We start from the raw sequence: 59,713 nt of genomic DNA on the forward strand, positions 1-59,713 counted from the left end.
TGTCATCATTTTTAGTTAGTAAATTTTGAAACTCACTGTAATCTTCACTCTTTGATTGATGTATCAGAAGGTCTTTTTGTCAATCACAACATCTCATTCTTCAATACAGTACATTTTGGCAGGTTGGCAATCCTCGACATTCAGTGCAAAGCAATGTGCACTCAATTCCTGCTCTTCGACAACTGCATGGTCTCCTGCACTCAAACTTGCATCCACAAGATATCATCTTCAAGACTTTCTCTGGAGCAATTGCTCTATCTGTCTCAATAGGAACAAGGATCCCATCCTTGAATTGCCATCCCCACTCTGTTGGTGAAAGCTCTTTCTCTTGCAATTGCTGAACCGTATGGTACACACGGTAGTTGTGGAATTTAGCGGCTGCTGAAGTTAGGGGAAGTGATTCCAGTTTGAAACCTGAAGAGGACACAGAGGCTCGATGAATGGACTTGAAGTACATGTTGTTCGTCCAGTGATGTTGAGTCCACAGCTCCATAGAGTTTAAGCATGAACATCTCTCCAACTTGTGCAATGCCATCATTTGAACTACCAAATTGAAGGAAAACATCCAAGCAATCCCAATTGGACCTCTCCTGGAATAGAGCAAGAGCTTTCTTTTTTTCCCTGATTGTAGATGGCCTGTTATTGCATGAACAAACATCAGATGCTGTCATATATTGGGCATGGTTTTCTGTAAAGATCCATGTCATTTGTGGCTTGTGCAATCAACATTACCAACAGGTCCGTGTCGTTCCCCACAACAACAACAGGTGATTGGTTGTCTCTGGCCTTGTTAATTGCAGTTGAAGCAATCAGGCAGTCAGCATCAGCAGGGCTCTGTTGCACAGCTAAATCTTCTCTGGCAAGTCTTCCCTTCAATAATGTTGTGAAGCGACCTTTGTTCTTCTTGTTGCTCAGAAAAGGTTTGGATGAAGTTGTTACTTTCATGTCTGGCTCAAAAATGATTTGAGATGATATGTTCGGCTGAGCAGATTTTGTGGAACACGCACTGCCATATCCATCACACACCACTGAAGATGCTGAACCGTAATGTTGAAGCACAAATGACACATAGCTATCACATATCTGGCTGTATGTAGCATCCGTGGGCCAAGGCAAATTTTGTAGCAGGTGGCCACCGTCAATGACATAATGCGCTCCCTTTGGATGGTCATTGTGGACTTGGACTTGTGATTTCAGTTGATTAGCCAGAACACTCTTCATATTCTTTCGCATCATCTTTCGTCAAACAAGGCAGGTGGTTGCTTGGCAAATTCATGAAGTAGGTACAACTTCATCTCTGACTTATCCTCTATCACACAGGTGACTCACATGAATAGCATCACAGAGTTTACTTGGACTGGCTCTCCTCTGATTTTGATTTGATTTTTTCCTCACTGATACTTATCACCTTATCTTTGCGCTTCAACTTTATGTCAGCAAACATCATCTGACCTGTCACTGCTGAAGCTGCCTTCATTCCTATAGAAACTGCTTTCCTATGCAGATGAGCGACTCATGCTCTTCGTGGGAGAAAGGAGAATGATTTTTCAGCCAATGGAAGAATGTTCCATAGTCCTGGTTGTTTCTCACGATGTTACATAAATGAAGGTCAACATGTTGCTCAGATGTTTGGCCGTGCACTATTGTGAACCTCTTTAAATTATCACATATTGGTATGCACTGAGGCATTGCATGGACCCATTTGGCGAGATATGCTGTCAGTTATACCACGACCATGAGCCATGCCACCACAGATCTTCAGCAGTCGCATCAGATCTTGCTCGATCACTTGGTCAGTGAAGTTGCCACTCCAGAATTTGGCAGTTCTACGGATGGTGAAGTGCCCTTGTTCTGTGTAAGCCTTGAACTGATCTGGTGACATAATGTCCTTCAGGTGTTTCATTTTTTCCAGATACAGACGTGCAGATTTGGCAAAATGACCACTATCATGGAATAAGGGAATCATCTTGCTGACAGACAGCAGATGTATATTCCAGTCTCCTGTGCGCTCTGCGCGAATGAACTGCTGAATCAATGACACTTGTTCCTAATAGTCTATCCAAAGTCTACCTGTCCTGCTTTTTGATGAGACTTTGATGTTTGTCTTCAAATCATCAACGATTTTAGCTAGCCATAGGATATTGTCCTGGTTTTGAGAGTCAAGGTAGCCAATATCGCATTCGCCACCTAACAAACTGCCATGTACGGTACAAAGCTTTTCCACATTCAAAGAATCAAAAACATCTGTTGATTGCAGTAGGATGGACATGATAGCTGCAGATGACAGCAGATGACTTCGAAGTGCACGGGCATAAGCATGGCTTGTCAGCATGTGGATTACAGAATTAGGTGCGTAAACAGTTGCCCAAAGATCTTTCAAGCCGCTTCCACCCATCACATATATAATTGAACCCATGTATGACATGTATTCATGTAAATGAAACCGTCCTAATTTAAGGACAACCCTGTTGAGCTGTGGATGTGCCGATTCCACAATTTCTGCTGCTTTAATGTAGAGGGGCTGGTCAAATGTTACTGGACAAGTCCCAAGATGTTGGTTTTCAGCCAACAACTGTACAAACGCTAGAGCAGAGTAGATGGTGTCGGGCCTTCATGGGTCCTTCATGGGTCCTGGTTGACAAATGGCAAAATCTGAATTTTGCTTCTTTCGTTGTTGTCTCCAGTTACAGTTGACTGCATAAATCTGCTCCATGATGAACGTTGTGAGAGTGGAATATCAAGTGAAAAACTTGCTAGCCATAGATTGTCCAAAGGTTTTGTCAAGCGAAGAACTGGCACAGTTGGTTTGGGTAGTTCAATTGGTTCAATCTTGACAGACTGTAGGCCCGATGTAGAAGGTTTGTGGTATACCCTGACAGGGATCTTTGTGCCCTCAGCTGCTACGTCAGTTGATGTCATGATTTGAATGGAGCGAGGTATAGATATCTGAATGGGCTCTTTCCTGACTGGCTTCACACATGCAATTCCACCTAAAACATGCCACGTACCAAAGCCAATGGTAGTGCTAACATTGATATCAGCATTGTCAAATATTAAATTGACAAGCTCACCCTCAATATCCAAAAATTTGTCGCCGGAAAGAAGTGCATAATACAAGCGTTGGACCTCTCTATATTCAAGAGCAAAGGAAACAGGATATCAACCAATTCTCTGCTTTCATACTTGCGGTTAATGTAAGTGGATATATATTTGACGTCTGGTATCAAAAGCACAAGCATAAAATGTGTGGTTGTCATGCCATAATTAATTGTCTTATGTATGTGCGGTGTTAAGAGTAATATGTTTAGATTCCTTGTGAGAAGGGCTTTCTTTTAATATATCACAAGGTATGGTTAATTAAAAAGAAATATTTTCGTGAGATTATTTTGATTATTTTAAGGACAATGGTGGCCATTTTGAAAATGACACAAGGCATGATATCAATATATTTGGAATCCCTGTGAGATGAGCTTTCATTTGATATATCACATGGCATAATTATTTACAAAATATCTGTTTGCATAATCATTTTAATGATTTTGGCGGCCATCTTTAAATTGGCGGCCATTTTGAAAATGCCACAAGGTAGAATTGGCAGAACTTTGTATCTTGTACATGGCAATGATGTTCTGAAGCTTTCCTGAAAAATTCAGCCTTCTACTATTTTTTTCCAATGTTACCTATTGTTTCTGTCTAATGCTCCTGGCCTACGTGTCAAGATTTAACAATTGTAATGCGACAGATATCCCGAGTCATCACCGGATGTGACGTACGTGTCAACGGTAGAGGGAGTTACCAGTCCAGGTAGGTGTGTTGTGTTTCGTCTCTCACTTTGTCTTCCTGTACACTGTTAACTGTTTGATATTAAGGGTCAGATATTGCGTGTATACATCACTACATTACCAGGATACTGAAAATGGCAGCTATACTTTCATGTATGCAGCATATTGCCTGGATATTAGTGTTAAATGGCTTACACAACTTCCTACTTTCGCTTTAGAACTAGGTCGGGCTTCATTCACGAAAGTCATGCCTCACTTAACTACTGTTATGCTGTGGGTGTGTGACACGCGGTTGTTGGGGATAATGTCAGCGCAACTTTGAAAGGCATGCATGTCTTAATGCTACGTCGGTATTTCACTGGGTTTATTTAAATAACAAATACTGTATGGAAACAGTGTATAGCCTAGATATTAGAGTTAGCTGACTGCCACACAAAACGTTCCTCTCTTTGCTTCGTAATAAAACTATTGTCCCCCCTGAGGGGTATATAAAGCAACGTCATTCAAAGAATATTATATTCTATAACCGTGTTTAATCACAGTATATGCGTATATTTTAGATATATGGCTAACATATCCTGCAACCTTTAGCGCCTGAAGGGATAGTATAAATCTTGCTGGGGAACTGTGCAGGAAGCAGAAGTATTTTAAGTCCTCACGGTCCCTAGTATGGTGGTTAACTTTGGCTCCTTGCGATCTGTAACCCATTTTTAATATCGTATTGTTGATTAATAATGTTTTTGCATAACTGATGTCAACTAGTTATATAATTTTTATTATTGTATCTGTGATATTCTGCATATTATATTGTCCATCGCTGACATGCTTCTTATTCATACTAAAATGAACATTCATACTAAAGTTTAATATTCAACCTCTTCGTCACGTTATGGCTGAAATAGTGGCCTTGTGACATCAATTTAAACTCACTCAATCACACGCTTTGTATATTAAAGTCAAGTCACTACTTACTCCTGCGTTATTCATGCAATCCACATCCCACCTTGACTGCTGAAACTGTGTGTACAGATAAGACTCGTTCGTGCAGGATAAACTTAGATGCTTTGTGTAAAGACATATTCACCGACACTGATTGCATTTACCCGACATAACTGATGAAAGGGCGAGTTTTGTTAAGGCTATATTTGTGGTCGTTCTCTTGTTATGGGCTATCTTTTTGTATCAAAACGCGATAGCTCCCCTTTTTAAATTATGTAAGCGACGGTCCAACTTCTCACGGACGGTCATCGTGTCTTAGCGAGGATTAAAGATTTAAAAAAAGAAATAAGATGCCCCCTCGAAATGCTTCAATTAATCATGATTTACTGTACTGTTAACCGTTTCTTGAATGTCATGCGCTAATAATATATTGTCTGTGACGTATTTCCAGTCAGGGGCCATCTCATTTTTTTCCTTTTGTTTCATCAAATCAGGGCTCGTGGATCTGGTTCCCAATTCAATCTCGCTGCGTGAACTTGGGTCAAGTAAAGACAGAACCTAAGTCATTACGAAACGGCCGCTTACAGCAAAATACATGTTTTTCAGTGACTGTTAGTTCAGAGCGAGTTAGTTGTTTTTCAGCTACTCGCGGCGAGATATGATATTGTTTACAGTATGTTAAAATCCCATTAAAAAACACTAAATTGTTAGTAATAATTGAAGGCTATGCTGGTTAACGTAAAAGTAACATGCACCGCTCATACGTCATGCATTGTGATTTTGAGGTTGAACAGCGCTACTAACGGGTTGGGTGTGATAACATAAACTGAAAAAAGATCCCTCATTGTCCTTGTGTAGACTGAACGAATTTGAGCTGCTTTACTTGAGTACAGTCAAGACCTACACATGGATATGGAAATGGTTGTGTTGTGGTAGTGTGCAATGAGCATCGGGTGTTGTAACTTAGCAGTGATAGACATGGAAAATACAACATTTCGTTGATATCAGGCGTGCGAATTTCAACATTGACAGGATATTATCAGGATGACTATCAACACTGTGAACAGGCACCGCTTTTGGCGTTTGATGTGGATGGCTCCGGTGAGCTAGCGTTTCGTGAAGTCAGTTTGTTAGCGAGAATGGTGATGTCAGTCCACTCTATTTGATGATTTGATGTGGTCGGAAATGGCTGATTTGCTGTCGGAATTAGTAACAGAGGTCTGATGTTCTTTCACTCGGGTGTGTAGCTCACCGAAGCCATCCACATCAAACGCCAAAAGCCCAACATCAGCCGAGACCAAGGATACTTCATTGCATCCGCTTCTGATGCACTCATCCACCAAGCCCAATCTACTGTATAAACTCTGCTGTATAAACATCTCATTGTTATTTGTTCATCATTAGCTTCCACGCCTGTCTTTTGTCTACTCTCTGGCTTCATCAGCTTTCTGCCTAGTCAATTATGTTAATTATGTTGTTTTCTTTGTTACATTGTTACATCCAGTATATATGTACTTCCCCCTTCTTCGTGTTCCATTAGCAAGGAAATCATTAATGCCAGAAAGGCAAGAAAAAGGGCCCTTAATCAATCAAAAAGGGACCGTTCCAAATTACATTTGGCAAAACAACTAAGAAACAAAACCAAGACATTAATCAAGGCAGCAAAAAATGACAATTGGAAAAAAATGTGTTCTACGCTTAGGCTAACAAATCGAAACTCCAGAACTCCAGAACCATTCAAGGACATTAAGGGCATCTCCCCAAAAATAATTTCTCCAAACTTTCCGGACTTAGCCACAAACAAAGACAGAGCTAATGCATTTGCTGCCCACCTCTCGGCCGTAAGCAGCTCCGCCAACTACCCACCCTCCTTCCAAAACACCATAAAAAAACACACCCCATACAGACCTACCAATAAACAAAATCATAAACATACACGAACTCCAATCTGCACTCAGAAACAAACAGACAGCCTTAGCCCCGGGTCCAGATACCATTACATACACTATACTCAACAAACTCACACACAACATGCAAAACTTAACACTTACTCTCTTTAATCATATCTGGACCTCAGGTACTATACCAAACACATGGAAAACAGCCAAGGTGGGACCAATCCTCAAACCAGGGAATCCCAGCAATGAGCCTGACTCTTATCGCCCCATTTCTCACTTTCCCATTTACGTAAAACCCTAGAAAGCATCATTAACAACAGGCTCAAACATCTTATTAATTCAAAAATACTAATAAAGGAGGACCAGAGTGGCTTTACTCAAAACCGGCAAACCCTGGACCACATTTTACATTAGAACAAGATATCAAAGTAGCCCATGCACAAAAACAATACACTATGGCCATTTTCATTGACTTTAGTAAGGCATTTGACATGGTTTGGCACAATGGCCTACTACAAAAGGTCCCCAAAAATGCCATACACGGCAGAATTTTAAATTTCATTCACTCCTTCCTAAACAATAGATTCACAACCCTCAAATCTCACAACACCCTTTCGGACCCCCATCCCCTAGAAAATGGGACCACCACCTCTATTAAACAATTCTCTATTAAATGTCAAAGAATGCTTAACCACATTCAAAATTGGGCCCAACAATGGGGGTTCCTCATAAATGTTAAAAAAACCGTGGGCATACTTTTCAAAACTCAACGAATGCAAAATTACACACCCAAACTGCACTTAAATAATCAAACAATTGAATTAAAAAAGGAAGCCAAATTCTTAGGAGTAACTTTCGACCAACATATGACATGGACACCCCACATTCATAACTTGGTCAACTCTTGTCAAAAAGATCTCAACTTAATGAGAGCCATCAGCGGCACAAACTGGGGTGCCGACAAACACACACTTATCAACATATACTAAACGCTTATACTGCCTAAGTTGGACTACGCCGCCCCGGTCCCCCACTCCCTCTCCCCCTGCAACCTCCAAAAATTAAACTCTATACAATATAAAGCTCTAAAACTAGCCCTAGGCACTAGGAGTGGTACCTCCCTAAACACACTCCTTCTACACTCAGGCACCACTTCAATCACACAAAGAATCAACCAAACAACACTCACTTACTGGGCTGGGGCCCAACACAATCCACTACTTAAACTCGTCACACACAAATACAACAACATAAAGAAATCAACACTTAAAAAAATCAAACTCAACACTTTAAGAGCTTCATGCATCACCAACCTCTACAAGCTGTTACACTCACAACAACTAAACGACATACAACACACACCTCCCATTACAAGCTGCTACACTCACAACAACTAAACAACATACAACATACACCTCCCATTACAAGCTGCTACACTCACAACAACTAAACAATATACAACACACACCTCCCATTACAAGCTACATTCACGACAAACCCCCATCCATCACAGACACTAACCTAGATAACATCCGACATCAGCTACCAAAAGACACCAACAAATCCACCATAACAACATCACAAACAACTGCATCAACAACAGCTACCCCACCCACACTCATATATACACAGATGCCTCAATCAACCACTCCAAAAAACAAGCACTCCAAATCTCGTCCAGACCTTATAATATAATATAACAGACAATATAATTATCCAAACCGACTCACTTAAACGATCAAACCAAAATATAACATTCACCTGGATTCCCAGCCATTCAAACATACCTGGAAATGACACAGCTGATACAGCAGCCAAACTAGCAACAACCCACACATCACCAAATATAAACTTTCACACATCCAAGACAGAAATTAAGCAACTCATCAAATCAAACATACTACATACCAACTTCCATCACAACATCAACACAAACAAATCAACATGGGTCACATCAATAATAAAATCACCATTAAGGAAAATCCCTGTATACTCTGACATTAAAAACATTGACACGGCTATAAACAGACTCATCACGGGCATCACAAACCTAAACCACACACTTTAGAAACAAAATAGACATACAGATGGCTTAGGTACACACTGCAATACTCAAGAAGAAATAAACCAAATACTCATTCACTGCAAACTACAACACACAAATATCAAGCAAATATCAAGCAACTACACAACAGCATTCCCCCTAAATATCACAACAATATCCCACTACTCCTTAATCCACAAACAGCCCCCACCCCCATCATCTTCAACGCCATAGCAGCTTACCTTCAAAACTCAAACTTATAACGAAGGATCTAGAACCTCTCATTTAAACTACATACACCTCTCTCACCTTCAACCTACTGTTACATTTAGATCAGGCGTTCAACCCTCAGTTATCCATTCTATGTCCCAAGTATAACAAATAAGCCCACAAATTCAATTATCCATACTCTGCACACGGCACGCTACCTTTCCCCTCTCGCTAATGTAAACACTGACAAGGTCAAGGCCACTCAACGCAGTCAGCTTACTCCCAGCGCTCGCCTTTCAGCTTCGGTCCCTAGTCTGTCGTACAGACCCTGAAGCAAATATATCCAAGAAAGCCCACAAAAGTCAAGAAAATGTGGCAAGTCTAGATTTCTGCAGGTTCAGGTTGAAAATGAAGAAAGTCTCAGAGCTCCTTTTCATTATATTTTATATTTTTTTACTATGAACTTATTTCAGTAAAATATGTTCATTTCAGAGACTAGTTGTTAGTCTACTTCGGTCCCCTGCCTCACTGCCTTCTACGCTCCTCGCTCGCCCCACACACACACATCCACCCCAGCTTAACCCTTTTCCCCTCCTTATATAGTCCCATTATTAAACTAATACAGCCTAACTGAACTACATTCTATGCCCCACTATGCTATACGTGTTTATAACTTACCCCTACTTCCCCACCCCCACTCACATCCTAGGCCCCCCTTAATACTATCTATCGTTTGATTAATCCTATCTCCTACCTATTAACAATCGTTACCCTTTTTTATTTCACTATTCCCTTCATAAACTCGGCTTTTACTATTTTATTTCGTTTATCTATTTTAAACTTTTTTATTCCAAATTCCAATTACGTTAATGCCCCAGTATTTACTTTTTTTTCGGTACGGTGGGTTGTTCCTTATTATAAACTTATTAATTATTATCTTATATCCCACCTACCCCGTCGGCGACATTGGCTACAGTCAGAAGCCGACGTTAAACCTCAAACCATCATCACAGTCCTTCACTCACAATGTAAGAAATGCATTACCTATAGTTAAACTATCTACAAGACACTGTGGAAGACAGTGTGTGTTCGTCTGTTTGTCTGTGTGTCTGTCGCTGTGTGTTAACATTACGATTAAAATTTCACTGTTGGCGAGAAACAGAAACGGTCTCCTGTTCTTTATTCTCACCCATGTTTTCTGCAAGCATTTAGAGTTTTATAAATCCACTTTCTTTCAGCACATCTTGATGCTTATGCAAGACACAATATAGGGCACGATATTGTGATAGTAATAGGGTATATTGTGATAATTATGCAAAACAATGGATGAAAGGCTTATACGAGGTGTTTATCTCTCTATAAATAGCCACTGTATCGACACCGTCTGAGAGAGAAGGTTGTTCGATAGATATATTTCACAGGAAATAGTTGAATTTTGAAACATCAATTTTTATTACTTTCCCTTACAGGCTGCTCTTTTCATATTTTGATTGAGATTATGACAAAATCTTCATTGAATACAGGGCTTGCTGATTCTGACAGAACCGGTAAAACCTTCACAATGTACACATGAAACCTTACAAACATACTCTATATAGCCCTCTACTCGAGAGAAAACACGTCTACTACATGATCGCAAGTATAATGAGTCTACTGTGTATGACGAGATTTAGATTTAATTTATTTGTATGACACATTTCATTTCACTGGATTCTATAAACACTGGGGGCGGTAGGGTAGTCTAGTACGCTCGTCCGGGTTCGATTCCCTAGATGGGTACAATGTGTGAAGCCCATTTCTGGTGTCCCCCGACGTGGTATTGCTTGGTGATACAATGCAGCGGGACTTGTCTGAAGTGGAGATGTAATCACTCAAATGATCAAAATACGTTCTGCAAATTACAATTGCCTCTTTTCTGTGAACATATTTCACGTCTGTATGTGTCACTGTATTCGATTGTTTATTGTTAATGATGTTGTGTCTGTTGTAGGCATGCTGCTTTATAATTTTTATAATCACTTTGTTTCTATTTTGTGAGTGTTTTTTAGCAGTAACATGCCAGATGCGTTGATGCATCCTCATGTCGTCTGGTCCTGACTCAATTATCGCTGGAATATTGCTTGGTTCGGCACGCTTACACACACACAATAGTTTGCATGATTAAGAATTATATACTGACATGTTTGATGTATTCCTACTTTGTAAAAGAAGTAACAAAGGGATAGGGGTGTACTTGACCATATTGTTTTATGCTCTAATCTTTTCAACGCGAGTGAGTTAATATTTAACGTCACTTCCACAATATTTCCTCCTTACCGTTATGAGAACAACATATACATGAGAACTATATAAAACCATACCATAAAACCCTGTCGTCAAAGGAAAGTAAAAACACCCAACTATCACAGGTTAGGGTAAAAAACGGCATGTTATAAAAAATAGACTACAATACAGTACAGTATAAAACCAGGCTACAGATCGCCAGCAACTGAAGTTAGGAAGGTGCTGCCTGCATAGACTCTAGCTGGATTTACATCATCGCTTGCTGGCGATTATTTAGAAATTTAGCCGAACATTATGAGGCAAATATTGTATGTCCCTGCGTCGTGGGGTTCAGTGTTATATACGTGGCTTTATCATTATTCAAGACTATAAGAAAGTTGAATGGAGAAGGTCTGGTGAACGATGGCAACGCTTGAGTGAACACCCTTATCTGTGTCATTCAAACAGTGACAATAGGCCTTTGCTGAAAGCAGCTTAAGCGTGTAATACTACATACAAGTGTGTATGTTTGGGTGGGAGTCTGAGTGTCAGTGTCTGTGTACAGTACAATAACCAGTGTGACATGCTCTTGGCGAGACACAGAAATGTTTGCCAAGATATTGGTGAGAATAGCTAGCTTTTACGTGTGAGAGGTAAGACGCATTTCGGTTGCTACAGCTAATCAGATAATAAGCATATATGCTACAAATCTTTCATTAATTTCTGTTTCTGAGAGTGAGTGAGTGAATGCGAACAGCTAATCAGATAATACGCAGATATGCTCCAAATCTGTCATTACGTTTCTGTTTCTGAGAGTGAGTGAGTGATGGCGGCGGTCCGTAAACAATCGAATCCGGACCAGATAATACAGTGATCAACAACATGCACGTAGATCTACGCAGTTGGGATATGATGACGTGTCAACCAAGTCAGCGAGCCTGGCCATCCGATCCCGTTAGACGCCTCTTGCGACAAGCATGGGTTACTGCAGATCTCAATTCTAACCCGGAGTCTGTTTCTTGGAGAACAGGTACATCTTTACTACTTAAACGTTAAAAACATACCCTACAAAGAGGGCAAACACGAAATAGACGACTGTACTAATAGCTGCGGCGGCTGAGTGGGATAGATGGCTGACTTTGTGTGCTGGTGATCAGCTGTCTGACTCTGAGAATGTGGCTTCCAATCCCGGATGGGACTCTACCTAACTAAAGAACTAGAATCTATATTTTACTGAGAAACTTCCAAATATAACGCGTGACAAATGTAATAGTAATATAGAGCGAATGGCAAGGAGGAGATTGAATATATTTCTAAGACACAGTTCCTTGAATTCTATATGCCCTAAAAACAAACTAACGTGACACTCCGATTATTTGCACAAGACCAAAATGATGTTTTACAGATTGGACACAAGTATGGTTTGTGACTGGTAACGATGCTATGATTCAGTGTATTCCCGTTCACAATGCCGACGCAGTTACTCTACACAACTGTGCATGCATGGGCGTCACAAAATCTGGTTGTATCTTTACAATGCGGCAGGAATTGTATACAGTGACGATGTAATCACAATCTGCATAATTAATTAAATAATTAATCAATGTATTCCTCATAGTTTCTCTTATGTTCTTCTTATAATTTACTTATGTTGTTTGAATTTCTTGTGCGTGTTTGTATTTTGTGATGATGTAAAAACAATATGCAAAATAATATTTACCTCTGATCTATGAAAATAATTAACATCTGAGTGTGTATTTATTTCTTGGTAGTTTTTCTTACATGTTGTTTTGGAGTTTGTAAATATTTTGTTTTGTTGGATTTATTTTGTATTGTTTTTGTGTGGTTAGTTTGTGTGATTATCATGCCAGTGGCGCAGATTGGAGCTCATGGCATCCAACACTGGTGTGTCCTGTCTAGACTGGTGTTACAGACCGCCGTTATAAAGTAGGAATATCGCTAAGTGCAGACTTACATAAATAGACAAACGATAACGTAGACGATGAAATATTAACTGATACGTTTGAGGCATATTTAGTAGTAATATGTTACCGTTACAAGGAAACATAAGCACGTATCATATTTTACAATTGTAATGCGATAACAGTCAGGCGTCATCGTCCAGAAGTGACGTACGTGTCAACAGAGGAGGAAGTTACCAGTCCAGGTAAGCGTGTTGTGTTTCGTCTCTGACTTTGTCTTCCTATACATTGTTATCTGTTCGATATTAAGGGTCAAATATTGCGCGTATATGTCACTACATTACCAGGATTCTGAAATTAACAGCTATACTTTCATTTATGCAGCACATAGCCTGGATATTAGTGTTAAATGACTTACACAACTTCTTACTTTCGCTTTAGAACTAGGTCGGGGTTCATTCACGACAGCCATGACTCACTTAACTACTGTTATGTTGTGGGAATGTGACACTCGGTTGTTGGGGATAATGTCAGCGCGACTTTGAAAGGCGTGCATGTCTTACTGCTACGTCGATATTTCAATGTGTGAATTTCAATTATACATAGTGTGTGACAACAGTGTATAGCCTAGATATTCGAGTTAGCTGACTGCCACACTACACGTTCCTATATTTGCTGAGTATCAGCTTAAAGCATGTCACTACCTCAGTCCTTAGTTATTCACGCAACCCGTAGCCCACCTTGACTGCTGATACTATGTGTACAGATAAGACTCGTTTGTGTACGATAGCTTTAGATACTTTGTGTATATTCACCCATATTGATTACAGGTAATACCGTTGACTGACACCTGCTTTGCAGTGATTGTTAGTTTAGAATAGTAACATTTGTTGAAGCTACAAGTAGCTTGGGACTTAAGCGGTTGCAGTATATTTACTCGTCATCATAGTTTGAAAAAAGAATTTACCCATAATATTCTGTCCCTTATAAAATGTATCCACGCCAGTGCTATTAGTCATTATATATGTCAGTTTATTGATCCATTTCTTAGAAAATTCTGATACGAGTTAATGCTTTTAAAATACATTAAAGAGACTTATCTCAACAAACAAATACTGACTAACACATAAACAGATTCAAATTACATCTGTATTTTCTTCTTTTGGTAACATTATGTTGACAATATAATTTCCCTTACAGACAATCTACCACCTAGCTATAGCTTTTTTCCCGATTTTCATTCCCATTTCATTCAAAATATGTTTATATCTACCATCGTTTTAAAAGTAGAATATCTGGTCTTTTAATGTTCGGCTAAATGACCAAAATATAGCCAACACCTGAGGGAATGGTGTAAATCCAGCTCAGGTCCATGCAAGAAGCAAAAGTATAATAAGTCCCTATGGTCGCTGGTCCCTTCAGTTGTTGGCGATCAGTAGCATGTTTTTATTTTGTATTTTTTTCCGTATTAATAGATTTTATTGCAACATACCAGTTTTAAACCAAATTTGTGATATTCTTGTATTTTTGCTGTCCTTCGACGACAGGAGTTTAAGGTTATAAATATATTGTGGTTTAATGTATAGCTACGATAAGGCTGAAATACTGGCGATGTGACGTTAAAAAATAACTCACTCACTCATTCAACAGTGCTCAATGTCAACTGCATCATTAACTCTGTTTATTAGAAATTAACATGCTCAAGGAATCTTGTTTAACATAATATGTTACGAGGATAAGTTCAAATTTAACTCCATAATCACTGTATGCACTATCATATACACATATTAAATATGGTCGTAACATTGCGCAATACAGACATCAGATTAATGGAGGTAGATAGAATAAAACAAAATAGTTTCCACATCACACAAGAAATATGTATTAAGGAATGTCATTACTGATTTGTTTCTTTGCCAGTTTGAAGAAGCAATTCGCAACCAATTCACATAAAAAGCTGTTTCTAGAATATTAAATACGATCTCTGTCATGACGATTCTCATCATCTATCATTTTGAAGAAAAACTGCAGTTAAACGTACACTACAAGTCACTGACAATAAAATCAGCATGACAAAGATTGAAATTGTGTTTGTATAGATCGTGTTTTTTTTATAAATGATGAACAATTGTACTTGGTAAGTATCCTTGAATATGTATATAAACTTTGTAAAGGCTCTTTTGTGTCTTAGATGTCTTCTATTCCAATTTTTAATAATAATAATAGTAATAATGATAATAATGAGTGAATTTGTAACACGACAAATTCCACGCCAGCTGGTATGCTTATAGCGCTACAAGTAAAGTTATTTGGGTGAGAGTCTAGACAAAGTACTTCTTAAATAGAAACGTTTGGGGCTGTTTTGAGATCTTCATGACGATAATTCCATAGAACAGCTGTTGGTAGGCAAATGATCTGAATCCTGATCGTTTCAGTCTGTATGTAGGCACTGTGCACATAATATGGGACTGGGATCTTAGAGTTCTGGTTGGAATGTACTGGCTTACAAGTTCACACAAATAGCATGGCGCGATACCGTTAAGGCACTGGTATGCGAGTACAAGAAGTTAAACTCATTTCTAGCTGAGATATTCTGTTAATATATATCTTTTTTATCATATTTGAAATTATATGATTGCAGAGAGGTGCAACAGAACGTATCATTTTATATACGGTAGAACCTCACAGACACTAAAATGAATTTCAGTGATTTACTGTCATTTTGTTTCAAATCATATTTTGAACATTGTATTATAATATCATATAGATGATGATTGATTTAATTCGTCCGTGATAGTCTATTATAGAATTATCAAGTTCAAACATCGAGGGCAACACTTAAAGTACCGATTGCAAACTTCATTTAAACAACAATACATGACCTGAAATGAGAGATCAGCTCATTTCACCGCCTCGCTTCGAAAACCATCAGGTGATCCACTATTGCTATACGAACAATGATGGTCATCCTTGATGTATAACAGAATCAGGGGGAAAACATATCAAAACAAAACATAGGTCTATCATCGTTTTCGGGAAAACGATATACCGTCCATACACAAGCGTGAATGTTACCACTGAAGGTCAAGGCTAAACTGATTAAATGTCTCTGAGTGTAATAGTTAACGTACCACTCGTATCGCTCATCCGTCGTTCGTTGTCAGTTTAAGGTTGGACTGCCTGGGACAGCGCCACTCAAAAGTTACTGGAAAGAAAATAAATTTGGAAAAGATCACCCATTACCCTTGTGTAGACTGAGATAATTTGTGCTGCTTTATGCGAGGGTTACACTATGTTTCTGGCGGCCACGGCAGCCCCGTTTCGCCTAAACGTCGTGTAGCGGGTACAAAACGGGATGGACGTGAGACATCGTGGGGGGATTGAATGAGCAAACGTGACAGGCCGTGGACAACATGCCAGATTTATAAACTGTTCAAATATTTGACTCAGCAGTCACGGTACACATGGGAAACATTGTAGAACATAGTAAAATGGGGGGAACGTAACCAAACGTGACAGCATGTAATACAGGCCGTAACAAAACTTAGACGGTCCGAAGTGGGACTGGGGGCATGTGTATTCCCCGGCTTTTCACGGTCCTTTCAAGTTTTGTTACTTTTGGCAACGTTTGTTTGGCGTTTTGTCGCGATTGTTTCACCCTTGATGCCCGTTTTGTCCGTGGCATCAAGGGTGAAACAATTGTCACGGCAAACTAGGTTCTATGGTAGCCGTTTCATCCTGTTCTATGACGACGCATCCAGACGTGTGAAGGTTTACAGGCGTGATACGGCACTATACGTTCTCTGGCATTCACAATCTGCAGCTGACGCTGGCCTTCTTGCTGACTCAAATACTCGATATCTTCTTAATCTTGGGGGTACAGCTCTCGGGATACAATGGCTGCTATTGCTTGGGAAGCTTTATGTTATACTGTGGGGACAGGCGTGCTCCAAACGCCACAGGCCGGGAGGAAATGTAATGGCATCCGTAGTGGACTGCGCGCCAAGGGGTGTACGCCCTTGAGCAGCAGCCCGTTTATCCAAATGGCCCATTACGGATACCGAGATAGACCGTGAGAAAACATAGCAGGACCAAACAAAACCTGACTTTGGTGGAAACAAATGGCCACAATCCCACGGCGCAAAAACGGTTTGGGGGAAACGGGGCTGCCATGGCCACCGGGAACATAGTGTAACCCTAACATTACTTGAGTACAGTGCATGGTGTCTCAAGACCTACATATGGATATAGAAATGGTTGTGTTGTCGTTACTGGAAGTGTGCAATGGGCATCAGGTGTTGTAACTTAATTATTGTCTCTTCTGTGATAGACATGGAAAATACAGCATTTCGTTGATATCAGGTTTGGTTGGGAATTTCAACATCGTAGGATATTTGTAGGAACAGCATCAACCCCGTGAACAGGCACCGCGATTTGCACCAAGTAAATAATTAAATCTGGGTTCTACTATCTCTACGGTTCACTCTCACTTAGCCAGAGTCTATCCAAAAGGGTCTTGTTAAGATGCGAGCCAGGTAATTAGCATTACCACTGAAGCGTGAGCCTTTGTTTAAGGGCTATAGTCTATATATACAATGCGACATGGTTTAAGAAGTATGCAAGTGTGTGTGCGTTTGTTTGTAGTATGAAAATTCGGTTTAAACATATCTATTTCTGATATATTGTTCAGAAACCGGATCGGCAAACAAGCAAAAAGCTTATATTGATGCCTCTCCAGACAAAATAATATTTATGCGACTTGCATTTCATAACCTTATTACAAAAGTACATGATATCATAACTTACATTAAGCATACAAAATACATGAATATGAACATCCATACAGCAAAAATACTTTCAGTTCTGGAAAGGGCCAGATGAAAACCAAATGAATAGCGCTCCGGAATACAGATAAATTATAGATATAACAATCGTGAGGAGAAAAGCATGCTATTAACAAACAATAAACAATAGCTTTCTGGAAATGTAACAATCAAAAACTGTAATATAGCCGCTTATAACATTAGAACCATTAGTGTCGGAAACTACTTAATAGTAAGTGCAATTTCGTTTTTACTATTACAACACGAACCTGCCTGACAGTACAATGAAAGAATGGATAGATTCTAATAATTCAAGATTATCTTTAGTAAATCCATTAGGGTGGCCGTATAGTATCGATTTGATGTCATATCCTTTAGCATAGAGGTGCATTTTATGTCTCTTGTCAGTGTAATTAACGCACGAAATGAAATAGTGAATTGGATCTTCGTAACAATAGCCACAAGAACAAGAGGGATTTGAAGATATAAATCGTTGATATTTATGTGCGTTTAAATTGCTGCAACCGAGACTGAGGCGTGAATGGATAATCTGACAGAATCTTGATCCAGAGTTGAAATTTAAGTAGTTTTGACTATCATTATTTGACACATTAATCTGTTTCTTAAAACTACCCAAAGTAGCCGATTCTCTATGATCGGTAGACAAAGAATTCCACAATCTTACTTTATCTTGGAGAATTGACTTTTGCACTTTTGCACTTTTACTATGGAAGGTTTGGAGCTTCAAACGATCTCGGAAAGTGTAGTTTGTAGTGTCAGATACCTTAGGAAAAACGAGATTGCTCTAATATTTTTAAGTTTAATTTTTAACCATTTTATAGAAAAATGTTTTTGGATGTGTCTTCGAGTACATCGTGGGTTGGAAATTTGTCACATCATAAATTTTGTCATGACTCGTACAGCAAACAGGAATGAATCTCAATTATATACAAATCTCACTAATGTCCTCAAATCCTAAAAAAATATCAAATAATACCATATCAATGTACATGTACCTCACTTTAATACAAATTTCCCTAATCGCACTAATTCAGCATTTTGTTGAAACAAATTATGGCTCATCTGGATGAAGCGTAATCAAAACACTAACCCTAGTCAGCCAAATCCCACTCTGGCTATGCGAGAGACCTGTTTTGACAGAATCTGGCTAAGTGAGAGGACACCATCTCTACATTCACTATGCTGTCACCTTTCCATATATTTCCTTGATAAAATGATTTTATGATTTTAATCCAAGGTCGGCTTTGTTACGGTTTATCATGATATGTTTATGCTCTTAAATGTACGTGCAGGAGGTCGATTTTGTACTTCGATAGACCCAGACTGAATGTACGTTTGTGCTGAATAGGATGTAAACTGCCATGGGTAATGTTCACATTACAATGCATTGGATGGACGTATTTTGAATCGTACAGTTATGCGCAGTAAGAGATGACTTGACAAAGATCTATACGGATCACAGCATTTATCGAAAATGTTTCTTTGGATGCTAATATGTGGTTTCTGTCTTCCAGAATGGACTCCTTCCCCAAATGTTCTGTTTGTCAGCAGCAGTTTACCCTGAACGGCCCCGCCCCCTACCTACTGCCCTGTCTACACGGAGTGTGTGAGACATGTGTGACATCTGCAGCTGGTGGTGTGATATCATGCTCTACTTGTCAGAGGGAGGTCAACCTCACAGACATAAGCCTCCAGAAGGATGCAGTGAGACAGAAGGAAATATTCCATCTGACGGTCAAACATCGCCCCACAGAGCTTCTCTGTACACATGAAGATGACGGCAACCAGGCTGTGTGCTGGTGTCAGGACTGTGACGAGTTACTCTGTGAATACTGCCAGAACATGCACAGCAACTTCAAAGTTACCAGAAGCCATGTAGTCCAAAACTTCTGTGACTTGGAACCGACTGTCTCGGCCGTTCCCAAATTTTGCAGTATCCATAAATACGACCCCCTCTATCTGTTTGATAACAGCTGCAAGAAATTAATCTGTGCGAGATGTAGAATTGAAGATCATGCCGACCACGAAGTTGAGAAGGTTGATGTGGCTGCTGAAACTGTAACGAAACAACTGGGATATCATAAGAATGAACTATCAATGTTACAGACTCGCTACCAGGCAACCATGCAGAGTATCAGGCAAGGAACAGAATCCACTGACGAAACACACATTTCTTTGAAAGAAAATATTCGTCACATTTTCGAATCTTTGAGATCACAACTTGATCAAAGAGAGGAGGAACTTCTCATTGATCTAGAAAATCATACGAAGGAGACAAGGGCAGCACAGCATGTTCTTCTCACCGCCTGTGAAGAAGACAAGAAGACCTGCACCATGGTGTTAGATTACATCAATAATGTCTTCCTCTTTGCCTCAAAGTCAGACATCCTAGGCCTGGAGAGATATGTTGGGGAGATGACTCGGACCTGCCTAGACAATGCCGCGCCTCAAACATATGCAGTACCCACAGCTGTCTTCAACACCAACAGTTTGTCTAAACTGAAAGCGATTGTATCAGGATTTGGTGCCATTTTGACGATGGATATGGACGGAAAATCGGAAATAATTGCTGGTAACCTAATCATTTCATCTCTAACATTGGTTTCAGTGTTTGTATCTATTAGTGCAATATCCTGCGGCCTTTCTTCATGCATCTATATGATAGTCACGATATGGCTGACATCCTGCCGATGTGACTTAAGATCTTAATTTTATCTTACCCACTCATGAATCCATAATTGGAAATCCACTCGGTTAGGTGAAGACTAAGGATTTGTTCTTAAACATGTAGCGTTTGTAACATGCACAGAAACATAGTTCCAGTGTCTATACATCTAAATCCTTTTTGTGTTGTTTCAGACAGGGGTACTCAGACTGACGATGACTTTCTGGCAGACGTGGAAATGAAACATAAAATGGTGAGTGAAGGAAGTTGTAGTACATCATACTCAGGCTCACAAAGTGCCCAAGAGGCAGCTGATGGGATCGGGTGGACTTGATTGACACATGTCACCGATCCCTGTTTGCATAGATCGATGATCAGACCCGTGAAGTTAGGGGTTAGAATTGGTCTTCAGCAATCCATGATTGTCGTAAGAGCCAGCAAACGGGATCGAGTTGTCACGCTCATTTAATTAGTGGACACATGCCACCGTATCACAGTTGTGTAGATCGATGCTTATGTTGTTGATGACTGGATTATCTGATTATTTACAGACCATCGCCATACAACTGAAATACTGCTGAGTGTTAAACAACATACCAACAAAAAAAATCCCCACCAAGATGATCATGATGTTGATTACTGGATGTCAAGAATCCTTATTTACAGAGCCTTGCAATATTGCTGAGTTGGGCTTTTGATAACAGGCAAACAAAGTTTATCACAAAGGAGACGTTATGATGCAATGCTTCTCAACGTCATGACTAGTATTATTCATTCCATGAAACGTATCAGGTATTTTTGCCAATATCGTATGCACAAGATGATAAATTACATGACGAAAATATACCATATGTCATATCATATGTTGCAGGACATGAAAGAACTAAAGACGAAAATCGACTCAGACGAAAAGCACATTGAAAGCCTTACAAAGCTGACAGACAAGCTCAATTCAGAAATCGAAAGCTTGAAATCAGTATGTCCATTAATCTAGTTATGGAATAGTTTTGTCTGCTGATTGGTGTGTCCTATTGTTGTCCCTGACGTTGACGTCGCCGTCACGAATTTGTTCCAAAGGTGGATCTGCCAGATATAGCGGTCTTCGGCCTGTGTAGTGCCTCTTGGTCTACCTGATCCTGGGCGGTATTGGATCTGGCCTGTTTGCTAGAAGCAGTCTATCAGTTTCCTTATGGTGGCCTGACTGAATTTGAAGGTTCTTACCAGTGGCGTCGTGAACCCCATATTGGCAATACCGATAGTCCTGTGCGCTTGCGTTAATCTTGGCAAATTCATGGTGTTCTTTCGGGGCTACTGCTTGCTTGCTCTGTCCAGCATCGGTATCTATGCCACAATCATGCAGGTGCATGAGACACCATTACGTCTTTCACGTTTTGAAAAATGCACGATTCATACGAAGTTTATGGACAGCTGCATTGTCATAGAGGGCATGCTGTGTCTAGCCGAATGTCTTCTGCTTCGGTTCAAAACTTTACCAGTGTTAATGTGGTTGTTTTTTTATGTATACAAATACTTTGTACTCAAAAAGCGATAACTCTCTTTTGTCCGGTAGTTTATATACTCATCCCATTACATTTGCTAAATTGTTAACACAATGTTTCACTTTCGTCCATTTCCCAAATCTGATTTTATGACCTGTTGTGTGTCTCTGAGTAAATTGTGACCACCTTATTCAAGTCGCGGTTGTGTAATCGTTTATAGCTGCATTATTTAATGCATACAAACATGCCTTTGTTGAAAATAATACCCCTGTGACACAGGCAACGGCAAGATATTTCTTGATCTCATGATATATACATGTATGTTCTTGCAGCGCATTGATGAGAAAGAAGCCATTGAGAAGAAGGATGCCAATACAATAGATCTCTTGCTTGGTAAATACATGTTTTCTTTCTGCTAAAGAGAAGGTTGAATATGAGATTCGAAAACCCCTTTTTTCTTAGCCACTGGTTCCCGGATATGATCTCAGTGCTTTTTATATCGAATGATTCTTTTGGTTTAAGCTTATCAAGTATACCTTACTAATGACATAACATCAAAAGTTCCTATGTCTCATCACACGTGTGTGGTGATGTGCCTACTGGTGTTTCAGATACTGCCAGAGAATGTGGTGTTCATCTGCTGAAGCCAGGAGCTGTAGACAGGTCTTTCATGCTGAAGTGTGAGTACATTTATCATGTATTACAGACAGAGCATTATTTACATATAGTAAAAAAAAAAGTATGGGAACACCCTAATTGTGATAGTATATATAAACTCAAGCACACAAAAAGGTTTCATTTACCTTAGAGTATAAATGACCTCACCTCGTTTAAGTTTATATATGACTATGAAATTTTCAAAATACTTCCCATACTTTTTGTTTGTAGTATATTTTGATGTTCAAAGCTGTTCTTCCAAGTAATGTTAAAAGAATACTATATATAAAGGCAGTTTCACATGTTCATCCATGGGGATGGTGAAGGCTCGCTGGCTTGATTGATGCATATCATTCCTTTCCATTTGCATAGACTGACGGTCACGGTATCACTTACTGGATTGTCTGGCCCAAACTCGACTATTAACAGTCTGCTGCCATATATCTGCTCATACCGATGCGGTGTTTAAAGCAAACTAAGGGGGAATCACAGTCATCTGGCCTATGGCGCTCAAATGAGTGTAGCATTAGCTGTACTCCACAATAAATCTCTGTTACTGTATCCTGATTTCGTCTCACTGAGGTAACCGACAGACACAGACCCAATTGTTTTCTATGAAAGGATGTGAGCGTATTAGATCCACGTTTCACAATCAATTTCATAGTAGAGTTTGCTTATTTTAAGATATTGATTTCATAGAATGGACGTAAAGTTGACGTAATGGCGTAATATATTCAAAGTTTTCGGTTGTGGGAGCCCTGACAATTGTCACTGGTCAGAGGGGTAATGGTGTAATATATTCATAGTTTTCGGTTGTGGAAGGCCTGACAATTTTCACTTGTCAGAGGGGTACACACAGTACGTGATCCGGGCAAACAGTTGTCCGACTTCCATTTATGTGAAAGTACTGGAATCTGTACTTTACTGATAAAGTGTAGTTCTGGCTACCACGTTTTACTGACGTCTACCAGGCCAGATATTAAGGATTTACAGTGACTATGATATCAAACTGCAACGTAAGATATACATGTAGTTAAATAAAGGACGGTAGGGTGGCCTTGTACTTAAAACGTTCGCTCGCCAGGCCGAAGACCCGGGTTCGATTCTCCACATGGGTTCAATGTGTGAAGCCCATTTCTGTTGTCCTCCGACGTGATACTGCTATAAAATTGCTTAAACCATACTCACTCACTCACTATGATTAAAAAGGTGTCTACCAGGTGACGGCGCTCTGGTTTGGTTGATGCACATCATTCCTTTCCATTTGCATAGACCGACGCTCAAGGTATCAGTCACTGGATTGTCTGGCCCAAACTCGACTATCAACAGAATGCTGCCATTCGTGCTAATACCGATTCGGTGTTTAAAAACAAACTAGGGGTGGAGGTGGGGGATCATAGTCATCTGACATGTGGCGTTCAAACGAGTGTAGCATCAGCTGTACTCCACAATACATCTCTGTTACTGTATCCTGATTTCGCTTAACTGAGGTAATCGACAGACACAGACCCAATCGTTTTAATGACAGGATGTGAGCGTATTAGATCAACGTTTCACAATCAATATCATAGTTGAGTTTGCTTATTTTAAGATATTGATTTCATAGAATGGACGTAATATTGACGTAATGGCGTAATATATTGATAGTTTTCTGTTGTGGGAGCCCTGACAATTTTCACTGGTCAGAGGGGCACACAATGTACGTGATTCAGGCAACCAGTTGTGACTTCCATTTTGTGTGAAAGTACTAGAATCTGTACTTTACTGATAAAGTGTAGGTCTGGCTACCATGTTTTACTGAAGTCTACCAGGCCAGATATTTAGCATTTACAGTGACTATGATATCAAACTGCAACGTTACATATACATGTACTTAAACAAGGGAAGGTAGGGTGGCCTAGTGGTTAAAGCGTTCGCTCGCCACGCCGAAGACCCGGGTTCGATTCTCCACATGAGTTCAATGTGTGAAGCCCATTTCTGTTCTCCCCCGACGTGATACTGCTATAAAATTGCTAAAATCATACTCACTCACTCACTACGATTAAAAAGGTGACTACCAGGTGACGGCGAGTCGAAACAGCTATGTGTATAGCTATGAAACACGACTGTGATGGGGTAACCAGTGTTTGACCACTTGATAACGCTGTCATTTTACTTTCCATCCTTGCTACGCCTTCATTACTGTCCGTCCGCCAGCCCAACCGTGCAAGATATTGTAGATCTTGGAACCTGTACAGTATTTCGTCACCAAACGACGTTAACTTGGCAGATGGATTGACCTAATAAGAAAGTGATGCCTTCTGAAGTTCAGATAGTGTACCATCGTCAGCCAAGTAAAACTAAGGGCAATTTCAGATTCAACCTAAGATTGCATAAAAAATGACAACCAGGAGCCTCTTTGTGCGTGCGCGCGCGCACGCGCGTGTGTGTGTGTGTGTGTTGTAAAACTGCAATGACACGCCAGTGTGATGAGGTAACAAGCGTTTCGTTGCTGATGCCTTTAAATTTGTAGAACATTATTCACGTCTACAATGTATTTTCACGAAATATAATTGCTATTCCGGTGGATAGTCATGATGTTGTTCTATTTAATACATACATGTTCACAAAAATATCAAATAGCGATGTAAAATAATGATTTGGCTTGCATCTTTGACAAAACATTTCTATCAACAATCAAAAATTCTCTCGCGCATATCTTAATGATAAATGGAATGAAATCTATATTCATTTGGACATGTTATACATGACTGACCCAATAAATAGAAGAAATAAAAATGTTGTCACTCTGACGCTGCTTACCAGCCGCAGTTTTTGGGTTCGGTGTGCATGGACAACTTAAATCAACCATGTTGACTCAAATTACAGTGAGCTTAACATTGTTTGACATGCAATCTACACGTTCCTCGTAATACCACGTTCGTCTGCGTTTCTGTTATAAGACACCAATGTACTGAGTCTAGGTGTACAGATCCGCTATGTGGGTGTTTATTGTACGCAGCAATTTAGAATCTGAACTGCAAATATGGCATATATGTTGTATGAATATTTTTGTTGACGTCCTGTGTCCACAATTTGATAACCGACGAAACACAAGCTATATCCGGAGTAGTGGCTTATCAGTTAATTCAATGTGACTCAGTGCTAAGGTCAAAATGTAGGGTTTATTGCTGCATTCCGATTATATTCCACTGTTTGAATATAGGTACATTTTACTAAGCTGTGAATTCCGAGTATTACAATATCATTATTGCGAGAAATTATAAGTGTTCTTCTCATGCATTTCACATCCATATGTTGTAGGTATACCGCTAAAGTATGATAAAGCCAGCGTCAATCTCGACTACGTCCACATCAACACAGAAGGATACCTGGTCAACAGGAAGTCGGACACAAGGCCTGAAGGGGAAGGGGGACTGAAGAAGTACCGGGGCACATGCAGTACTGTCCCCCTCCTCATGGATGGGTGTCCTCAGTACTGGGAAGTAGAGAACATGGTCAGTGTGGACAAACCGCTCTCAGAGAACTTGTTCATCCTGGAGGTTGGAGTATGTAGGGAGGAGCAAAGGGACGTGCTTCACTGGATAGGTGGACGTCCTCACACTTACTGTATGACCGTCGCCGACTGTATTACAGACGGCGGGATATGCAGGAGGATAGGGAAGGAGGGGAATCGTGTGCTGCATCTGCCGGACACTCTCCCCAACACAGCAGGGGCACCACACACACTACATTACGGTGTTGTCTATGATGGCGCCAGGAAGAAGATTGTCTTCATTGATGTGAAGGAGAAGAAAGTCATGTCGACGTTAGACAATGTAGACTGCAGTGAACCACTGTGGCCGATGTTCGGGGTGTATAACCCAGAGTGCATAACTGTCAGCATGAGACTTGTAGTGGGCAGCGACATCAACATGACGGAGGAGAAGAAAGCGATGATTGTCAAGGCGCTGTCGTGATTTGAACTCACAAACATTCGAATTGAATACTACTAAGGAACACTTAATAACTTGATAATATCTTCTACATACAACATTTACATACAACTCTGTGAAAATTACTATTTACACAACACAAAGCCAGTAGTAGCGACTACATCCAGTGTGTATAATTATGAAATGCAGGATTCCAAATCAACTTAGTATGTAAGACGAGTTCTGATTGGTCAATGCTATAAATTTCCGACCGTATAATCAGCATATACGGTCGCAGTTTGAAACCCGATTCACCAAAACCTGCCTATCCAGCTAAATTGGTGGAATGTGTGTTAGAAAAAGACAAAACAGTATCATAAATTTCATTTGAGTTAAAACAACTTACTGGCAACGGGCTGTTGACCCAACACTGTTAGATCATGAAACAAGATTTATGACGTCACTATGACGTCATTTCACAACAGAACTGATAATAGCCCGTAGGTGAGGAATCATCAGGGAACTACTATTTCTAGCGATGGTGTAAGTTCAAGGAATGATGTGATTAACTTTTGACCTACAGGAACTTTGACCTGGTTTAAATAATGAAAAAAAAGTGTAAAACGAGTTGAATTAGAATTGGGATAACTGTACTGTGTTTTGACGAATGGGGGACGTATGCCGGTGGTTATATAGCCCCAAATTTAACATTATATCGGCTCCGCTTCAGCGTCGCCGATATAACTGAATTTCGGCGTCGCCAATATAACGTTAAATTTGCAGCTATGTAACCACCGGTGTACGTCCCCAACTCGTCAAACACAGTACATGTATCCCCTAAATATGTATGCGTGGTGATTATATGTTAACAAATTAAAAACAAACAGTAGACAATTTGTTCTTGTTGAATTCCTTAATTTCCATCAGAGATGTCGCTACAATGGCGTGAGGCAAGCACACATTGCAAGGGTAATTGCATTTTCGAGTCTTGCAGCTGAAAGTATGATAAAGGACAACACGCCTTACAAATATAAAGAGTGACGAAGTACAAAAGCTTCATGGATGTTTTCCCCGTCTCCACTTCTTGCACGGTAATTCGTGAACATATTTTACGGATACTTCAGTGACTATTTAAGTTTCAGATCGTTGGTACATGTTTCCGCCGACTGTGATAATATTTCGTCCATTTAAAATTGGAAGTCCTTTACATGGTGTACCCACTGCATTTGTAGATTCGCACCCGAGAGTCAAGAGAGATGCTTATAACCACTAGGCTACCCAACCGCCTCTGTTCAACAGTGGTATGGCTTCATTCAAATCTTCAAAGTGACACAGAACAGTGTATGCAAAAAGCTCCGAAAATGAATATGTGTAGGAAATATTACCACAAAGATGAAGGTCAACTTCTTGCATAATGTGTTTATATGGGTTCACATAACAAATATCACACAGCTGCTGTGTTATTGTTACCGTCATTTCCAAAGGTTGTAAGGAAACCTTTCAAATATAATATAAATAACAGGTGATCATCTCACCACACATTAGCAAATATATCTTGTTCAACGGCTTGGTATCTTTCTTCGTAGAAAGGGTTGTGCAACATTCCAAGGCAGTTATGCGTTATTTTCGCTAAAAACAGAGGCGGTCGGATAGCCTTGGGGTTAAAAGCATCTCTCGTTACGCGCGGGTTCGACTCTATAAGTGCAGTTGCTGGAATATTACAACCATTTACGTAAACCTGTACCAACGATCTCAAACGTAAGAATTTTCCGAGCATTTCTCATATACTGATATTACTTAATATAAGAATTCATGCCTACAGAGATTGGTTGCTTGGTTGGTTGTTTAACGCCGTACTCAGACATTTTCCAGCTATATGGCGGAGGTCTGTAAATAATTGAGTCTGAACCAGACAATTCAGTGATCAACACTATGAGCATCGTCCCACGCAATTGGGATACAATGGCATGTGTCAACCAAGTCAGCGAGCCTAACCGTCCGATCCCGTTGGCGCCTCATACGACCAGTTCTGAAGACCAACTTACAGCGGCAGTATTCGAGCCACATCGTGTCTAACACAACAACGTTAATCAAACATTATAAACAATAGAACCTGTCAACAACGGACAGTAAAATAACGAGAGGGTCACAGATATAAGTATAGTATGACCAGAAATTATTGAGAATGTTAGGAATATGTTCAATTGGATTTCTAGTATAAACAACCTTGACCAGCTATCAAGTGCTTGGTTTCATTCAAGAAAGACAATTCCGTTAATCCTTTTTCATTAGTTTGTGAAGAGTTATCCCCCTTTGTTTACTTGCTAGCAGACAACATTTTCAGTGATCCTCAGTATTGATGATTTAGAGAACAGGAAGTTCATTATAGAGTATTATAAGAAGGACATCAGATCAGCTAAAGTGATTTCAAGTAGAACAGGCATCCCTTTGTCCACTGTTTATCGTGTTTTGAAAAATATTGCAAATGGATATGGCATTGAGCACCAGGGAGGCGCAGGTAGGCCCAGAAAATTGACTGTCGGTGACAGGGGGCAGCTTGGTATTCTTGTATAACAAACGAAGGAGTTTAGAAAACTTAAGGCTGGATATGACTGATAGAGGAACTGTGGCTGTCTGTTAGGAGACAATTTGAACTGAGCTGCATGCAATGGGTTGGAAGAAAAGTCGACGAATTCCACCACCGATCATGAAACCTGAACAAAAGGAGCGAAGGTTGAACTGGTGCTTACAGCATAGAAATATTAACTGGGACAATGTGATTTTCTCAGATGAAAGTACTGTGTGGCTGTTTCCTAATACACTGAAATTCTGGACCAAACAAACTGAAACACCTTTGTATCAGCGCCCAAAGTACGGAACGAGTTCCGCCCATACACACCCCACCCCACCCCCACCCCCATCTAAAATATGTTTAAATTCGCAATGACAGCTCTAGGATTATAAAAAATGCAACCAACACTCAGTAACGTCAGGGCAAAATAGCAACTTAATATGATTAGTTAACACAACTGGAACACCCTCTGGGAATAGAACACTATCATTCACCCACGAAAGACGCCATGACACTTGGCAAGGAAGAAGCGGAAGTATGACATATTCCTCACAACTAATTCATATAATATAACGAGCATCACATGAAATAAAATTATTATTATAATCATTACACTTACCATCAATGTTGACCGGGGTACATTAAACCGATGTCCTGGAGCAGAGCACTGAAAATCTCGCCCCGTACCCCCGCGAGGTGCAGCGTAAAATCACCCCGCCGAGTGTGTGTGGCCAGCAACTGGCGCTTGATGCACCACCATCTGTTTTCTATTAAGTTGGTGCAAGCACCGGTCACTGGATCTGTAAGTGGTTCAAACGGAATTACTTACAATTATACAATTTCCAAAGGCAAAACAAAGTACAAAGACGTGAACATGATAAATACGAACATTATGCTGAAATACCTTTGAAATTCGGAATGGTTTACATTGGTGTGGATATAGCCCAGGTCAACAAGTCCGTCGTAACCCTTCCAACAGTCCGTAATAATGTGACTACCCCGAGCTACATTGTCCGTAATGATCCTCTCAAGCGTCTGTTTGTCACGTTTGTCCACTGGCACCAAAAATAATTCCCTACTTTCTCTACAAATTCCTCCCAAAACCCGCTGGCCCTCGACTACTCTACCCCGATGATACTTACGTTTACCAAACTTACTCTCATCAATCTCTACCGTCATGCCAGGACCCCCTATCATGTTCGAACTGTTCCTTTCCACGACTGAAGAGCATACCTCCCGACAGTACATGAAATAGTCCGCTACAGTTTCTCTAGATGTTTCCAGTACTCTCCCATCCTTATCACAATCAATACTGGTTTCTCTGATTGTGTCAGTATAACTCATCTTATGAGCAAAACAGTAGGTAAGGAGAATAGTCTTATTCAAAGACAAATTGGAACCAAAAAAACCATGTACCCCTCCGTGCAGGAACTTGGTTATTGTTAGATTTTTTGCCTACCTTTTTATTACATTGAAATCTGAAAGCCACCTTCTTACCCTTTCTGTTAATACCATATGTGCGAGTTAGTACTTGGTGACAGTTAGGGCAGTGAGCTTGTGCTGGTAAAACACTGTAGCGTTTATAATGTCAGTATTGTAACAGCGTTGACGTTTGGTATTATAATGTCAGTATTGTGACTGGCGTTGTTGATTGGTATTATAATGTCAGTATTGTAACTGGCGTTGACGGTTGGTATTATAATGTCAGTATTGTGACTGGCGTTGACGGTTGGTATTATAATGTCAGTATTGTGACTGGCGTTGACGGATGGTATTATAATGTAAGCATTATGACTGGCGTTGGCGGTTGGTATTATAATGTCAGTATTGTAACTGACGTTGGCGGTTGGTGTTATAATGTCAGTATAGTAACTGGCGTTGACGTTTGGTGTTATAATGTCAGTATTGTAACTGGCGTTGACGGATGGTATTATAATGTCAGCATTGTGACTGGCGTTTACGGTTGGTGTTATAATGTCAGTATTGTAGCTGACGTTGACGGTTCATGCTATAATGTCAGTATTGTTACAGGCGTTGACGATTGGTATTGTAATGTCAGTATTGTAACTGACGTTGACGTTTGTTGCTATAATGTCAGTATTGTGACTGGCGTTGACGATTGGTATTATAATATCAGTATTGTAACTGGCGTTGACGTTTGGTGTTATAATGTAAGCATTCTGACTGGCGTTGACGATTGGTATTATAATGTCAGCATTGTGACTGGCATTAGCGGTTGGTGCTATAATGTCAGTATTGTTACAGGGGTTGACGGTTGGTGTGATAATGTCAGTGTTGTAACTGACGTTGACGGTTGGTGCTATAATATCAGTATTATTACAGGCGTTGACGATTGGTATTAGAATGTCAGTATTGTAACTGACGTTGACGGTTGGTGCTATAATGTCAGTATTGTGACTGGCGTTGACGTTTAGTGTAATAATGTCAGTATTGCAACTGCCGTTGACAGTTGGTTTTATAAAGTCAGTATTCTAACTGATGTTGATGGTTGGTGTAGTGTTCTATGGGCCCTTCAATGCATGACTTGCTGTTCCCAGGAGGAGAGACGACACAACTAAGTGTTTACGATAAGCCTTTTACTTCCCGAGTGCCAGAGCATCCGGTACGCCGAACACATGCGCACTTCATCACATTAAAGCATATGATGTATAATATTACTACGCTACAGTTTGTGCTATAATATCAGTTATTTGTGGAGCAAAAATATCTTTGGTCGGTCTCTATACACAACTCTTTGCACTAATTCTGGAACAAATCAATGAACATTTATAAAATGTCGAACGAAAAGCATTAATTTTGTATTTCGATAGATGTTTGGAGAATAACAAACGTGGTACGAGTGATTATGGTAAATATGCCCGAGTTGAAATAATGTTCACATTGCCGAGCATTGGCGGATCAATGGGAGGAATACGCCTCTTTGGAGCACATGGTCGACTAACAGAGGAGTCATTCGAGATGTTGAAGTGGAATACACCACCATAATTTAGACCTCAGAAAAGAGTATGTACAGAATGAAGATTTACGGCATACAAAACAGACTGAGGCAGAGGATGAGTGGGCGGAGTGGAGTTTGCATGATTTGATGTGCTGGTATGAGACGTTTTCGTCCTAATAACGGCCATGTTTGTTTACAAACAATGCAAACGAGTGTTTTTTTTTTTGTAAGGTTATAAATTTTAAAATACTACTATTTATAACGCAATTTTATTGCAAATTAATGTCCAATAAAAGATTATTCATATTCTTTAACCTTTCTGTTTTCTTTTTTTTTAAATCTCGGAATGTGTGAGTACAGCACGTTCTAATTATCAATGAAACGGTAAAAGTTGTCAAAGGGTAAAAGTTGTAAACTAATCATATTTCTTCTCTGCTTAGCTGACCAATCAACGTTGAGAATCACTGAAAAGTACATGTGCTTTTTTCACAAAAATAATCACCTGTGCATCTCAGCCCGTATGGGTAATAAATGTTGTTAGCATACAGAGTTAGGGGTTAGAGAAAGAGCACATCTCGTCTAGTCTAAAAACGGATAGAGAGCAGTGTCTTTGTGAGTGTCCAAAATGGCTTCCCTTGTCCATGTAGCGCTAGTTTGAGCTTACATATCCTTAACGTATTTCTTTTGAATTAAAACTGTGTTTATATGATGGTAAGACGGATCATAGATGGTACGTAAGAGGTTATTACCTGGCTGTTTTCCTTCACATTGGCCCGAGACTAGTATATCAGCCAGAGGGCCGAAGTCCCCCAGGGCTGAAATGGTAGTCGAGGGATGGATTGATTGGCACCCGTGAAGGTCAGGGTTAGATTAGAATGTGCCTTCAGTACCCCATGCTTGTCGTAAGAGGCGACTAACGGGATCGGGTGGTCAGGCTCGCTGACTTGGTTGGCATATGCCATCGTATCCCAACTGCATAGATCGATGCTCAGGTCGTTGATCAATGGATTGTTTGGTTCAGACTCGATCATTTACAAACCGCCACCAAAAAGCAGGAACATTTCTGAGTCGGCTTTAAACTAAACTCACTCACTCACCTTTGCTACAGCTACATTACAGGTGGAGCACATACAGACGACGTCCAGAGCCCGAGGATATTATGTACATTACGAAACAAATAATGTCTTCACGTGAACGTTACAGATATGTATGAAATATCCTCTCGTAAAATACTATATAGGGCACTAGCTATGCATTTTCATCACAACGTCAAAATGCTCGGCGGCGAGATACCATGTGAAGAGAGGGTTTGGGCCAAGATGAAGCATCTTAAATGTGACGTTAACATTATTTTGTACTTTATTTCATAGACAGGATTTCTGAACAAATTAGGAGAAGTTAAGCAACGTTTGTCACAAAGGGTCCTCGGATGGGTTACCGCGTTTGGCAGCTTGACTCCTGAGATTTTATAGGACTGTACTCTCCTGCTCCGCAACGAATCACCCGAGGTTTCACCTTAGGCAAGTGTTTTTGTTCAAATCTGCCGCAGCTCACCCAACAGAAAATGTGAGTCATGTGAGTTATCCGGGGTAATAATCTCCATCATGTTGTAAGAGCTTCGAGCATGTCCCTAAGGCGTGGGGTTCAGCTACATAACTGGCCTTATTATTATTATTAATATTTAATATTATAGAAAGGCTGAGTGGAGAAAGGCTGTTGAGCGATAACAAAGCTGGACTGAACACCCTTATCTGTGTCATTCAGGTAGTGACAATAGGCCTTTGCTTAAAGCAGCTGGAACGTGTGATAATACAGACAAGAGTGCGTGTGTGGGAGACAGTCAGAGTGTCAGTGTCCGTGAACAGTACAATATATAGTTTGACAGGAATATATATGTTTGCCTCATACTGGCTAGAATAGAATTTTCAAACTCGCTTTTGACGTGTGAGTGGTCAGACGTATTTCGGTTGCTTACAACTATTCAGATAATAAGCAGTTATGCTCCAAATCTTCTGGAAGAAAAGGTGCAACGTTACTACTTAAAGACAGACATACAATAGTTAATAATGTCTCACTTCTGTACGGACATGGAAACAGCAACAATATATATACATACATAAAATACTCGTAAAGAACCATTCTAAAGAATTATGAGAGACAAATTGTCATAAAATAATACCCAAAAGCAAAAAACCATACAAAATATATGTATTATCCATACAAAAGATGCTTTCTACGATTTAATATTAATAAGGAGCTTTTGGCAAATAAAACAGAGACATTAGTGTTGGTGAACATAAAACAAAAGTTCTCGATATCATACATATTTAAAAAAACAAAAAACATCTAGATTTAACAAATGCACTCATTAAAAAGACTTTCCCTGATATTGTCATATGATACGCAGTGAAACGTGAACCTCATCTTCTACGTAGCCTTTACAATAAAAAGAGTTTCTATTTTGTACAAGGGTACATTCATATCGACCCGTTTCAATTTTAATTGGGGCCACACCGAAGCTTGGCAAGATCCGACCTGTAACCTCTTGGCAGGTTCCTTAAAAAATAATCTTCTGTCTTTTAATCTTGTTTAAAACACTTATATACTCTTAGTTTGTTAAGAGCACTTTGCACCTCTACCTTATCTAACTTAGATTTCCGATTTATAACAAAAGTCATTCATACATACATGTACATTGTCACATACCAACGAGTTATTGAGCATTTTTATGTGGAACATTTAACAGATAACCTAAACCAATATCATGAAACTTCTTTCCATTCCAACTTTTACATCCTTTCCGCCCCATATAAACGTCCTACCTATTTACACGACTTACACGACATATTTTTAAGTCGACAACATTGTCTTGATACAATTTTTCCATTGTCTGACAATAGACGGCATCCAACCCATATCCCCATTGACTGAAACATTGCTTTCTGTTTCTGAGAGAACAGGTATAGCTTTACTACATAAACGTTAAAACGCACCCCACAAAGAGTGCGTTCACGAAATTAAACGAATCTACTAATAGCAGCGACGGCTGAGGGGGTTAGATGGGTGATTTTTGTAAGCTGGCGATTAGGCGAATGACTGAGAATGTGGGTTTTGAATCCCGCATGGGACTCAACCCAACAAAAGTACTAGACTCTGTACTTAACTGAAAATAACGTGTATATAACGTGTGTTACATTTAACACTTTCTAAATGGCATTGTGTATCTATATTTATTGCAGACGTGCACTAAAAATCAACAGATAATTTGGATGGAATATGAACTTATACGTTTGGGGCAAACTTCGTCTGTAAAAGAAATAGATGTCACTGTTGAAATAAACTCGAATCAGATCAAACAATTATAATCAGATAGGGTTCGCTCGTCATCATCCGTACATGTCAACAGTGGAGGGCGTTAACAGTCCAGGTAGGTGTGTTGTGTTTCGTCACTAACTTTGCCTTCTATTTCACTGTTAACTGTTCGATATTAAGGGTCAAATCTTGCGTGTATATCTCCCAAAGTACCAGGATGCTTACCATGGCAGCCATACTTTCATTTATGCAGTATGTAGCTGTTACATTGCAGCACAAATTCCTACTTTCGCTTTAAAACTTCATTCACGATAGTCATGACTCACCATTGTTATCTCGTGGGTATGTTGGGCGGTGGGGTAGCCTAGTGGTTAAAGCGTTGGCTCGTCACGCCGAAGACCCGGGTTCGAATCCCCACATGGGTACAATGTGTGAAGCCCATTTCTCGTGTCCCCCGCCGTGATGTTGCTAGAATATTGCTAAAAGAGGCATAAAACCAAACTCAGTCAGTCAGTCGTGGGCATGAAACAGTCATAAGTTTGAGATACTGTCAAATCGTCCCCATCTTTGCTTTGTATTAGCTGTAAGGCAAGTCACTACAAGTACTAGTTATTCATGTAAACAGCAACCCACCTTGACTGCTGATACTAAACTGATCGGCAAAAGAAAGTATACCAAAAGTTACCATTTCTCAAATGTTACAGAAATAATTTTGAAGGTAAAACAAATTATACACTGAAACATGTCGCCCTAACGTAGTAATTTTATATCTGCAGTGAGATTTACTTTCACGTCGTGAATAAAACGTCGAAGTGGTCAAGTGTATAAACCATGATTTTGGCCTCTGTCAGAGTTTCACATGCACTAAGGGTATAAAGTTAGTGTGCAGACAGGTTACACATGCAGTGTGAAAATGATCACCACAGATATGCCACGACTATCAGCAGTTGAACGTGAGAGGGCCATAGGTATGCTCCAGATGGGGTCGACACACGCCAACGTTGCAAGAACCTTCGGCTGCACCCGTGTAGCCGTCTCTAGACTGATGCAACGTTACTGGCAGACGGGCCAGACACAGGACAGACCAAGAAGTGGGAGACCGCGAGTAGCAACGCCAGCTGAAGCCCGGCATTTGAGGACGTTGCACCTCAGAAACCGTTTCCTGACGGTAACGTCATCAGCGGCAAATTCCCTTGATCACCGTGTCAGTCGATACACGGTGGCTAGACGTCTTCGGGCAGCAGGTATCCGAGCCTACAGACCCTTCAAAGGACAGGTGTTGACCCCTGCACATAGACGTCACAGATTGCGTTGGGCCCCAGTTGTTCGTCGTTGGCGACGACGAGAGGAACAACGTGAGCGGTCTACAGTGATGAGCTCGTTCTCCATTTATGTACCCGATCGAGCACATGTGGGTTGCACTAGACAGACGCGTGCGGAAACGCCCTAACCCACCACACATTAGACAGCAACTTGCACAAGCTCGTCAGGACGAATGGCGTCGCATACCACGTGACCTTGTCCGACGTCTGACGTTTTCAGCTAGAAACAGGCTGCGTGCCTGTATTGATGCAAGGGGTGGACATACAGGACACTAAAGTGATGGTAGTGAACATTCATTGTGTGTAACTCAGTACCTGCTTATCATCTGTGTTTCAAAACTGGTTTTCAGGACGCCCAGTGAACTTGCGCATGTCGGACGCCACGTGTTTCTGTAGTATGAGTGCGATGTTTAGCTCAGCCTGAGTAAAGATGTCTATCTATTACATCACTCTATTATGTCACCAAACCTGGCACATAGTTTGACCTAGTAAGAAACTGATGCCACCTTCTGAAGTTTAGATAGTATACCATGGTTAACCAATGTAACTAAGGGCAGTTCTAGACACAACTGCAATCTTAGATACAATCACAAATTGCAACCAGGAGCCGGTGTGTGTGTATTGGAGAACTGCAAGAACACATCACTGTGATGTTGGAACATGAGTTTCGTTCCTGATGCCTGTAGATAGTATGAGATTTTAAAAACACATAATTCTTCGAGTTTCCATGGCAACACGTCTCCGATATGATACAATTATAAACTCTTGTAGAGGTCGATATCGGTTTTTATTGACCTGAGTAAAATAATATCGACCGAGCTTGCGATATAATTGTTTTAATATATAATGAAAGAGAAACGGGTTTTAAACACATAATTCTTCGAGTTTCCATGGCAACACGTCTCCGATATAAGTTTATATTCGAAAAATATAATTGCTATTGCGGGGGATATTCATGATGGTGCTCTATTTAACACATGCATAATGACAAGAAAGATAAAAAAGCAAGGTAAAATAATGTTTTTGGGTTGCATCACTGAGACAGTTATTTTTATCAACAATCAAAACAATTCCCTGGTGGATATCTTAATGATAAATGGAATGTTATCTATATTCATTGGGACGTTTTATACATGATTGATAAAACAATACAACAAATTAGAATATCGTCACTCTGACGCTGCTTACCAGCCGCAGCTTAGGGTTCGGTGTGCATGGACAAATAAATCACATGTTGACTCAAATCACAGGTGATCTTATCATTGTTTGATATGCAATCTACACGTTCCTCCTTATACCGCGGTCGTTTGCGTTTCTTATTAATGTACTGTGTCTGGGTCTACAAATCCTCTCTCTGGGTGTTTATTGTAGGCAGCAATTTAGAATCTGTACTGTAAATATGCCATATATTTTGTATGAATAGTTTTGTTGACGTCCTGTGTCTACAATTCTCGTTCATTGGGAAACCGAAACACACGCTATATCCGGGGTAATGGCTTATCAGATAATTCAATGTGACTCAATGGTAAGGTCAAAATGTAACACTCGGTAGGTTTTATTGCTGCGTTCTGATTACATTACACTGTTTGAATATAGGTACATTTTATTAAGCTGTGTATTCCGAGCATTGAAATATCATTATAACGAGAAATTATTCGTATTTTTCACATTTATTTCACATCCATATTGTGTAGGTATACCTCTAAAATATGACAAAGACAGAGTCAATCTCGATTACGTCCACATCAACACAGAAGGAGACCTGGTCAACAGGGAGTCGGACACCAGACCTACAAGTGACGGGAGACTGAAGAAGTACTCGGGCACATACAGCACTGACACTCAACCCCTGGATGGTTGTCCCAAGTACTGGGAGGTAGAGAACAGGGTCACTCTGGACAAACCGCTCACAGAAAGGAACCTCATCCTGGCAGTTGGAGTAGGTAGGGAGGAGGAGAGGGAGGTGCGCCAATGTATACATAGACGTCCTCACTCCTACTGTCTGGCCGTCTCCCACTGTGGCCGATGTTCGGGGTGTATAACCCATCTTGCCTCACTGTCAGCATGAGACTTGTAGTGGGCAGCGACATCAACATGACAGAGGAGAAGAAAGCGGTGATTGTCAAGGCGCTGTCGTGATGGTGACAGTGATGGTGATTTGAACTCACAGACTCTCGAATTAAATTCTACTAAGGAACACTTCATAACATGATAACATCTTCTCTATGAAAAAAGACGTTTACAATGATCACGTACATTGCATCGCCATGTTTTTACATACACCTCTCTCAAAGTGTACTATACTCCTCACACAAAATTAGTATTTTCAGTGTAATATCTTTATCAATGTCGATAGTGATTTTTGCCGGCATGTTACTGAAAGGTAAATATTCAAAGAATACATAACCTTTAGTTACTGTCAAATTTAATTATCTGATAACATTGATAACATCCCCCGAACACAACCACCCTCAGAAACAACAAGCAAACTGTGTGGCATGAATGTGCTTCACATTTCACACATGCAATCTGGTCGGTTAAAACCTACCTGTAATTATTCCTCTGGTACAACAAGCAGGTCCTAACTATATTTCTATGGATAATAATGCCTGTCCATGGATGATAATGCCCGAGAAGTTTGTGTTGCTTAATGTTTGTGAGGAGTATATTTACACAACACAAAGCCAGTAGTAGCTTACAATGTACTGCCCTAATGAGGAAGAACATCCAGCACGGATAATTATGAAGTGACACGACATGCAGGAATATGTGTGCGTGTTCAGCATAGTTAAAACAATTAAAAAAAATACTAGAAAATGTGTTCTTGTTAAAATTCCGTATATCAATAAGAAAGTTCACGTTAATAAAGTGATGCAAGCACATATTGCAATAGTCATTGTATTTTCGAGTCTTGCAGTTGAACAGGACTACACTCCTGTTCTAAACATACAGGGAGTGAGTGAGTTTAGTACCACGCCGCACTCAACAGTATTCCAGCCATATGGAAATAATCGAGACTTGACCAGACAATCCAGTAATCAACAGCATTAGCATCGATCTACCATTTGGGAACCGATGACATGTGTCAACCAAGTCAGTTGGTCGCCTCTTACCGGAAGAAGAAGAAGAAGAAGAAGAAGAAGAAATATAGTTTATTAATGTGTCACATGCTGCAGAACATTAAAAAGGACGGTACATTATTGCGAGAGTTTAAAAGCAGCATCCGGCCATAAGGCCTATGAGACACAAATATCACAGTTGTATAAAACATTAGTAATAAAATAACACCGACCCATACACACACGCCGGCCGAACTGTATACACAAACACAAAACGCATACACCTTCACACACCCACACGCACGCACACATACACATACACACACACACACACACACACGACACCTACGACAGACAGACCCACATACACGCGCACGCACGCACACACACTTACACATTCTCACCTAAAATGCATAAATTACGTAAATAGCAAACATGTTGACCTTATTATTATAAGTACATTGTAGAGTTACCTATTCTACAGAAATATTCCGGCGCCTAAACATAGTATGGACGAGTGCGGCAAGGGGCTTTACGAACTGGTTATTTGTAAGTAAGAATACCATTTTATCTACTGCTGACATAGATGAGAATGTAGGAAGGACACTGGTTATTTCCTTCCAAAGATTATATCTGAGATCTGAATAATAATCACAGTTAACCAGAAAATGTAATTCATCTTCAACGGCATTGCTACTACAGCGAATACACACCCTTTCATGAAGGGGAGACTTCGGACGAGAATATCTACCCAATTCTACCTCTAATGGCAAAGTGCCACAACGGAATTTGCTCAAGATACTACGATGTGACCTAGGTAGAATTGTTTCAACATAATGTTCAACTTGTAAAAAATCTTTAAAAAGACGATAAGTACGTAATTTATTTCCGTTGTCCTGCCGTTTATCATTCCAGAGCCCAGAAAACCAATCAAAACTGTCTAGTGCCTTAAGGTGTTCTTTAGCCGCAACAAACTCCTCATGTGAAATACTAAACAGATCATTTATAGGTAAATGAAAACTAATTAATAATTTACTGCGAGCATGGGTTACTGAAGATCAATATTCTAACCCGGACCTTCACGGGTATCTAAACATACAGAGTGACAAAGTGCAAAAACTGCACAGCAGTTTTGCAAATACGAGTGAACCCACATGCAAGTTGGTGCTTCCCCCGTCAGCCATGTCTTGCAAGAGAATTCGTGAACATATGTTACGTATAATTCAGTGACTATTTCAGTTTCAGATCGTTGGTTCAGGTTCACGACAACTGTGGTAATATTTCGCAAACTACACAATGGACGATGCGAGATACAGCCATCACATAGTATACCCACTGCATTTATAGAGTCGAACCGAAGCGTGAAGAGAGATGCTACCAAACCGCCTGTTTTCAGCCAAAAAACGGATAGCTTCTTAGAAATGTTCTACAAAGGTTTGTCTTATGAAACATATAGGATGTCGCTGTACAAGAGGTATTTTTTTTATATCTCAAGAGTATTCTGTCCAGGGGTGATAACCTGTTAATTATATTATATTTGTAATGTTGGCAGTTTCTTTATTGACTTGAAAGCATTAAGCTTGACTGCTGTGGAAATGAAGGTAGCAATAATTCGGCTGTCTCAGATCTATTAGCTAAGTGTTAAACCTATACATATTATGCAAGAACTGGACTTTAAGGTGTGTGGCAATGTTACTTACATATATTCATATCCAGACCTTCCTTCTTAAACTTGTATGTGTTTCTCTGAAGCTTTGATTAACACCAAGCCACTTCTGGCTACAAAGAACATATTGACCAAGAATGAGAGATGTCAAGGTTGGCCTGACAGAACGATACAAGTTCTGATAATGGCGACAGAACCAGAACCAACACCAGCACTAGCTCCAACAACACCACTACTGCCTACACAAACAACACCCTCACCAGCACTAAAAGCTGCAACAACACCAAAAGCAGAATCAGCACCAGCTCCAGTAACAGCTTTACCAACAGAAACAACTCCAGATCCAACAACACCACAACTACTATAACCAATATAAACACCAATACTCGTATTTTCATAAATTAACGTACCCTCAATCCCCAACCCGGCGTCGCCACGTCTATATTCCCATAAAGCCCATTGTCCTCTAAATGGAACAATTCCCACGACTACGTCTCTCTGGGCTTAATCATCCGGGCGATTCAGCAGACACTGCCTCATGCAGTTCAGATCACTGCCTGTCTAACCGAAACAAATCATGGAACATGTTTTGTTATTCACCACGAGGGCGAGAACACATTTAACACTGGGCCTAAACTCGATACCACTACAGTGATCGAATTAATATGAAAAATCACACCTGCAGTAGTTGAGCTATGTCGTAACTAAAACCACAACATTCAAATTAGTTACGGTTACATTACATACAATATAAAGTTGAAGAATCACATTACTCACAGAACTATCTATAACTAACAGTGTAAGAAATGCATTACCTATAGTTAAACTATCTACAAGACACTGTGGACGACAGTGTGGGTTCGTCCGTTTGTCTGTGTGTCTGTCTCTGTGTGTTAACATTACGATTACAATTTCACTGTTGGCGAGAAATAGAAACGGTCTCCTGTTGTAAATTCTCACCCATGTTTTCTGCAAGCATTTAGAGTTTTGTAAATCCACTTTCTTTCAGAACATCTTGATGCTTATGCAAGACACAAAACAAGGCACCATATTGTGATAGTAATAGGGTATATTGTGATAATTATGCAAAACAATGGATGAAGGGCTTATACGAGGTATTTAACTAACTATAAATAACCACTGTATCAACACCGTCTGAGAGAGATCGTTGTTCCATAGATATATTTCACATGAAATAGTTGAATGTTGAAACATCCTTTTTTATCACGTTCTATTTCAGACTGCTATTTTCAAATGTTGATTGAGATTATGACAAAGTCTTCATTGAATGCAGGGCCTGCTGATTCTGAGAGAACCGGTAAAACCTTTACACTTTACACACGACACCTTACAAACATACTGTACATAGCCCTCTAGTCGAGAGAAAACACGTCTACTACATGTTCCAAAGTAAAATGGGTCTACGGTGTATAGCGAGATTTAGATTTAACTTATTTGTATGACACATTTCATTTCACTGGATTCTATAAACACTGGTGACGGTAGGGTAGTCTAGTATGCTCGTCCGGTTCGATTCCCTAGATTGGTACAATCTGTGAAGCCCATTTCTGGTGTCCCCCGACGTGGTATTGCTGGAGTATTGCTCAAAGCGGCGTAAAACCATTCTCACTCCACACATTCACTTCACTATATAACCCTTAAAACACGTCCAGTATAGTTAGTGACTGTTTAGGGTGGTATGATTCAATGTATTTACATTCACCATGCAGATGCTTACTTTAACAACAGTCAACAGTACATGCATAGGCGTCACACAGCTTTTCTGCTGTGGAGATGTAATCAATCAAATGATAAAAATACATTCTGCAAATTACAATTGCCTCTTTTCTGTGAACATATTGAATGATCTGTATGTGTCACTGTATTCGATTGTTTATTGTTTGTTATTTGTGCCTCTTGTAAACATACTGTATTAGGATTTTTGGGGTTTTCATTTGTTTGTGTTTTGCTGGCTTTTTATCACATTGTTCCTATTTTGTAAGTGTTTTACAGTAAGACCCCAGTTGTATAGATGCATCCTCATGATGATTGGTCCTGACTCAGTTATAGCTGGAATATTGCTTGGTGAGGCAGGCATACAAAACAAACAATAGACTACATGATTGTGAATTATATTATTATTAATGCGTTTGAGGTATACTTCATTAGCAAGAGAAATTAACAAAGGATGGGTGTGTACTTGACTATGTTGTTTTATGCTTTAATTTTGTGAGCGTGAGTGAGTTAATATTTAACCTCACACCGGCAATATTACAGCCACACCGTGACGAGAACGTGTTCTCATCTATACATGAGACCTATACCATACCATAAAACCTGGCGTCAAAGGAAAACAAAAGGGAAACGGTTTGGGTTAAAACTAGCAACTTATAAAAATGCAATGCAATACAACATAGAGATCGCCAGCAACTGAAGGTAGATCACCATACCAGGGCTCATTGGGATTTACACAGTACCGTTGTTGCCTATATGGACCTGGCTGGATTTTCATCATCCCTTCAGCTGCTGACGATTATTTAGAAATTTAGCTTGAACATTAAGATAACAAGTAATGTACTTAGTCTATTGAAAAGATGGTAGATATAGAAATACTTTGAATGATATCTCAGTGCGACGCTGCATATACGACAATGACGGAGTCTCAAGGTCCAGGAACACGCGTTAGAAAATGCGTCAACAAAGCGATCTCCGACTTCGGGGACACGCGGATTCGACGAACCCGGATTCGACGAAACTGTACGCCTTGGCAACTGAAAAACAACATTTACTTGGTCGTGCTTTAATCATTGCGACCAATCTTCGATTATTTCAATTAACTTGACCACCACAAGTAATTAGGGCTGTAACGATGCATCGAACTATCGACAGAGTGAACGTCATTAACAGTTAATTTGTGGTAATGACCTAAAGTTTATATATATGCTGAGGCTGAAACATGTTTTACACTTTCTTGTCTGAATGCAATCATACTAATTTTTGTCAAAGGTCGTTATTGGAAAGACAAATTCTGTAACTGTAAAGACATTCAAAATGAATGAAATAGGACTTATATGTACACTCTCAGCGGTACAATAATATTTTGACAGAGAGACAGATTTTTCAAGTCCAATCTGTGTTACAGCAATATTACAGGTAGAACACATACAGACGTCCACAGCCCATACTAGTATAATATGAAACAAAAACATATTGCGTGAAAGGTAAATATATGTGAACATTATCCTTGCATAAAATTCCCCAAATCTATAGGGCACTAGATATGCATTTACATCACAGCACCAAAGTGCGCGGCGGCGAGATAGCATATGGCGACAGGGTTTGAGCCACGATAAAAACACCTTAAATTCGACACAAACATTATTTATGTATTTTATTTCATAGACAGGATTTCTAAAGCAAGCTATGAGGTGGTGTGGTCCCTGTGTCAGAGCGCACGTCACAAATCAGGTGAAGATATACCAACGTTGGTCACGGAGAGTCCTTGGAAGGGTGACCTGTTTGGCAGCTTGACTCCTGACGGTTTCTAGGACTACTATCCTGCCCCACAATTAAGCACATGCGGTCTGACCTTAGGCAAGAGTGTTTGTTCAAAACTGCCTCTGTTTACCCATCAGAAAATGGGTATCAGGTGAGATAAGTCATATGACTATTTACCTTCTAGCGCTCAAAGGTAGCTTGACTATCCGAGTAATAATATCTATCATGTTGTATTCGCATGTCCCTGCGTCGTGGGAGTTCAGTGCTATATAAGCGGCCTTATCATTATTCAAGATTTAAGGAGATGGAACGCAGAAGGTCTGGTGAACGATACCAACGCTTGACTGAACATTCTGTGTCATTCAAAACAGCGACAATAGGCCTTTGCTTGAAAGCAGCTTCGAGTGCGTAATACTACAGATTAGTGTGCGTGTGTAGAGAGTTCGAGTGTCAGTGTCTGTGAACAGTACAGTAAACAGGTTGACATACTGTTAACGAGAAACAGAAATAGAAATGATTGCCGACATATTGGTGAGGAATAGAGTTTTCAAACTCGCTTAACGTGAGTGGCGAGACGTATTTCGGCTGCTTACTGATAATCGAGATAATATGCAGATATGCTCCTAATCTCTACATTGATTGTTGTTCCTGACAGTGAGTGAGTGAGTTTAGTTTTACGCCACACTCAGTAACATTCTAGCTATACGGGCGGTCTGTAAGAAATCGAGTTGGGACCGAGACAATTCAGTAGTCAAGAGCATGAGCATTGATCTACGTAATTGGGATACGATGACATGTGTCAACCAAGTCAGCGAGCTCCGACCACCCGATCCCGTCCAGTCGACCATTGCGACAACCATTGGTTACTGAAGATCAATTCTAACTCGGATCTTCACAGGTTTGTTCTATAGGAGAATAGGTCGCTACTTAAACATTAAGAACATAGCATACAAAGATTGGTGTACACGAATGTAAACGACTCTACTCGGCTGAGTGGGTTAGTAAGTGAGTGAGTGAGTGAGTTATTATTTAACGTCACATCGGCAATATTTCAGCCATATCGTGACTAAAACTAGTCCCAAAATTCATAAAACATACATATAATATATGCAAACCTGTCAACGAAGGACAGTAAAACAACTAGATTATCACAGATTTGAGTTGGTTAGATGGCAGAGTTTCATGTGTGTTGGCGGTTAGGTTCCTGATTCTGAGAACGAGGCTTCCTAATTGCCGGAATGGGATCAAACTAACCAAAGAACAGTACTAGAATATTTACTTTACTGAGAAAGTGTAAATCCAAATATAACGCTGTGGACTCAAATATTGTTCGCTTGCAGTATGGAGCGAATGGCGAGGAGTAGATTTAATATATTTGTAGGACACCTTTCAGTTCATTTGATACTATATGCACTGGAAAAAAACAGATTATGCGGACAAGACCAAAATGATGTTTTACAGATTGGGGTATGACTTGTGACCGGTAAGTGGTAACGATGCTATGATTCATCGTATTTACATTCACAATGCCGAGACAGTTAATATAACACAACAGTGCATGCAGACAGACAGACAGATAATCTTATCAGTCTCACCCCGTGACTTCATTTAAAACATATAATCAAAATATCAATGTAGATTGATGCCACTAGATCCACCACTAAAGTTCGGTCTAGACTGATGTTGCAGACTGCCGTCATAAAGCGGGAATATTGTTAAGCGAAGGCTTCACACAAAACAGACGATAATTTAGATGACGAATATAAACTGCTACGCTCTGAGGCAAACGTCGTCTGTAAAAAGAAATATATGTCACCGTTGAAATAAACATAACCACGTATCATAACAATTGTGATGCGATAACTATCCCGCGTCATCGTCCGGAAGTGACGTACGTGTCAACATTGGAGGTAGTTACCAGTCCAGGTAGGTGTGTTGTGTTTCGTGTCTCACTTTTGTTCCTGTACACTGTTAACCGTTTGATATTGTGGGTCAATATTGCGTACATATGTCACCAAAGTTACAGGATGCTGCTGAACATGACAGCTATGGATTTTCATGTATACAGCATATTGCCTGGAATTCGCTTTTAGAACTAGGCCGGTCTTCATTCACGATAGCCATGACTCACTTAACTACTGATATGTTGTGGGAATGTAACATGCGGTTGTTGAGGATAATGTCAACGCGACTTTGATAAGCGTGCATGTTTTAATGCTTCTGCCCGATATTTCACTAGGTAGTGGTATTTAAATGACAAATACTGTAATGAAAAACATACTATAGCCGAGACATTACATTTGTTCTGACTGCCACAACACGTTCCTATCTTTGCTTTGTATCAAACCTGTTGTGCCCCTATTATCACAGTATTTCACCATTCATCTTCGTCACATACATTTGTTTGATAATATGATTCAATGATATTTATCCATAGCGGCTTTGGTATGGTGTATTACAGTATATTTATTCTGTTAGATGGAAAGTCGATTTGTACTCTGCAATAGCCACCAAGAAATGAATGTGCGTTATGATGGTTTAGTGCTCAGTAGGATGTAGTGGCGTAGGGTAATTTTGATATTGCAATGTACTGGATTCTGGATTGACGTATTTGGAATCGTACAGTTATGTGCAGTAAAGGATAAGCTGACAAAGATCTATATGGATCACAACGTTGATCACAAATGTTTCTTTGGATGCGGTTTATGCGTCTTCAGAATGGACTCCTTCTCCGGGGCAGTTCTGTCTGTCAGCAGCAGTTTACCCTGAAGGGCCCCCTGACCCTACCTACCGTCCTGTCTACACGCTGTGTGGTGAGACGTGTCACATCTGCAGCTGGTGGTGTGGATATCATGCTCTACATGTCAGAAGGAGCGTCAACTGCACAGACAATAACCCTCCAGAAGGATGCAGTGAGACAGAGAAAAATATTCCATCTGGCGGTCAAACATAGCCCCACAGAGCTTCTCTGTACAAATGAAGATGATCGGCAACCAGGCTGTGTGTTGGTGTCAGGACTGTGAAGAGGCCTCTGTGAAAACTGCCAGAATATGCACAGCAGCGTTAAACTTACCAGAAGCCATGTAGTCCAAAACTTCTGTGACATGGAGGCCAACTGCCTCGAACATTCCAAAAATTTGCAGTATCCATAAATACGACCTCCTGTATCTGTTTGATAAAAGCTGCAAGAGATTAATCTGTGCAGAGATGTAGATTTGAAGACCATGCTGACCACGAAGTTGAGAAAGTTGATGTGGCTGCTGAACTGTAACAGAACAACTGGAATAATAAGAATGAGCTATCCACCTTACAGACTTGCCACCAGGCATACATGCAGAGCATCAGGCAAGGAACCGAAATCACTGACGAAACACACATTCCTTGAAAGAGTAAATATCACGTCACATTTTCCAATGTTTGAGATCACAACTTTGATCAAAAGAGAAGGAACTTCGTAGATCTGGAAAATCATGAAGAAGGAGACAAAGGCAGCACAGCATGCTCTTCCTAAGGCCTGTGAAGAAGACAAGAAGACCCGCAACACAAGGGTGTTAGACTACATCAACAATGCCTCTTTGCCTCAAAGTCAGACATCCTCGGCTCTGGAGAGATATGTTGGGGAGATGACTCGGACCTGCGCCTGTGACACTGCTGCGCCCTCAAAACATATGCAGTACCCACAGCTGTCTTCAATACGAACAGTTTATAAAAGCTGAAAGCGAATGTATCAGGATTTGGTGCCATTTTGACGATGGATATGGACGGAAAATCGGACATAATTGCTGGTAACTTAATCATTTCATTTCTAACATTGGTTTAATTTTTTGTGTTTTATATGCAGTATACCAGCGCTCTTCATGAATCTATATAATAGTCAAGATATGACTGAAATACTGCCAGATGTGACTCACAATTTTATGAATCTATAATTGAAAATTAAGATACTTTATCTCACCCACCTCATGAATCCAGAATTGCAAATCCACCATTTAGGTGAAGACTTATGATTTGTTCTTAAACATGTAACGTTTGTAACATGCATCGAAACATAGTTCCACTCGTCTATCCATGTAAATCTGTGTTGTAGTTGTTTCAGACAGGGGGTACTCAGACTGATGATGACTTTATGGAACACGCGTGGAAATGAAGCTAACAAAATGGTGAGTGAAGGAAGTTATAGTACATCATACCATGTTCACAAAGTGACCTAAGAGGCCAATTAGTGGGATCGGACGGTCTGTCCCGCGGACTTGATTCAATAACAAACATGTCACCAATCCCTTGTTTGCATAGATCGATGATCAGACACGTGAAGATAGGGGCTTAGAAGTCGTCTTCAGCAAACCATGCTTCTGTAACAGCCAGCTAGTGGTCACGCTCATTGAATTAGTGGACACATGTCATCGTATCACAGTTAGATGTAGATGCGATGCTTATGTTGCTTGATCACTGGATTATCTTAGTCCAGATCGCGATTATTTACAGACCGTCGCCATACAACTGAAATACTGCTGAGTGTGACGTTAAACAACATACCAACAAAAGAAATCCACCCCAAGATCGATGATCAGGATGTTGATTACTGAATATCAAGAATCCTTATTTACAGAGCGTTGCAATAATTGCTGACTTGGGCTTTAGATAACAGGCAAACAAAGTTTATCACAAGCGCGACGTTATGATGCAATGCTTCTCAACAGTCATGACCAGTATTATTAATTCAATGAAACGTTTCAGGTATTTTTGCCAACATTATAAAAGCACAATTTGATAAAATTACGACGGAGATATACCAATATGGCACATCATATGTTGCAGGACATGGAAGAACTAAAGACGAAAAATCGACTCAGACGAAAGCACATTGAAAGCCTTGACAAAGCTGACAGACAAGCTCAATTCAGAAATCGAAAGCTTGAATACAGTATGTCCATTAATCTAATTGTAATGGAATAGTTTTTGTCTCCTTCATCTCGCATGTTTCATACCTTTAGATATGTCAGCATCTAAAGTATTTTTGATCGCCTTGTTATCTCAGAAATATTCCCTCACACCTTGACTGGAATATTTATTTAAAGCGTGTCCTGCATCTGGCCGCAATCAATTAGAAAAGACAACTGAGCAAAATTCAAATTTACCCAGATCATTCAAACTGTGCATAAATAGTCACATAATGAGTCAGGGTATACACATCGTCTCCCTCAGTGACGTCGTCAATGGAGTATATTATATCAACAGGGGGCGGGGCGGGGTAGCATAATCGGTTAAAGCGTTGTCTCGTCACGCCGAAGACCAGGTTCGAATCCCCCATGGGCACAATGTGTGAAGCCCATTTCTGGTGTCCCCGCCGTGATGTTGCTGGAATATTGCTAAAAGCGGCATAAAACCAAACTCAGTCCAGTCAGTCAGTCAGTCAAAGCAGGAATCCTATTCCGTAAGTCCAGGGCCCTTGTTCTCCAAACGGTCAGGCTAATCCCTAAGAATTCTTAACTTTGATCGTAGTCAATGTGTTAAGTGAATGGACTTAAGAAGTTCGTAGGGCTAGGAACAGTTCAAGAATAACTAGCCAGGAGGCTTCCGCCCAAGTTCCTGTGTGTTCACTGGAGGGTGGTAATATGCAGTCTCAGCTAGATTTGGTCATGATTCCAGAGATGTTCAATGGGGTTCCATGGCATGCGCCTCTGTTGTCGAGATGAAGGGCATCACAAAGAGCCAAACTACTTCATCCCTGCATCGCTGGGCATTCCAGATCTCCTCGGGTGAATACTCAATCTTGTTGTTCTCTGGGCCATAAATGCCAGTCCTGCATTAGTGACGCCCCTCAATCAAGAGCTTCTTATATGCTGCTTCATGTATAAAATATGAGTAAAAAATCTCGAACTCTGCCATCGCTTCTGAACCGACTGAACCGACTTTCATCTGTAGGTGAGTTTTCTCCTAGTCAATGTCGTCAATCGACATTACATTGGTGATCGATGTAGACGGGTCAAGGCCAATTCCACGAAAGGGCTCATTATACCAGCCATACCAAAGTCATAGAATAATCGTTCCGTCTGCTGGATGGGTGTGTCCTATTGCTGTCCCTGACGTTGACGTCGCCAGTCACGAATGAAAGTTCCAAGGTGGATCTGCCAGATACAGCGGTCTTCGTACCCGTGTAGTGCCTCTTGGTCCACCTGGCGGTATTGATCTTGCCTCCGTTTGCTAGAAGCAGTCTGCTATCAGTTTGCTGATGGTAGCCTGACCGCATTTGAAGGTTCTTACCCAGTGTATGCCAGAAGTGAAGCCCCATATTGGGGAATACCGATAGTCTCAGGTTCATTGCGGCTTACGTTAATCCTGGCATATTCGTGTGTTCTGTCGGGGCTACTGCATGCTTGCTCTGTCCAGCATCGATATTTATGCCACAATCATGCAGGTGCATGTGACACAATAACGTCTTCTTTCAATGCTCTTTGAAAAATGCACAATTCAAACGAAGTTTTTTATGTATACAAATACTTCTAAAAGCGATAACTCTCTTTTGTCCGGTAATTTTATATACTCATCCCATTACATTTGCTAAAGAGTTTACACAATGTTTCACTTCTTCATTCATTTCCCAAATCTGATCTATGACCTGTTGTGTGTATCTAAAGTAAATTGTCACCACCTTCTTCAAGAGTCTCGGTTGTGTAATCGTTCATAACTGCATTCTTTAATGCATGCAGACATGCCTTTGTTGGAAATAACACCTTGTGACACAGACAATGGCAAGATATTTCTTAATCTCATGATATATACACATGTATTTTTGTTCTTTTCCAGCGCATTGATGAGAAAAGTGTCACTGAGAAGAAAGGATGCCAGAACAATAGATCTCTTTGCTTGGTAAATTCATAAGTTCTTTCTTTCAGTTAGGAAGGTTTGAACATCAGAGTCGGATACACCTTGTCTAATCCACTCATTCCCGAACAGGATCTCAGTGCATCTTTATATCGAATGATTCTTTTCGGCTTAAACTTATCGCTAATTTATCTCACTCAGTCATATATAACATCAAAGTCCTATGTCTCATCACACGTGTGTGGTGATGTGCCTATTAAAAGCCTCAGGTGTAGCCAGAGAATGTGGTGTTCATCTCCTGAAGCCAGGGGCTTTAGATAAATCTTTGATCCCGAAGTGTGAGTACATTTAACATTTTCTACCTATTTGCATATAGACCGACGATCAAGGAATTATCAGCCACTTGATTGTCTGGCCCAAACCTTTCGATTATCAACAGACTGCAGCCATATGTGCTAATACTGATGTGGTGTTTTTAGCGCACAAACCAGGGGAGCAGGGAGGGCTAGTGGATGTCATAGTAATCTGGGCGTTCTGGCGTTCTTGAAGTGCTCAAAACGAGTGTGTAGCATCAGCTGCACTACAATAAATCTCTGTTATTGTATCCTGATTTCGTCTCACTCAGGTAATCGGGATGGATACAGACCCAACGTTTTCAATGAAAGGATGTGAGCGTATTAGATCCACGTTTCACTAAATCAATATCATAGAGTTTGCTTATTTTGAAGATATTGATTTCATAGAATGGACGTAAAATTGGTCATCTTTGTAAAATGGCGTAATGTACCATAGTTTTCGGCCAGGAGCTCCCTGCCAATTTTCACATGTGAGAGAGGTACTGTGCGTGATCTCTCTCTCTCTCTCTCTCTCTCTCTCTCTCTCTCTCTCTGTCTCTCTCTCTCTCTCTCTCTCTCTCTCTCTCTCTCTGTCTCTCTCTCTCTCTCTCTAACGATGTAAAATAATAGTGGAGCTGCATCATTGACAACATTATTTCTATCAACAATCAACAATTCCCTCGCGCATATGTTAATGATAAATGGAATGTAATCTATATTCGTTTGGACGTTTTATACATGATTGACCCACAATAACAACAACAAATAAAAATGTCGTCACTCTCCGACGCTGCTGTTTAACAGCCGCAAAGTTTGTGTTTGGTGTGCATGGGTAACTAAATCAGCCATGTTGACTCAAATTACAGTGAGCTTAACATTGCTTTACATGCGATCTTACACGTTCCTCGTTATAATTGGTAGTTCATCTGCGTTTCTGTTGTAAGACACTGGATGTACTGTGTCTGGGCATACAGATCCGCTCTCTGGAGTGTTTATTTAATGCAGCAATTTAGAATCTGACCTGTAAATATGACATATATGTTGTATGAATATTTTGTTGACGTCCTTAAAGGTCCACCCGCCTGATAACCGACGAAAACACAAGCTATATCCGGAGTAGTGGCGTATCAGTTAATTCAATGTGACTCCAGTGCGCTAAGGGTCGGGTGCCGTAATGACCGGTTTTATTGGTTGAATCTTTTGGATTATGTTACACTGTTTGAATAAAGGTACATGTACTAAGCTGTGAATCGTAAACGTTACAAATATCATGATAGCGAGAGTTATCTGCATTATTCTCATTCGTTTCACATCTATATGTTGTAGGTATACCAGCAAGCAAAGTATGACAAAGACAGAGCTTAATCTTTTCGCTACTACGTCCCACATCAACACAGAAGGAGACCTGGTCAACAGGAAGCCGGACATCAGACCTTGCAGTGAAAGGCTGAGACTGAAGAAGTACCTGGCACATGCAGACACTGACCTCCTCCCCAGGATGGCTGTCCCCATACTGGGAGGTAGAAAACAGGGTCAATCTCGACAAACAACTCTCAGGGGACTGGTTCATTCTGGAGGTTGGAGTATGTAGGGGGCGCAGAGGGACGTGAGTCATTATATAGGTGAACGTCCTCACTCCTACTGTATGAATGTCTCCCACTTTTATTACACACGGTAGATGCGCAGGGAGGTGGGCGAAGGATGGAGGATGTACTGCGTCTGCCTGACACTCTTCCCAACACAGCAGTGGACATTACACACACTACATTATGGTGTTGTCTATGATGACGCCAGGAAGAAGATTGTCTTCATTGATGTGAAGGAGAAGAAAGTCACGTCGACGTTAGACAATGTAGACTGTAGTGAACCACTGTACGATGTTCGGGGTGTATAATCCACATCTCCTCACTCGTCAGCATGAAGGACTTGTAGTAGGCAGCCACATCAACATGACGGAGGAGAAACAACATATCAGTTTATGGCACTGCCGTGATGCTGATAGCCCGCGATTTGAAACCCCATACAAACATCGAATTAAGGAACACTTCATGATCTTGATATCTTCTATGAATAAGGAAGTTTACAATGATCACGTACCTGGCGCATTGCTATGTGTTCGCACTCTTAGTTGTCAAAGGTACTATTCTATACAACACAAAAAGCCAGTAGTAGCTTACAATCTACTGCACTAATAAGGAATAGCGTCCAGCACGTATACTTTTACGAAATGATACATGCAGGAATATATGTGTGCTTGGTGAGCATAAGTTAAAACATTTTTAAAAAAGCACTAGAAATTTGTTGTTAAGTTACAATTCCATTTCAATCAGAAATTCTGCCACAATAAAGGAGCAAGCACTCATTCAGAGGGTAATTATATTTTCGAGTTTTGCAGCGAAAGTATGAGGAAAGTACAACACACCTGTTCTGTACCGATACAGAGTGACGAAGCGCGAAAACCGCAGCATTGTTTTGAAGTACGAGGAACCCACGCGGATTGGGCAGTTTTCCCGTCAGCCACTACTTGCTAGAAAATTCGTAAACATATTTTACGGTTTTTTTCAGGACTTAGTTCCGGATCGCTGGTGGTAGGGGTTTCGAGACTTCAATATAGAAGATGCGCGTTAAAAGCCAGCCTCATGGTGTACCTGCTACATTTACAGTAGAACCCAAACGGACGAGAGATGCGTTTAACCACTGGGCTACCCAACCGCCCATTTAGCCAAAAGTATGGGACAGCTTCCCTGAAATGTCGTACAACCGCTTGTCAGAGTATTGTGTTGGTGGGGTGATAACTTATTAATTTATACAGTGGAAAACCTCTAAACTGAGGTCGCGCTGGTGGAGAACGTTTCCTTCCATCCGCTTAACTGTTCAGACCATTTGGACACGTGAGCGATCACGCTGTACATGACAATTAATTTATTATACATGGGGACATGCGTCACTCACTACTTTACCATCTACCTAAGCGAACTTTTATCCATTACTCCATTCATTAGACAACGCCACGAGCTTAATGTCGATGGTAATCCATTGTGTTGTTAATAATGTTCAGGGCAATGAACAGGAGAGCCGAGATACCGGTTGTCGGTTTAGGAGCACAATTGTGCGGTCTTTTCCGAGATATAAAGACGATGCCGATTAGTAAATGATCATAAAATAACTAGCTTCGCCAGGACGATGTTCTAGTGCCGATATTGAGAACCTGCCGGATTGAGGCTGCCGGTTTTGAAGGCTTCCACTGAAATATATTTGTAACGTTGACTGCTCTTTATAGTCCCTCAAAGCAATAAGTTGACTCCTTTGAAAAATGAAGGTAAAGTAATAACTCAGAAGCTGTGGTGGACGGTTGACTAAAATAAGCCAAAACCATGCATTATGCAAGAACTGGACTTTATCTGTGTGGTAATATTGCTTTATATATTCATTTCCAGACCGTTTTTCATCAACTATTTGAACTTCTGAGGTTTTGAATTAACATCAAACCACTTTGATAGGTGATCTTGCTTTCGGATATTTCTAATATAAGAACCTCTGGCTACAAAAATATATGAATAACCTAACAGAGTGATATAAGTCAGCCAGAATGGTGCAAGTTCTCCGATAATGATGCTATCCAGAAACCACGACCAGCCCAAGCTCCAACAACATCACCAGCATAACCGTCTCAAACTAAACTAACAATAAAACCTTCAACACTCTCATGGAAACCAAAACCCGCAAATAGCACCAAAAACCAAATCAGCACCAGAGCCACTACAAATATATTTTTACCAACACTAATTACGCAGAGACCCAACTACAACACCAAACACCATCACTACTACTAACATAAACACCAACACCCGAACTTTGGTATATTAACATGCTTCATCTCCATCCCCAACCCAGCCGATTGGCCAAATCATGAATATGTTTGTGTTATTCACCCGAGGAAGGAGAACAGCTAACTTGGGCCAAAACTCGATACCATTACAGTGATCGAAATGAGTGAAGCACATGAAAAACTTTACCCTGGCCGTATTTGAGCCATATTGTTACTGAAACAACAACATTAATAAGATTTAAACTGTAAATAATCGAATCTGGACCAGATAGTCCCAATGATCAACAACATGTATTAATTTATTCATTTAAATTAAACTACGATCACACGTGTCAATCAAGTCAGCGAACCTGACCACCTCGATCCTGTTGTATGTTTTTTGCAGTATGGTTAATGAAGATTACTCTGTAACCCGATTCTTCACTTGAAGCATAGAATGAATGAAAATGAATGAATGAATGAATGAATGAATGAAAGAATGAATCCTATCAAAGTTACCGTTTTCACATATGCTAAGTATGAATATCTGTGTACAACGATTTACTCACACAATAAGCTGAATGGTCTTTTCCAAATCGATAGTCGATGCGATATAGTTCTTTAATTCTTCGTAATTCGTGAACAAGCATGTTTTTTCATGACTCTAGCCATAAAGCCGGACCGGACAGTCATGTTTGATTTCGAGGCTCTGCTCTTTGCATTTATTTTTAAGCATTCGTGGCATATTCGCTTGTTATGACAGGGCAGAATTAATCGAGTAAATGTACCGTTCCTTGGATAGAGATAATCCCATGATCAACATCATGAGCACTAATCTACGCAAAATGGGAAGACCAATTCCAACCCGGATCGTTGTTGCATTTCTTTCGTTGGGTTGTTCAAATTCCATTCCTACTTATCGATTTGAACACAAATAATCACTATTTAATCTACGCTTTTTAGTGTTTATGTTGGCATTACCAGCATAAGTTTATGCCAAACGGAATCTTCGTATTATAAACAAGTCTTGTTATTATTCGTCTTCACTTAGGATTGTAATGTAAGTACTGGTGACTGGCGTTGACGATTGGTATTGCAATGTAAGCATTGTGACTGGCGTTGGCGATTGGTATTATAATGCCAGTATTGCCTAGGAATATGTGTGTGGTGAGTATAATTGTAGTCATTTGAAGAAAACAGTCCGGTAGAATGTTTTTTTCAAAATTCCATATTTCCAAAGAAATTTCGCTACAATAAAGTGAAACAAGCATGCATATTCAGAGGGTAATATTATCGAGTCTTGCAGTTAAAAGTATGAGAAAGTACAACACACCAGCGATTTTCAACATACGAGTGACTAAAGTGCAAAAACTACGTGGGATGAGTGAAACTCAATATGCACATCGATGATATTTCCCATCAAAGGCTTCTTTAAGGATCAGTCAGCACATTTTTACGGGTACTTCAGTGACTACTGAAGTTTCAGAACGTTGGCACAGAGGTTTCCGTCCGCTTCACAGTGGAAGATGCGGGATAAGGCCTTTCTGCAGTTAGTAGAGTCGAACCCAAGCGCTAAATTCGAGCGATAGCGAACTACAAGACATCATTCATCCAGCAAAAATAACGGATAATATTGGCAGATTCTTTTATAGACATTAAAAAGCAACAATCTGGACTCTGTGAATGAAACATATAGGTTACCTGCACAAGATCCTTTTGTTTATGTTCTGAGTTATGTGGTGGGGATAGCCTGTTAATTATATTATATTTGTAATTTTGACAGTTTCTTACAAGTCCCCAGCTATTAAGTTGACTCCTTTGGAAATGAAGGTGAGCATAACTCAGAAGCCGTGTGGATCTGTTGACTAAGTGTTAAACCTATGTGCATATATACATATATATATTTTATGCAAGAATTTGCCTTCATCTGCGGGTAATATTGCTTAGACATATTCATTTCCAGGCCTCTTTGAGAAAAACATAAACCCCAACCACTGCTGAACGGGTGACTTGTGTTTTCGGGATATTTCTAATATAAGACTTTCTGGTTACAAGAACATGTTGACTCAAGAAATGAGATATTGTCGTTCAATTAACAGAACGATATTTTGTTCATTTTCATGTGCAAGTTCGATAATGGCTAGACAACCAGAACCAACACCAACAGTAGCTCCAACAAGAACACTACTGCCTTCACAAACACAAACACCCAGCACCATCCCCATCAACGTCAACTAAAGCCATACTCATTACGCACTGCAACCACACGCCGCAACAACACCAGAAACAATAATCAGCACCAACCCCACCAACGGCTTACCAACACTAACAACGCCAGATCCAACAACACCCACCACTACTGTACCCAACATAAAACACCGGATCTGCACTTTCTTTAAAATTCATGCTCTGCACCTTCTAACTCCCCAACCCGGCGTGTCAATTACGCCCTATCCCCATAGAGCCCATTGTCCTCCAAATTGGAATACCAATGACTACGTCTCTCTTGGGATTAATCATCCGGATTCCAGCATTGATCGCCTCATGCGGATGAGATCACTGTCCATCTAACCGAAACAAACTGGCGTAACACTGCCTTGTTATTCAGCCCGACGGCGAAACATTAACACTGGGCCCAAACCCTTCAATTCCAATTACAGTGAGTGAGTTAGTGAGCTAATCAATATGAAAAATCACACAGGATATGAACCATCGTGACTAAAACAACAACATTCAAATTATTAGTTACGGTTACATTACATTTATATTATTGAAGAACGATATTACACACAGCTAAACTATCTACAACACACAGTGTGAAGAAAATGCATTACCCATAGTTAACCATTCATACACATTCGTGGAAGACAGTGTGTTCGTCTGTTTGGTCTGCATGTCTGTCTCTGTGTGTTAACATAACGATTACAATTTCACTGTTGGCGAGAAATAGAAACGGTCTCCTGTCTTTTATTCTCACCCATAAGCTTCTGCAAGCATTTATTTTGTAAATCCAATTTTTCAGAACATCTGATGTTGATGCAAGACACCAACATAGGGCACCATATTGTGATAGTAATAGGTATATTGTGATAATTGTGCAAAACAATGACGAAGGCTAATACGAGGTTAACCCAGTATAAATAACCACCGTATCGACACCGTCTGAGAGAGATGGTTGTTGATATATTTCTACAGGGAAATAGTTGAATTTTTACACACTGCATTCTTTATCACGTTCTGTTTCAGACTATTTCAAATTTAATTGAGATTATGACAAAGCCTTCATTGAATGCAGGGCTTGCTGATTCTGAGAGAACCGGTAAAACCTTCACACTTCACCACGAAAACTTAAAACATACTCTCACATAGCCCTCTTTCTCCTTCGGGAGAAAACACGTCTACTGCTATGTCTGCAAGTAAAACGAGCTCATCAGAATGGCGAGATTTGGTGATTTAACGAGCAGCCATTTCAGTACTTTCACCTCTATAAACACTGGGGGCGGTAGTGTAGTCAAGTAGTTACAACATACGGTCGTCCGTTCGGATTCCCCAGATGGGCAATGTGAAATTTCTCCATAGTCTGGCGTCCCTCGACGTATTGGTGGAATACTGGCAAAAAGCGGCGTAAACCATATTGACCCGGGCTTTTACCTCACTATATAATCTTAAAAACACGTCCAGTATGGTTATGACTGTGTAGGGTGGTATGATTCAACTTAAT

General features: G+C 40.2%; 1 protein-coding gene across 1 annotated transcript; it reads left to right on the forward strand.

Annotated features, from left to right (window-relative positions):
* Positions 1-13,269: 13,269 nt before the first annotated feature.
* Positions 13,270-39,693, forward strand: LOC124268547 (probable RING finger protein 207 homolog). Its single transcript, XM_046703541.1, has 8 exons — positions 13,270-13,302; positions 19,416-20,473; positions 20,761-20,819; positions 21,438-21,542; positions 22,398-22,458; positions 22,677-22,745; positions 26,026-26,669; positions 38,929-39,693. Exons 2-8 carry the CDS (start codon positions 19,417-19,419, stop codon positions 38,938-38,940), a joined length of 2,007 nt encoding a protein of 668 aa, XP_046559497.1. The 5' UTR covers positions 13,270-13,302; position 19,416; the 3' UTR covers positions 38,941-39,693.
* The last annotated feature ends 20,020 nt before the right edge of the window (positions 39,694-59,713 follow it).

This window comes from Haliotis rubra, unplaced genomic scaffold (genome assembly GCF_003918875.1).
Source record: "Haliotis rubra isolate DU_JTF1 unplaced genomic scaffold, ASM391887v1 Scf139, whole genome shotgun sequence".
NCBI lineage: Eukaryota > Metazoa > Mollusca > Gastropoda > Lepetellida > Haliotidae > Haliotis > Haliotis rubra.

Bases quoted from the DNA above. Each gene is read 5' to 3' on its own strand.
- LOC124268547 (XM_046703541.1), top strand. From the start codon at position 19,417: ATGGACTCCTTCCCCAAATGTTCTGTTTGTCAGCAGCAGTTTACCCTG. The intron at 20,474-20,760 runs GTAACCTAATCA...GTGTTGTTTCAG, and splicing joins AAAATCGGAAATAATTGCTG to ACAGGGGTACTCAGACTGAC. The intron at 20,820-21,437 runs GTGAGTGAAGGA...CATATGTTGCAG, and splicing joins TGGAAATGAAACATAAAATG to GACATGAAAGAACTAAAGAC.